Genomic DNA, 72089 nt, shown 5'->3' with positions numbered 1-72089 from the left:
TGCTAAAAGTGGTTCTGAATATGAACCAAGTACTTTAGACGAGAGAAAAGGGAAAAACACAACGAAGAAACGAGAAAGTGAGAAAACGCGTAAACTAAAAGAATGGATAAAGCGAGAGAGAAAATAGAGGTAATACAGAGGAAAAGTTAGTGGTAAAATAAAGGAGAAAATAGAGGACAAATTTAGGGAAAATAGAAAAGAAAATCGAGGAGAAAACAGGGAAAATGTAGAGAAAGTAGAGGAGAAATTAGAAGAAAAGTTGAGGAGAAAATATAGAGGTAACGTAGAGGGGGAAATAGAGGAGGAATAAACTATAATCCCACTACTTTCACTTCTATTTCTTCATCCAGGTCCTGCTTATTTTCCCCTCCATTTTCTCTCTATTTTTCCCACTATTATCACGTCTATTATCCCCTTATTTTCCTCTCTATTTTCTCCTGTTTATTCTTCTCTATTTTCCGTTTTGTTTTCCCGTCATTTTCTCATCTATTCTCTCCTCTAGTTTCTTCTTCATTTTCCCTCTATTTTCCCACTAGTATTCCTTTATTTGCTTGGGTATTTTCCATTGATCTTCTACTCTATTTGCTCCTCTATTTTATTCTGTTTTCTGCTCTATTTTCTATAATAATCCCCAATTTTTCCATATATTATTCCCTCTGTTTTTCTCTCTATTTTTCTCTATTAAATTAAATTGTTTTATTTAACATCGCTCGCAATTGCCGAGATTATATCAGAGTCTCCAGTTCCGCAAGAGTTCTATAATCCTATAATCAGATTATTAAACATAATTGTGGCAACAATCAGTGATATTATTAACAAAAATTGCTGTAACATATTCTTCTTCTTTCCCTTAGTTTAACCTCTCCCTTTTAAGTTCTAATTACACGATCCGCGACCTGTCGGGAGAGGAATTAATCTATGGATCACATACATACTTTTTTGACCACACAAGGACATGGAGGGTCTCCCCGGACGAGGGATCAGCTCAATGCCAGGACCACCTCCGATACAACACAAACATTTAAGACATTACACAACATTCACTCACACATATGAAAGGATTAAGGGAAGGATCGCCGTCCATGGCTGGACTTTCAAGAGGTACAATCCCGGCATTTTCCTGGAAATAACTAAGGAAATCATAAAAACCTCAGTTAGGATTGTCGGCCCCTGGGATCGAACCCCGGACCTCCCGAATGCAAGGCCAGCACTCTACCACGCCGCTAGGTTCCTAACATATTCACTATACGAGGCGCATCCAGAAAGTAAGTTTCCCGATTTTTTCCCCTTGAAAATAAACGTAATTAGCCGTGTCAATTGCGCATGCGTAACAGATCTATGACGTATCAATCATATGTCAGCCGGACAGGTCTCGCCTGGTGCCAGTAGCATGGCAGCAGTGGTCCGAAATGGAAGTTCTTATTCCTTCTCCCGCCGCCTGCGAAGTTCGGTCGGTGATAAAGTTCTTTAATGCACAAAGCATTGCGCCAATTGAAATTCATCGGTAGCTCTGTCAGGTCTATGGGCCGAACATCATGAGTAAGCAGATGGTGCGTCGCTGGTGTAGGCAGTTTTCCGAAGGTCGTCAAAGTGTCCATGATGAAGAGCGCAGTGGGCGACCGTCCCTCATCAATGATGATCGTGTTGAGCTGGTGCGGCAGTGCATCATGCAGAACCGTCGCTTAACGATTACGGAGCTGAGCAGCCATTTTCCGCAGATATCGCGATCTTTGTTGCATGAGATTGTCACTAAGCACCTGCTGTTCAAAAACGTGTGTGCCAGCTGGGTGCCGAAAAACCTGACACCGAACACAAAATGCTACGTTTAGGAGCAGCACTGATATTTCTACAACGGTAGACGATGACGGCGACGAGTTCCTCGACAGGATCGTCACGGGCGATGAGACTTGGATTTCGCACTTCACCCCGGAAACCAAGCAGCAGTCAATACACTGGCGGCATAGTGGATCTCCGGTCAGGACGAAATTCAAACAGACGCTGTCGGTACGGAAAGTGATGTGCAAGGTGTTCTGGGACAGGAAGGGCATTCTGCTCATTGACTTCCTTCCAAGAGGTGAAACAGTGAACGCTGACCGTTACTGTGAAACACTGCGAAAATTGTGACGTGCCATTCAAAACAAGAGGCGTGGAATGCTTACTGCAGGTGTTGTGCTCCTCCATGACAATGCTCGTCCACATACGGCTCGGCGCACAGCAGCTGTTTTGACGGAATTTGGCTGGGAGTTGTTTGATCATCCACCCTACAGTCCTGATCTTGCTCCCAGCGATTTTCACGTTTTCTTGCACCTCAAGAAATTCCTGTCCTCCGGTGAGCGTTTTGGCAACGACGAAGAGCTGAAGACGTCTGTCACACGCTGGTTCCATTCACAGGTGGCAGAGTTCTACTACAGAGGGATACAAAAGTTGATCCCACGATACGACTAGTGTCTCAATTCTGATGGTGGCTATGTTGAAAAATAGCTGAAACATTGCTGTACCTGTTGCCAATAAATGTTTTCCTGAAAGTGTGTATTCTTTTTTTTAATAGGGAAACTTACTTTCTGGATGCGCCTCGTGTATATATATAAACGATTAGGGAAAACACGGGAATTTTACTTGAAGCGAGTAAAAAGATAGGTATAAGCTTATATATATATATATATATATATATATATATATATATATATATCCACAAACGATTAGGGAAAACACGGGAATTTTACTTGAAGCAAGTAAAGAGATAGGTTTTGGAAATAAATCCCGAAAAGACAAAGTATATGATTGTATGTCTCGTGACAAGAATATTGTACGAAATGGAAATCCTTTGAAGAGGTGAAAAAATTAAAATATCTGGGAGCAACAGTAACAAATATAAATGATACTCGGGAGGAAATTAAACACAGAATAAATATGGGAAATGCTTATTATTATTCGGTTGAGAAGCTCTTATCATCCAGTCTGCTGTCAAAGAATCTGAAAGTTAGAATTTATAAAACAGTTATATTACCGGTTGTTCTGTATGGTGTGAAACTTGGACTCCCACTTTGAGAGAGGAACTTAGGTTAAGGGTGTATGAGAATAAGGTGTTTCGGAAAATATTTGGGACTAAGAGGGATGAAGTTACAGGGGAATGGAGAAAGTTACACAACACAGAACTGCACGTATTGAATTCTTCACCTGACATAATTAGGAACATTAAGTCCAGACGTTTGAGATGGGCAGGGCATGTAGCTCGTATGGGAGAATCTAGAAATGCATATGCAGTGTTAGTAGGGAGGCCGGAGGGAAAAAGACCTTTGGGGAGGCCGAGACGTAGATGGGAAGGTAATATTATAATGGATTTGAGGGAAGTAGGATATGATGATAGATACTGGATTAATCTTGCTCAGGATAGGGACCGATGGCGGGCTTATGTGAGGACGGCAATGAACCTATGAGTTCCTTAAAAGCCAGTAAGTAAGTAAGTATATATATATAGGCCTATATAAGCTTATATTGCCTAAAAATAGCTTTTGGGAGAATATAATGGTAACTCCACAACCAATGAGGAATGCAGTGTTGTGTATATATGTTAATTACTATTAAATATGCTGTTGTTTAATTTTTAAAATATGATTAAACAATAATGAATATTGTATTAAATCATATGAACTGAACTGAAACATGAACTTTTACCTGTATGATTCATAGGCCTTTTCAAACTTTGTTTTTGCAATTTCTCAAAACTTACCTAATGGCACTTACCATTGTCTTGCCTCAACGCACAGAAATACTGCAGTCGCAGTGCCCGCAGTCAACATATTGTCTCTCACAAGTGAAGATGTAATAATTCCGAAAGTAAAGCATAGGCGATCCTTCAAATCCGAGACCCTACGAATGGCGATGGCTCTTTACTACAATGCTGAATAAGAGATATGTCTGGGAATTTCAGTTCCTTCTGATATGTAAGTGTGCATTGGAGTAATGTCGGAGACATTCAATATTATTAATTTTCTCTCTCTCTCTCTCTCTCTCTCTCTCTCTCTCTCTTTTAATGCTCTACCGGTGCGATCGAAACTCGAATATGCAACTGTAGTTTGTAACTCGATTACAATTACTGATTCGGCTATATTAGAAAAAAAATATAGACATAGAAAATTTGTCTTCATGCTCATTCAGATTTCTGCCCATTAATTCCGGGTATAGTTAGCCTATGAGATAAAATATGAATACTTCAGTTATTATGGAAGCCTATATGCTGGACGTCATGAGCTCGATTATCTATTCTTTTGTAAGGTCTTCAAAGGTGATATTTCGTATCCTCTGACTCCTTATATAATATTAGCTTACGCATTCCAACAAAAGATATGAGATCACACAAACTTTTCTATAATAGAAATTCAAAATTTCTTTCACCAGTCTCCAGATGCTTTAAAAATGCCAACATGCGTGGCTGCGAATTCGATCCCTTCAATGTATAGACTTAGTTTTCTCTTGGTAATGATTTATCGTTTGTTTATTCTTATGAAATTATCTTTAATATTCTTTGTAATATTTCTAGTATTCTTATAGTACAATATGTCACCGATTAAAGAAAAAATCTTAGTTTAAAATTGTTTTTATTTTTATTTGTATTCATTGATTAATATAATAATATTAATCTACTTATTTTAAATTTGTTATTACTAGGGCCTTGACATCGGTATATTTATATTAGTTTGAGGTGAACATACGACGCCAGATAGAATGTAGTCAGCATTTTTCAAGTACAGGCAGCGGAAGCAAATTTGACACACACCTAAGCAAGCAAGTTGTGTGTTTTGTATACGATTATTGCGTATTATAAAATCAAGACAATGCTATTATTGTATAATAAGGGTTAATATCGGAAAGGTCTAAAACGCTGGCGAGGTTGAGAAATCATACTTAAATTGTCACAAATGTGGTAAAACATAAGTCTGAAAAGATTTTTTTTTTTATATTTAGAGTTTTGCATTACAGTTTTAGAAAGCCGAAAACGTGTATGGCGTACAATTTTGCTTTCTCTATATTTAACTGTTACATTAGTTTATTTATCACGTCTATTCTGTACCTTACTTTTCTTGCATGTTGTTTGCCTGTTTCGGTTCCTGCTGCAATAAACAACATTCGTTTCCAAAGCTTCAAATGAAAATGACGGTCGAGTGTCGGATAGTATAACCTTGTATGCGGAAAAACTGCGTTCAACATCGGCTGAAACCAAGGGCGCATATGTAAAATATTTCATATTATCAATTTCATTTCTTTTCAGACTCATGTTTTACCACATTTGTGACAATTTAAGTAGGATTTCCAACATTTATTTTCTAACCTCACCAGCATTTTAGACCTTTCCGATATTAACTCTCATATACAATGATTGTATTGTCTTGATTTTGTAATACACAATAATCGTGTTCAAAACATGGAACGTGCTTGCTTAGGCATGTGTAAAATTCGCTTCCGCTGCCTGTACTTGAAACACATCGACTACATTCTGTCCGGCGTCGTGTGTTCACCTTAGACTAATACAAATATACCGATGTCACGGCCCTAGTTATTACTTATTACTATCGTAAATATTGATTTCAATTTATGTTTTTGTATTATTAGTGTATCAATTATTGTGCTGGATTATTATTAGCCAGTGGCTCTTTCTTAGCACATTAGTATCACAATAAATAAATAAATAAATTAATTAATTAATTTGTTAATTGCTTAATCAAAATGAAATTATTATTATTATTATTATTATTATTATTATTATTATTATTATTATTATTAAGTTATTATTAAAATCTTCGTCATTTTTTAAAATTTAAATATATTTTCAGAAATGAAATTGAGGGTCATTTTATAGGTTACTTTTCTGTGATTTTAGGTTATCAACTTCGGAATAATAATAATTATTAATAGTGAATAAAGTGTAACAAACTGTAAGTTTTCCAACTTAATATTATTATTTTGTAAAATAAATTGAGTAACTTACACTAAAAGTTAAAACGGCTGTCTATTGTTGAAGTTCCTAATTCCACCGAAAAACTACAGAAAGCTCCATGATTCAACTTCACACGAGCCGCCATTGAATCATGATCCTCCGTTTTCAGTTGACCTCTGTGACTTGCCTTTGGCAAGCCTGTGATTCAATTTCACGTTTTGCGTCGTAAGAACAGTTATAAACCTAAGAAGGAGACATAAAAGCCATTAAAAACAATTCTAAGTCTCGTTATGTGAGAAAGCTCGGTTAGATTTTAATTACCGTGACGGGACAACAACCACGTTCCCATTCCACGGGGTAGCAATAAAAGTTAGAGAAATAAGATGTCTTTGTTTCGAGCAGTGCAACCCGCGTTTGTAGACGATGTTAACCGTGGAAGGCAGCGATTTGAACGGTGGGAAAACAAAGTTGGTCTAGCTCGCCTCGAAGGAATTCTATCCCTCTCCAGATAACTTGCATTAAGGGGACAGTCCACTAATAAGGACAACTTTTTTCCTAGTCATTTTCTTTCAAACAAATTTTGAGAGCATGTTTACTATGTAAAGGACTAACAAAATCCAAATTTTGAACTCCTAAAAGTTCCCTTTTTTTTTTAAGCTTCGTTTTTTTGTGTACATTCTCAAGACATAGAGCAGTGATCTCAAAGCAAGCGGATTTTTCTGACCTTGACGTCGTGCGCGGGCATCAAGCGCTAAGTATGGAAAGAGGAAGGGTTGTGTATATGAATAAGCAGCCTGTTGGATTAAGAAAACACTAGTGCACAAACTTCAAACGGAACGTGAAATTTTATGTCGTTATTTTTATATGGCTTCTTTCTGTTTAATATTATCTATATTGTCTGTAAAACAAACGTACTAACACTAATTTCTTAATATTGCACTTGTGTTTTAAATCTTAATAACATAATAGAGAGTTAAGAAGGAATATTCACTTAAATTCCATAGTAGTATAATATTATACTGTATTAAGTGGATGAAACACATCATTCATAAAGAAAGTGATATTCCAAAGAAAGAGATTGAGTATGACATGATAAGTTGGAATTTATATTGATGGTATCTTTAGCCTTACAAAAGTAATCAATAAACTAATCAAAACAATATTACAGTACAAAACAAAGTTACCTAGGTACTATATCTGTTTTAAGTGTAACTAATATTACATAACAAAACTCTTATCGCATTATGCTTTTAAGGTGATATTTGTGAGCAACTTCCTATCATCAGAATATTAAATTATTTTCTCGAAATCTGCCGAAGCTATAGAGCTGACATTTTTACAACACATGGGCACGTATTTTTGCTTATGATGTAACAGTAGTCGCTTTGTTAATTCATTTCCTTACAAACAATTTTCATGCGAATATTTTCAAAATTTTCAATACACTATCTTCAGTAATACGTATGTACGGTATATTAGATTTACGAAAACATTCTGTAAGGCTACTAAATAAATAGGCCTATACCTGAAAATTTCACTTTTCTATACGAAAAGTTGAGGAAATATTTCTTTTGAATAAAAAAATCAAACTTGTGAAAAATGGGCATTAAAATTAAAACTTACATTCTTATAATGCACTTATACTTCTCAGGCAAATCTAAAAATTAACATGGATACAGTTTTAATTAGTTCTCTTCCCTTTATCTACTGAATCAGTGCTGGCCATCCCTGAATATAGCTCGACCAAGCGGCATATACTACCTCTTTCGTCTGTCTCTTTCCTTTCCGCTGTAAAGCGCTCAGGCTCTCCTGGGCTCTAAAGCGCGCGCTTGCTCCTATGGGCATCAATTGACATGACTGACATAGAGAAACATTTCTATGAATTCATCTTATGAAATATTTCATTTATTCACTTTCATTTTTTAAATTTAAAAAATGCTATTTTTCCAGTAATTCATGAAAAAAAACATTAATAAAATAAACTAGCAGCATTTCTCACAAAATAAATGCATAGAAACATGCAGCTACCTCATAAATACTTGCAGTAAAATTTTCATTCGGATTGATTAATATTTGACATAAAAAAGTTGCTGTTGAATCAAGAAAAATAAACTTACGGAAAAATGTATTTGAAAGTAAAATGAAAATTAATGTAAATTCAAATTATCCTCCGCTACACTCGTCTAGTAACTTCAGGGAGCCAACTTTAGAACAAAAAGTTACTAAATTTGTAATCAGAAATTTGTAAAAAAGAATTCTTTGATGAAAAATAATCTTGACAGCTCTTTAAATGCCACGCCCCCTTACAGCCTTAATTAAAAAAATAAACTTATTTGTAATCAGAATTGAACTAAATCCATATGGGGTATGAAAATAGATCTATACTTTCCAAAGAAATGAAATAGCCAATAATTTTTTTTTTTTTAATTTTCAAGGTTTGCTATGCAGTCTCTCCTTAATATACTTTTACTTATTGTTTTGTTTTTTTCTTGTCTTTATACCCAAATATCTACCAATAATATTTAATTCTCCACAATTTATTTACGCTTCCATTAAATCTGTTTCAAGAACTCTTTTACTCAAATAATCTTTCTGCTCTATCGTGTTTTACTGATACAGATTTGCAGTCCAATCTAAGGTCGAGCGTGGGTTCGATTCCCGCTTGGGTTGATTACCTGGTTGGATTTTTTCCGAGGTTTTTCCCAACCGTGAGTCGAATGTCAGGTAATCTATGGCGAATCCTCTGCCTCGTCTCGCCAAATATCCTTTCTCTCTCGACACTTTCACCGACGCTAAATAATCCAATAGTTAATATAGAGTCTTTAAATAAAAAAAAAAAAAATAAAAATAAATCCAGTCCGATGTACGAGAGAGCACAAAACATCATTTGACCAGCATTAGAGCGGAGACATTGCAAGCCTTCCTGATCGCGTTGTCACCATGGATTGGGTCATGGTACCACCAATGACCGCACACAGAACAGCACATGACAAGGGATAAGAACCCAGTTCCATGGACGGAATATAAATATCTCCTATTGTCCACGCCGGGAATCTAATTACAGACCGCTTAGATGGAAGTCCATATGCCATACGTTATTCTCAGAGCCAAGGCAACGGAACAATCAAACAATATCACAACGAAAATTATTTATCATGTCAAATCATTACATGGGAAATGCCTGTTATTATTCGGTTGATAAGCTTTTGTCATCTAGTCTGCTGTAAAAAATCTTAAAGTTAGAATTTATAAAACAGTTATATTACCGGGACCTCTGGTTGAACGTACCAGCGCTCTACCACTGAGCTACCCGGGAACTCCACCTGTCACCGTCTCAACTTTTCCCTTTATATCCACACAACTCGCGTGAGCTGACGAAACGCCAGAGACCCACAACGAGTGCACACAATCTCTGTGTGACTTGGAATTGTGGTTTTCTGTTAACGTACACAGTAACGTATATATTATGCAAATCTAGTCTTTCAGGTGAAGCTCCCTGTAAAGCAGATTTGAATAATTTCAAGGGAAAAATTGTTCCGGGGCCGGGTATCGAGACGGTGTCGGGTGGAGTTCCCGGGTAGCTCAGTGGTAGAGCGCTGGTACGTTCAACCGGAAGTCCCGGGATCGATACCCGGCCCCGGAACAATTTTTCCCTTGAAATTATTCAAATCTGCTTTACAGGGAGCTTCACCTGAAAGACTAGATTTGCAGTTATATTACCGTTGTTCTGTATGGTTGTGAAACTTGGACTCTCACTTTCAGAGAGGAACAGAGATTAAGGATATCTGAGAATAAGATTCTTAGGAAAATATTTGGGGCTAAAAGAGATGAAGTTACAGGAGAATGGAGAAAGTTACACAACGCAGAACTGCACGCATTGTATTCTTCACCTGACATGGTTAGGAACATTAAATCCAACATTAAATCCAGACGTTTGAAATGGGCAGGACATGTAGCACGTAGGGGCGAATTCAGAAATGCATACAGAGTGTTAGTTGGGAGACCGGAGGGAAAAAGACCTTTTGGGAGGCCGAGACGTAGATGGGAGAATAATATTAAAATGGATTTGAGGGAGGTGGGATATGATGATAGGGAGTGGATTAATCTTGCACAGGATAGGGACCAATGGCGGGCTTATGTGAGGGCGGCAATGAACCTGTGGGTTCCTTAAAAGCCATTTGTAAGGAAATAATGTAAGTTAAGTCAAATCATTACAATCTGCGAATTTACTACTAATAGGCCTGCAACATGTAAAGCTTTCCAGGAGTGCAAAACCCACTTAGATTAAAATCACACTAAATCCAATTGTATAACTTCTGAATTCATCCTTCTTCACCTTCTCTCTCTCTTTGTCTCATTTTCCTTTTGACCTTTCTCTTCTTCTGTATCTTATTTTCCATCTTCAGTCTTTTCTCTTTCTTCATATAATTTTTCTTCTCCATCCTTCTTTATTATTCTTATATCATTTTTCTTCTTCACCCTTCTCTATATCATTTTTCTTCTTCATCCTTCTCTACATAATTTTTCTTCATCACTATTCTCTATATCATTTTTCTCCTTCATCTTTCTCTATACCATTTTTCTTCTTCACCCATCTCTCTATTTTTCTTCTTCACCCTTCTCTGTATCATTTTTCTTCATCATCCTTCTCTATATCATTTTTCTTCCTTACCCTTCTCTATATCATTTTCTTCCTTACCCTCCTCTTCATCATTTTCTTCTTCACCCTTCTCTATATCATTTTTCTTCATCACCCCTCTCTATATCATTATTCTTCCTTACTCTCCTCTGTATCATTTTTCTTCTTCACCTTTCTCTATATATTCCTTCTTCCTTACCCTTCTCTATATCATTTTTCTTCATCACCCTTCTCTATATCATTTTTCTTCTTCACCCCTCTCTATATCATTTTTCATCACCCTTCTCTATATCATCTTTCTTCCTTACCCTTCTCTATATCATTTTTCTTCTTCATCCTTCTCTATATCATTTTTCTTCATCACCCTTCTCTATATCATTTTTCTTCATCACCCTTCTCTATATCATTTTCCTCATCACCCTTCTCTATATCATTTTTCTTCATCACCCTTCTCTATATCATTTTTCTTCATCACCCTTCTCTATATCATTTTTCTTCATCACCCTTCTCTATGTCATCTTTCTTCCTTACCCTTCTCTATATCATTTTCTTCCTTACCCTTCTCTATATCATTTTTCTTTTTCACCCTTCTCTATATCATATTTCTTCATCACCCTTCTCTATATCATTTTTCTTCATCACCCTTCTCTATATCATTTTCCTTCTTCATCCTTCTCTATATCATTTTTCTTCATCACCCTTCTCTATATCATTTTCCTTCTTCATCCTTCTCTATATCATTTTTCTTCTTCACCCTTCTCTATATCTTTTTTTTAATCACCCTTCTCTATATCATTTTTCTTCATCACCCTTCTCTATATCATTTTTCTTCATCACCCTTCTCTATATCATTTTTCTTCATCACCCTTCTCTATATAATTTTCTTCTTATCCCTTTTATATCATTTTTCTTCTTCACCCTTCTCTATATCATTTTTCATCACCCTTCTCTATATCATTCTTCTTCATCACCCTTCTCTATATCATTTTCCTCATCACCCTTCTCTATATCATTTTTCTTCATCACCCTTCTCTATATCATCTTTCTTCCTTACCCTTCTCTATATCATTTTCTTCCTTACCCTTCTCTATATCATTTTTCTTTTTCACCCTTCTCTATATCACATTTCTTCATCACCCTTCTCTATATCATTTTTCTTCAACACCCTTCTCTATATCACTTTCCTTCTTCATCCTTCTCTATATCATTTTTCTTCTTCACCTTTCTCTATATATTTTTCTTAATCACCCTTCTCTATATGATTTTTCTTCATCACCCTTCTCTATATCATTTTTCTTAATCACCCTTCTCTCTATCATTTTTCTTCATCACCCTTCTCTATATCATTTTTCTTCATCACCCTTCTCTATATAATTTTCCTTCTTCATCCTTCTCTATATCATTTTTCTTCTTCATCCTTCTCTATATCATTTTTCTTCTTCATCCTTCTCTATATCATTTTTCTTAATCACCCTTCTCTACATCATTTTTCTTCATCACCCTTCTCTATATCATTTTTCATCACCCTTCTGTATATCCTTTTCTTCCTTACCCTTCTCTATATCATTTTATTCCTTACCATTCTCTATATCATTTTTCTTCTTCACCCTTCTCTATATCATTTTTCTTCATCACCCTTCTCTATACCATTTTTATTCCTTACCTTCTCTATATCATTTTCTTCTTCACCCTTCTCTATATCATTTTTCTTCTTCACCCTTCTCTATATCATTTTTCTTCTTCACCCTTCTCTATATCATTTTTTTTCTTACCCTTCTCTTTGTATATAATTTTTCTTCTTCATCCTTCTCTCTTCATAGGGTAAAGTTGCCCTATTTCCGTGATACTCCTAATCCCGTGATACTTTTTTTTAAATTGAATGTCAGTCAAAGCTTTTCCATTCCAACATAGCGCCAGACATCTTTCTCGATCTTTTTCGCTTACTTTTGAGGCATCGGTGAACTTCCTAGCAAGATACCCAACCCGTGACATTCAGTGAAAAAGAGTATCACGGAATTAGAAGTATTACGTAAATAGAGAACTTTACCCTATAATTTTTCTTCTTCACTCTTCTCTCGTTATACCATATTTCTTCTTCGCCCTTGTCTCCTATATCATTTTCCTCCTTCAACCCTCTCTCTTCATATCATTTTACTTTTTCACCTTTCCCTCTTTCTTTACATCATTTGGAACATTTTAAAATCGTGATAAATATCGAAAACGTTCTCAAAGTATCAACTGAAGTGATAATGGATGCCTCGCGAGTAATTCGATAAACTTTGTTGTGATAATTCTAATTTTAGAAGTAGCAAAACTCTCCCAGAGTCCATTTTTATTTATTTATTTATTTATTTATTTATTTATTACTTATTTATTTACTTATTTATTTAATTATTTACTTATTTATTTAGTCCACACTTGTGGAGTAACTGTCAGCGCGTCTGGCCGCGAAACCAGGTGGCCCGGGTTCGAATCCCGGTCGGGGCAAGTTACCTGGTTGAGGTTTTTTCTGGGGTTTTCCCTCAACCCAATATGAGAAAATGCTGGGTAACTTTCGGTGCTGGACCCCGGACTCATTTCACCGGCATTATCACCTTCATTTCATTCAGACGCTAAATAACCTGATATGTTGATACAGCGTCGTAAAATAACCCAATAAAAATAATACTTATTTATTTACTTACTTAATTTCTTATTTATTTACCTATTTACTTATTTGTTTACTTACTTATTTATTTACTTATTTACTTACTTATTTACTTATTTATTTATTTACTTATTTACTTATTTATATATTTATTTACTTATTTATTTATTTATTTATTTATTTATTTATTTATTTATTTAGACAAAGTTACAGCCATAGGACCTTCTCTCACACTCTACCAGGTCACAAAGTACATAAGCAGTGAAATTTAAAAAAAAGTGAAAGAACAAAATACAGAAAATAATAAATACTTCTAGAAACTTAACGTCAAGCGAGGGTCACAGATGAAGAATATCGCTCCCACTTCCAATTAACCTCTCTGACCTGTCTTTGACGAGCCTGTGATCCAGTTTCACTTTTTGTCTTGTAAAAACAGTTATAAAAGTAAAGAAAGGGCAGTAATAAATCATAAAAAAGCAATAATTCGAAGTCTCTGTGTGTGAGAAGGTTCAGTTCGATTTTATATGACCGTAACGCAACACCAGCCGCATGTACGCATTCCGCGGGCTAGGTGCGGTCCCGCCTGTGGCAATAAAAATTACAGAAATAAGATGTCTTTGTTTCGAGCCGAGTCATTCGTGTTTGTAGAGGGAAGCTTTGGCGGCGATATGGGTGGTGCAGAAAAAAAGGCAGACTAGCTAGCCTCCAACGAATTCTGTAGCCGCTCCCCAAATAACTTAGCTTAATGTATTTTTCTTCATTCTTGTTTTAATCGTTGTATCCAAATATCCAATATTAAAAAGCCAAATTCAGTGCCCTACTTGCTTTAAAACTTTTTCACGAACTATGTCAACCATATCTTTCTATCTATCCGTCATATTTTACCCTGTCCTTTGATACTGACTTACTACAGTGAAGTGTAATGTGGCTATAATATTATATTATCATTTATTTCTTTACCTACTTATTTACTCATTTATTTAATATTTAATTATTTATTTACCTATTTATGTACTTATTTACTTATTTATTTACCTATTTCTTTATTTACTTGCTATTAAATTATATATATATATATATATATATATATATATATTTATTTATTTATTTATCTCGAGTCTTCATGGGAGAAGAAATTTTCTCATGAAATTTCGACCAGTGTATGGGACCGGTGTCCACCCAGCATCGTGATGCACTTGGGGAGCTACGCTAGGTATCGAAATCCGGTTGCGAAAGTCAGCTACAACGGCTGGAGGAACCATCGTGCTAACCACACGATACCTCCATTCTGGTTGGATGATCGTTCATCTCTGCTTCGGCATGTGAACGTCAGGCGAGGAGCCGGCTGGTAGGTCTAGGCCAGTGATCATCAACTCGCGTATGAACGGGCGCGGGCAGTGCTTGGCTCATGCGTGCTTACTGTACCGGGCAAAGAACCGGTTTGTGACGTTTTCGTTCTTCGCCCCTCTCTCCTTCTTTGTTTCATTTTCCTTCTTCGCCCCTCTCTCCTTCTTTGTTTCATTTTCATTCTTCGCCCCTCTCCCCTTCTTCGTTTCAGTTTCATTTTCCTTATTCGCCCCTCTCTCCTTCTTTGTTTCATTTTCATTCTTCGCCCCTCTCCCCTTCTTTGTTTCATTTTCCTTATTCGCCCCTCTCTCCTTCTTTGTTTCATTTTCATTTTGCGCCCCTCTCTCCTTCTTTGTTTCATTTTCATTTTTCGCCCCTCTCTCCTCCGTTTCATTTTCACTTTTCGCCCCTCTCTCCTTCTTTGTTTCATTTTCATTTTTCGCCCCTCTCCCCTTTGTTTCACTTTCCTTCTTCGCCCCTCTCTTCTTTTTTGTTTCTTTTCCTTCTTCGCCCTTCTCTCCTCCTTTGTTTCATTTTCATTTTTCGCCCCCCTCTCCTTCTTCGTTTCATTTTCATTTTTCTCCCCTCTCTCCTTCTTTGTTTCATTTTCATTTTTCTCCCCTCTCTCCTTCTTTGTTTCATTTTCATTTTTCGCCCCTCTCTCCTTTGTTTCATTTTCATTTTTCGCCCCTCTCTCCTCCTTTGTTTCATTTTCATTTTTCGCCCCTCTCTCCTTGTTTGTTGCATTTTCATTTTTCACTCCTCTCTCCTTCTTTGTTTCATTTTCATTTTTCGCCCCTCTCCTTTCCTTTGTTTCATTTTCATTTTTCGCTCCTCTCTCCTTCTTTGTTTCATTTTTATTTTTCGCCCCTCTTTCTTTCATTTTCATTTTTCGCTTTTCACTCCTCTCTCCTTCTTTGTTTCATTTTCATTTTTCGCCCCTCTCTCCTTCTTTGTTGCATTTTCATTTTTCGCCCATCTCTCCTTCTTTGTTTCATTTTCATTCTTCGTTTATCTCTTTTCTTTGTTTCATTTTCATTCTACGTTTATCTCTCCTTCTTTGTTTCATTTTCATTCTTCACTCCTCTCTCCTTCTTTGTTGCATTTTCATTTTCGCCCCTCTCTCCTCCTTTGTTTCATTTTCATTTTTAGCTCCTCTCTCCTTCTTTGTTTCATCTTCATTCTTCAACCCTCTCTGTTCTTCTTTGTTTCATTTTCATTCTTCGTCCCTCTCTCCTTCTGTGTTTCATTTTTCTTCTTCAACTCTCATTCCTTCTTTGTTTCATTTTCCTTCTTGATCCCTCTCTCCCCTTTGTTTTATTTTTCTTATTTACCCTTCTATCTCGTTCTTTGTTTCATTTTGCTTTTTCACTCCTTCCTCCTTTTTTCATTTTCATTCTTCACCTCTCTCTTCTTTCTTTCAATTTCCTTCTTCACGCCTCTCTCCTTCGTCTCATTTTCTTCACTTCTACTTCCTCTTTTGTTCAATTTTCATAATTCCTATCTCCTTCTTACTTTCATTTTCTTCACTCCTATCTCCTTTTTCTTCATTTTCTTTGCTCCAATGTCCTTCTTTGTTTCATTTTCTTTATTCCTATGTTCTTCGTTTCATTTTCTTCACTCCCATCTCCTTCGTTACATTTTCTTTACTCTTCTGTCCTTCTTTATTTCTTTTCCCGTTTTCTCCCCGCTATAATTCTTTGTCTCAATTTTCTTCTTCACTCTTCCATATTTTCACGTTTCCATCACACCGTAAGTTCAGCTACATTTTCTGTTGTACGCCTCGTAGAGTTACCTCGAAAACGACCACCGTTTCTATAGTAGTAACTTTAGTTACTAAAAGCTATTTAACTGAGAGAATATTTATAAACAATTTAAAACTCAATAACTACAAGTGCATTGTATGTAAGCCACAAGAGATGTTCAAATTATCCTTCTCCTGCTTCTATAATATTCTTGATATCTCCGAACATGTTCTATAATACTCGACCGATCTCTTCTTCTGAAATATTCGAGATCTCTTCGTCTGAAATATTCGAAATGACTTGTCAGATGTTCTTCCACTTTTTGCATAACTTAAAACTACAAAAGTCGCTGCAATATGCTATACACCATTATAAAACAATTAGAACAAAAAACATAGTAACTTGCACTATAATAAGCATTAATCAGTAATCTCCTCATTGTTCTCAAACAACAATACTGAGGTGAACTGCACGCATGCAACGCCCGATAAACGACCTTGGCGCGCACTACAGTTGCCTAGTGGGAGGATGCGTCATACACGGAGGGCTCTGTAGTACCATTTATCACTACAGGAAGCTTACTATTGTTTTATGAAAGAATTGGAGTTACAAGCGAAAGTTTTGCGCGCTGATTTCGTATCTATTGTACTTCAACCACGAGAAAGTCTCTGGGGAATGAGACGAAGCGGGGTAATGCTGTGAATGAATGTTGATGTCATAAAATGTTATAAGGTCACACACGTGGGTACTCGTATCTCTATTGGCTCTCTATCACAGCACAAACAATAACATTGATACACAGATATTTATACTACCCTAGTTACAAAATTAGATCACTGTTAATCTCCTGCTTTTAATCTCTCCATACAGGAAATAACATATGCGGGAGAGCGCATGGTTTTTAAACTGGGGTTATAACGGTAATATTATCTATCTACTTCGTTCCAATAGATGACGCAATAGTAAGCACATTCCTTTCACGGTTAATCTTCTGGTTGGAGAACAGTATATGCCTTCCATAGGTAAACTTCACGATCCGCCGCTGAATCACGTTCTTCTCACCCCAAGTGACCTCTGTGACCTGTCTTTGGCGAGGCTGTGATCCAATCTCACTTTTTTCGTTGTAAGAACAGTTATAAAACTAGGGACATGGCGGTAAAAGCCATTAAAAATAATTCTAAGGCTCGTTATGTGAGAAAGCGCGGTTAGATTTTTGGTGACCGTGACGGGACACCAGCCAAATATCCAATCTGCGATGTAGGTATGGAGCCGACAATAGCAATAAAACTGGAAAAATGACATGTCTTTGTTTAGAACAGCGGCACTCCTTTGTAGTGGCGAAGCAGCTTGGGAGGTGGTATGGACGGTGGGAAAACAAGCTGGGTAATAGGGTGGAGTGAAAATATGAAGTTTATGGAATCAAAATATAATACCAGGAAAAAATTGTGGGGTGGTATCATAAAGAACAATGCGCAATATATTTTCTCTAGATTAATATTTAGAGGTGCCCCAAGAGCATCATATTTTGAAATTTTTATAGAATTTTGAGGTTCAGAATTTTTAGAGAGAGAACATTCTCCAGTGATTTAATCTGAACAGGATACCAGGAACATGTTAAAAAAATACATGTTAAAAAAAACTCTGCATATTTTTGGTCCCATGTTGTTTCATTTTGAAGTGTCACAGAAATCTCAATTTATAAGGAATAAAATCAGAAAACTCTTAGGCATGATATAATTAATATAATGAAATTAATGGAAATTGATTCTTCTTATTTTGCAGAGTATTTAAATCAGAATATCTCTAATATTAATACAAGAAATCTGACCTTCTACCCCGTATTCGCAATGCCAGAGGGCCTGAACTCATTACAATTATCTACCTATCATGACGTAATGAAATAGGTCTATTATCTGTGGGTCAAAAATTAAAATATGACTTCAAATCAAAAGAATCTAGTGTTGGAGAGATTTCAGAAAGAGTTGCTATTGAAACTAAGGAAATCCAGGTAAAGGCATAAATTCCGAAAGTTAGTCGTACTGATTCGTGCTTACCATGATGAATACGCAAACTTAACGAAGCCTTGTAAGAAACGACATAGTGACAACTAAAATGACAGCATTGCAAATTCAAAGAAGAAGCAAACAAACTACTTGATATATGCAGATGCAAATGCAAATGCAAAAAAAAAAAAAAAAAAAAATTAATACTGTAGACCTAATTGTGATAAAGACCGCCATGTTCCAAAACAAGAAAGAATGTTTTACTAGAGCAAAGAACAGAAAGAAGGATGATAATTTGACCTGTTGATTTAGTTACCATTCAGAAAGAAATGGAAAAGAAACCAAGAATAAATTCTAACTAAAATAAATGGGCTGAAATGAAATTCTTGTCATGTTTTATGTAAAATACTATATATTTGTTCCATTTGGATCCCCTCAAAAATACCATATAGGGTAATCATTGGTAATTTCGTGATAATTTCATGAAAATTAATTTATAATGCAAATGTGTAAATATATCCTTATTCCGATTTTTTCATCTAATAGACGATAATTTGCTGTACAAATCTGGAGACATAAAAGATTGGACACGTTCTTGGACAAGTGCCAAAAACCACTTTTACAACTTAAGCTAAAAGGTTGGTTATTTCGTGATAACCTTGGTAAATTCGTGATATTACATTGATAATTTCGTGAGGGGTAGAAGAATTGTGGAAAAATTCATTAAAGTCAAATGCATTTCTCATTTATTGTTAGAAGACTTCAAATATAGTCATTCCGTCTAATATTCATAGCAAGAAAACATAGAAATACATATCAACACATAATAAGAATGAAATCAAAGTAAAAATTGAAATTGAAAAGCCATCTTCTTTGCTCTGAAAGGGTGAACACTTTTATTACGGACTTTACTATAACCTATATTACTAGGGTAACTCCAAAAGTAATGCATAACATTTGTTTAAAAATTATATTTTTATCCTAGAGCTTTGCTATTTTCACAGAATGTAGATACATCCTTTAGGAACAAAATTTCACTTTCCCACATAATCCCCGTCCCTTTCAACTGCCTTACGTAACCTAGGAACGAGAGCCTGAAGACCAGCACGGTAAAAGTCTGGACTAACACGTCTGAGCCACTCTTTAGCAGCGTGCACAAGGGAGTCATCTTCTAACCTCGTTCCGCGAAGGGATCCTTCAGTTTACCAAAGAGATGGTAATCGCATGGCGCCAGTTCAGGACTGTAAGGCGGATGTTTCAGTGTTGTCTATCCGAATTTTCTAATCTGGTCTGTGGTCTTGTGACTGACATATGGCTGTGCGTTGTCGTGCAATAGCAGAACATCCTGCTTCTCTCGATGTCGTCGAACACGACTCAGTCGAGCTTGAAGTTTCTTGAGAATTGCCACATACGTGTCAGAATTAATGGTGGTTCCGTGTGGCATGATGTCCACAAGCAAGAGTCCTTCTGAATCGAAAAACACAGTAGCCATAATTTTTCCTGCCGAAAGTGCACTTTTGAATTTCTATTTCTTTGGTAAATTTGCATGATGCCACTCCATTGTCTGTCTCTGTCTCCGGTCCAAAATGGTGGAGCCATGTTTCATCTTCTGTCACAATTCTTGCAAGTAAGTCATCTAGCACTTATCATTGACACTTAGCATGATAACAAATCAAACAGAAGCTACACTGAACCCATTGCGTCTCCTTTTTCTTTTTTGTTACCACATCTTATCTTCAGATTTCTAAAATTCGTATTGTAATACAATTTTTAAAATAGTATAAAATGCAACGCTTAATGCTCAACAAAATTTCGCCTCAAACAGCTAAGATTTCTATCAGTAAAGCTAAGCCTATATGGCGACTACAGCTGTATCTAAAATTCCAAAAACATTTCTTAAAATTTCATTAAGATATAATAAATCTTTGTACCAAATATCATATGCTTACCTTTAATAATAAGCCTATAATGTAATTACAAACAGCCATAAAATTTGTACGCCTGAGAAGTCGATGCTAACTTACTCTCTCCAAACAAAAAGCTCACTGAAGCAGCTACAATAGTCACACAAAGCTTAGCTGTATGTTTCTGGAAACTGGACAACATATGCAATCCCTAGGCGGAAATTTAAATCTCGTAACACCATTGGTTAATTTATGAAAGAGCAAAGAAAAAGTATCACGAAATAACCACTGCCACGAAGTGACCAATGTTTACCCTACTGCAACCCCAATTTAGGGTCTTCCAAATAAAGTTTAAATATGTGATTTTACAGTAATTCATTAGCTATTTAATGAAAATAAAGTAATAGAACAAATATACGAAGAGGCAAAAAAAAAAAGAAAAATTATAATTTTAAGAAACTTCAAAGCCCTTGGGGTGTCTAAAAATTACATATAGACACTATATTTTTCACATTCTTAAGATACTGTAAGTGAAAATACAGATTTTTGCAACTATTACATTTAGAAAACAGGTAAAAAACAATTTCATGTATAGATTCACTCTACCCTACTGGGTAATTCGCCTCGAAGTGATTCTGATGCCCCTCCCCAGAAAACTTGTCCACCACCACCACCACCACCACCACCACCTTCCTGTCAACTTATATTCGACACATCTCCTCATTGGGCCTTCCAATGATCTCCCATTTGGCCGATAGTTCAAAATAGCCTTACTATTTCTGGATCTGGGCATTCAGTTTACATGCAGACTCCAGTTACTTTTGATATTCGAAAATATAGTCCACTATAGGCATCATATCGAGTTCCTCTAAAATGATTTCATTTCTTCTATAGTCCCACTTAATCTTCATTCCATACAAGGTGAGTCCGCGTCTAAAGAAATGCACGTGTCCGAATCCCAACCTATTGGCTTCAAGACAAAGAAAAACCTCTTTATGGCACCTAGAATGCTAAGTTAATTAGTTCCTACACTTTGTTCCATAATGTCTGACAGGGCATGTGAACATTGCCGGCAGAGGAGGAGAGAAGTACGAGGCGCATCCAGAAAATAAGTTTCCCTATTTAAAAAAAAAGAACACACACTTTCAGGAAAACATTTATTGGCAACAGGTACAGCAATGTTTCAGCTATTTTTCAACATAGCCACCATCAGAATTGAGACACTTGTCATATCGTGGGATCAACTTTTGTATCCCTCTGTCGTAGAACTCTGCCGCCTGTGAATGGAACCAGCGTGTGACAGACGTCTTCAGCTCTTCGTCGTTGCCAAAACGCTCACCGGAGGACAGGAATTTCTTGAGGTGCAAGAAAACGTGAAAATCGCTGGGAGCAAGATCAGGACTGTAGGGTGGATGATCAAATTCCGTCAAAACAGCTGCTGTGCGCCGAGCCGTATGTGGACGAGCATTGTCATGGAGGAGCACAAGACCTGCAGTAAGCATTCCACGCCTCTTGTTTTGAATGGCACGTCACAATTTTCGCAGTGTTTCACAGTAACGGTCAGCGTTCACTGTTTTACCTCTTGGAAGGAAGTCAATGAGCAGAATGCCCTTCCTGTCCCAGAACACCTTGCACATCACTTTCCGTACCGACAGCGTCTGTTTGAATTTCGTCCTGACCGGAGATCCACTATGCCGCCAGTGTATTGACTGCTGCTTGGTTTCCGGGGTGAAGTGCGAAATCCAAGTCTCATCGCCCGTGACGATCCTGTCGAGGAACTCGTCGCCGTCATCGTCTACCGTTGTAGAAATATCAGTGCTGCTCCTAAACGTAGCATTTTGTGTTCGGTGTCAGGTTTTTCGGCACCCAGCTGGCACACACGTTTTTGAACAGCAGGTGCTTAGTGACAATCTCATGCAACAAAGATCGCGATATCTGCGGAAAATGGCTGCTCAGCTCCGTAATCGTTAAGCGACGGTTCTGCATGATGCACTGCCGCACCAGCTCAACACGATCATCATTGATGAGGGACGGTCGCCCACTGCGCTCTTCATCATGGACACTTTGACGACCTTCGGAAAACTGCCTACACCAGCGACGCACCATCTGCTTACTCATGATGTTCGGCCCATAGACCTGACAGAGCTACCGATGAATTTCAATTGGCGCAATGCTTTGTGCATTAAAGAACTTTATCACCGACCGAACTTCGCAGGCGGCGGGAGAAGGAATAAGAGCTTCCATTTCGGACCACTGCTGCCATGCTACTGGCACCAGGCGAGACCTGTCTGGCTGACATATGATTGATACGTCATAGATCTGTTACGCATGCGCAATTGACACGGCTAATTACGTTTACTTTCAAGGGGGAAAAATCGGGAAACTTACTTTCTGGATGCGCCTCGTATAATAATTGCTATTAAACCAATGGCAAGAGGTCTTATTCCACGCTTGACTTGAAGTTGGGCGGGGATAGAACGCTTCAGACCGCCCAACTTCAAGTCAAGTGTGGAATGAGACCTGTGCCATTGGTTTAATAGCAATAATTACCTTTCGTCTCGTTTCTCTTATCTATACTCTAACCACGACGTAAATACCAGATCACTTATCTGTGGCACGCTAAGTATACCTCTTCATAGAACATCTTATTATTCATCATCTTTTACAGTATCCACCCCCCCCCCGCGTCAATGGAATTCCTTGTCACAAGGTATTAGGGGCTGCAAGACAATAAACGCTTTTAAAAACAGCTTAAAAGATTACCTTCTTAGCATTTCACTCCAATCATACTGACTTAAACTATCACCGACTACATTGTTACTTCTTTCTTTAGACATCATCCTGATAGTGCTGTATTTTCAAAATTGTCTCATAATAATCTCTTTCTATTATCTAATATTATTTAAAATATATTAACATTCTATGTATTTTAGCTTAATTCTGCTACACAGTTTATTTCAGTGTTTAATTAATAGTTCATAGCAGGGGCGGACGCAGGATTTTTTTCGGGGAGGGATTTGAGGAGATAGTAAAAAGGGAGTAATGAGAAATAAGTTTATATACCACAGTCTACTATATACAGTCGCGAAGCTTGAGGTGATTTTTTTGCAAATCTCGTGATAAAGCGCTCCAAGCGGTTAGCAACTAGAAACAATAGACTGTCCACGGTCGACTTTGGACTGTGTCGTATTTCCATCGAGTGCTAGCTCGTTGCGTATTTCACATTGATGCTTGTGAAATGTTTGTTATTGGTTGTAATGAAAATGTTAATGGCTAAAATACAACAATTGGAATAATAATATTTTACTAGAGACGTAGAAAAATTAAGTTTGTTGTAATGAAATTTATTGATCACGTTTTATTTTCAATTCTGGTGTGATTATTATTGCTTAGGTCTACTTTTTTTTTTTCAAAGGATATGTTTTTAATTATAGCTGTTAATTTTGTTGTTATTTTTATTTGTTACTTTACTAGAGACGTAGAAATAAAATTTATTGATCACGTTTTATTTCCAATCTGGTGTGATTATTATTGCTTAATCTCATCCCACTTTGTTAACTACGTAAGCCTACACTATAAGTACTGGTACACGTAAGTTACTCCATTAATTCATATTTCCATTATTATTGTTGTAAAGGGAAATGAAAATTAATATTTATTGGTTTCATAGTTAATTATCGTTATAATCTTGAATGAGTGAAGGGATTATAGTAAATTTCAGTTCGTTTTGCACAAACAAAAATAATATTAACCTATTTCTTGCAGGTATCTTCGAGTTTATGGTGGAATTTAATATACCTCATTAAAATAATAAATTAACTTTATGCATTTAATATTTCAATAATGGAAGGAAGCTGTTAATTTTTCCAAAAGAACACAACGAAAGTGTAACATATTTTGTCGTCTACTAGGAGAGAGATCTGCGATGATGAGGCGATAGTAGCGATCCTAGTGGTGGGCAACTGTCCATGTTTGCGTTTTTACTATATATATTGAGCTTCGCAACTGTATATAGTAGACTGTGTTATATACTCACAATTTGTTTCCGAGTCACAAACATTTACAAGTTGGCCTGAGTAGCGTAGTCGGTATAGCCTTCTGTGCTCGAAGTTGCGGGTTCTACCCCAACCCAGCTCGATGGCATTTAAGTGTGTTTAAATGTGACAGGCCTCATATTTACTGGCATGTAAAAGAAGTCCTGAGGGGAAAAAATTACGGCACACCGGCGACGCTGATATAACCTCGGCAATTGCGAGCGTTGTTAAATAAACCATATTTTTTTTTATTTTAACATTACAATGACTGCAATACAAAAACAATGACAGAATGACATTTGCAGAAGAAGGCGACGAGGCTTCTTAGACATTTCATCCAGTACTTCATGAGCTTTTACTTCTACATTTTTATGTATATGCATCAAGGCCAGTCCATTTAATCTGTCTGCTCCCATTGTGCTCCTCAAGTAAGTCTTCAAATACCGCAATGTTGAGAACGATCGTTCTGGTGTTGCTGTAGTTACAGGCAACGTGCAGAAAAGTTTCAGCGCCTTACGAGTGCAGGGAAAAATAATTTCATTGCACCTGTTCAAAGATGATATGAAGTTAGTAGGTATTAGGTGAAGATTTTTCTGATCAAGGAAATTTCTTCTCCATATCTTCAATTCATTGAAGAAAGACTGGTGATGCATCAACATCATTGGGCCACTGATTTACTACAGCCTCAACAGCAGTTTCTAAATCTTCATCTGATGCTCGCACTATGTTTTTAGGCAGCAAAGTTTGTATGGACTTTAGGATTCCCTTATGATTTAAAAACCTGTCCTTGAGCTGACTAATGAAATATTCTAAGAAGAGAAGGAAAATTAAAAGCCTAAAATACTCTTCATGACTCTCTGTCTTGAAGTAAGAATGCTGTGTTTGTCCTGGAATTTAACACTTTAGCAAAGAGAATTTACGTGGAAAACTCTCTAATTCCTATGTACATTCACGAATTAAAATTAATATTATTTTTGTTTCTTGTTTCGTATTTTTCTCAAAATTTCGGGAGGAGATATATCCCCTTAATCCCCCCCTTGCATCCGCCCCTGGTTCATAGTATTTTGTTGTTTAATTCGTAAATAACTCTTGTATACATGTAACTCTAATCTAAATCAAATTGTTGAATTCTTTGTAAATTCACGCATATGTATATATACTTTTTGCTGGTTGAGTGGAAGAGAAGGCCTTACGGCCTTAACTCTGCCAGCTAAAATAAATCATCATCATTATTATTATTATTATTATTATTATTATTATTATTATTATTATTATTATACTTCTTTCCTCCTCTAACGGCTATGTTTACTTCTCCTGTCTGTATAGCTCGAAAACATAACCTGTCATAATGAAAAATTACTAATTTTATTAAGTCTACGAAGAAAGAATTGAGGAGCTTGGTATCAAAGTTGGCTTTTACAGGAGAGGCGAAAAACTAGATCCTTGGAAACCAATGTCACCGTTATACGTACCCTGCATTTCTTTTCAACAGTCTCATGGATCATAGAAATATTTTTTCAATCTCAAAATGTCATTAAAATTAATAATCAGGTCGAAATTTAACTTTAAAAGTGGAGTTGTCCATCTCTGAATCTAAGTCATGGAGTTGTTTATTTTTCAAACCAAATGAAGCCATATTTAAAGTGGAGTTGTCTGTTTTTTAAACCAAGCGAAGTCATAATTAAAGTGAAATTGTCTATTTTTGAATCTAAGTCTCTTCTAACTCGATTTCAAAGCAAATTTACGTAAAAGAAGTACTTATTCATCCACAAACCGATTATATGGTGACATGGTGAAGAGATAGTAAAAGACTTAGGGTGGGAACGTCTCAAATCAAGGCGACGAAAAACCAGACTCACCGCGTTGTTTAAGGCACAAATGGGACACAAAGCATGGACCGATATCAATGCTAGATTAGCAACACCATCATACTTAGGAAGGACTGATCATATTAGGAAGTTTAAATGTAGAAAACAAAGAACGGACGTGGCAAAATTTTCCTTTGTTAACCGCACAATAGTAGACTGGAACAGCTTACCTGCTGCAATTTTTCAGTGTGGTCCCCTCAAAATCAAAACATTTAAGGAAAGGTTGAGAAGATTAGACTGAAAATGTATTTGTAGGTGCAGAGTAATTATCTAAGTTGTGACATGTAATTAATTAAGTTGATATGTAATTTAGCTGATATGTAAATAAATTAAGGTGATATGTAATTAATTAAGATGATATGTAATTAAGTTGATTTGTAATTAATTAAGGTGATATTTAATTACTTAAATTGGTAATAATTGAGTGAAATAGAAGTACTTATTAGTTAGGTTTACTTTTGGTTATTGTGGGCGTTATTATAGAATGGTTTTTATTTATAGTACTAGGTTTAGTGCATCTATTTATTTACAATTAGAAATACATTTATTTTTATTTTTTTATTGCAGTAATTATTGTATTATTGTATATTATGTCTCACTGCACCGGGTGTAAGTTATACCCAATTGTAGTGTTAATAAATACATACATACATGCGTGATGGGAAAAGATGGTATGAATGTGGGCTTCTTATTGGCTACTGGGAAAATCGTCCTAATTTGAAACCAAGCCACAATGGAGTTGTCTACATTTTGATTCCAAAGCGCACTTATTAAGTACTATTTTCGCTCTGTTCTGTCCGTTTTTTAACTTAAACAGTTCCAGAATCGCATTCAGCACACAAAATTTCTACGGGAAACAATCAATATCTCGAAATCTAAAAAAATGGAGTTGTTTAACTTTGATACTATGCTCCTCAATTAATTTATAAACGGGGCGACGATGGAGCGTTGTTGGAAATGAAACGTCATAAGATGACATGCAGCAGCGGTATCACTCTCAACATAACCTAAACACTAGAGATGGGAACACAGGAACCAATCACCGGACGGGACGCGGAAGAATTTTGCGTTATGTTTATTGATATGTGGAGTCATCTTGTATGGAATGAAGATTTCCTGCCTGCTGTTCAGCGCATAAACTTCATGTCGCTTGCTGTTGGAAACCAGGAACAATAATCACTTCATTCAGCTTAAAAAAATAATTGAAAGATATGCATAGTTTTGTGCTATGTTTGTTGTGATATAGGCCTATTATGTTTGGTTGAAAGTTTCCTTATACTATAGATTTTGTCTAAGAACAATATCGTTTATCATTTCGTGCGGCAGCTTTCAAAATAATTTTATATAATATTACGAACTGCGATTGATAAGCTATACTGCAACACGTACCAGTACTTAATCAAATATGAAATAATGGATTGCCCACTTCATCTTGTGAAACGGAATTAATACATTGATTGAGAGATGCTTTCGCTATTATTAACACAGTCTTAATATCTGCTAATCTTTCCATAGCCCGTTGTGCTGTGTTATTTTTATCAACAAGAGAATAGGCTTAAGTGAAGAATTTCTTAATATTACATTACGTAAATGGAAATAATTATAATATGTATTGTCTAGTAATTATTTATAGTGGGTATACCTATCAAATTTCTATATAGCCAGGGCCGGATTTAGATATAGTGGCGCCCCTAGGCAGTGCTAAAATTTGCCTCCCTCCCCAACTCCCACAAACAATTTATAAGCAGCTATTATACAGGTCATATTTAGTTCAAATTACTTTAATTGAAATGTTACAATTTAGAAAACAATAAATACTGGAATCAAAATACATGCATCTTACTTGTGAATTATAAAGATTTCCTTCGCACTTTCTTCATAGAGAAAACACTGATGATGTCATCAAAGTCGATCTGACGAAGCACATCAGACTTAATACAAAGAAACATATTCAAACTTATTCATTGTTGATATGGTTGTAATATTCATATATAGGTAAACTAGAAAAAAAATCTTTTTTTAAGGGAATAAAGGGGACTGCCTCCGTGGTCTGTTGATCAGCATGCTGACTTGCAGATCAGGAGGTCCCGGGTTCGATTCCCGGGCTCGGCTCTCGGTGAATTTTTCTTGAAGAAGAAGAATTCCCTGGGTGTCTAGAGTGTGGAAATTTGTATGAATGTGAGTGTGCCGGGTTAATATTAATTAACCAATCATCAAAAATATAAAATACATCAGGACTGTCGCTGGGCAGTAACCTGAACACACGTTTCAGCGTCACATTGTTGACAAGTAACTCCATCTGTTAGCACAACCATAAAGCATCTAATAGATGCTACAAAGTTACCAACAACGAAAAAAAAAAAAAAAGGACTAAAGGGATTTGAAGAATTGAATATCCTATTCACATAATTTTGAATTTTTATATGTTTGTGTACTTTTTTTAAATATGCATTTAAGGTTCTTTGTAAGGTAAAATAATCGTCGTTCTTAGTCTTCTTAAAGATATTAAAATGATTGTAACTAGTCGTGAATTGCAGAAACCTCACATGTCCAGCCAATTCAATTTTTTCCAGAAAATACTAAAGAAAAACATTAAATTTCATGTATGTGAACCTTATTATTTTGGTTTAATAAAATAAAGTCATTTCAAAATACCAAACGCGTTTGAAATTAATTTGCTTTTTGTGCCTCGTAAAATTTAATCAAATGGACATGTGGGGTTTCTGAAATTTACGCGTCATTTGTGTTCCTATCTATAGTACGGGTATACGTATGCTGTTCCGCTGTCTTGCAGAGACACGGCTGATATTAAAGTAAAGTTATCGTCATTGAATATTGTTGATTTCAGCCAGGAGCGCACGCAAGGGGAGTTACCAGTTTGAACTCCCCCCTTGAATTTATAAAAGAAAATACATATGAAGAGTTCGCGGGAAAAACGATGAATGTCACATTTTTGTTAAGGATTAGATAATGATCTAATTGAGTCTATAACTGCAAGATGTAGTGCTGTTTCTATAGAAAATAAAGGAAAGGATTACTGTATTCGTGATGATAATTCTCCTTTTTTACCATTTTTCATAAGAACAACATTAAATTTCGTAGTGATCCATTGAATTAGATAATGACATCAACCTTAAGAAAACTGTGACATTCATCGTTTTACCCGCGAACTCTTAATATATTTCAATATATTTTATTGTTTCTATGGATTTTCCTGCTATGTAAAGTGTCTCAGCTATCATATACAAATAAGTGTTGACAATATATAATTATTGTGTAAGTGTAATAATGACACAGGAATTTTTTATTATACAAAATTAAACAAAATTTAAAATTTGATAAAAATTGGATGGCTTTGAAAAAATTACTTTTCAAAGATTTTATTAGAACATATTAAATTGTCCAACGCTGTGGAGTAATGGTCAGCGCGTCTGACTGTGAAACGAGCGGGCCCGGATTCAAATCCTGCTTGGGGCAAGTTACCTGGTTGGGGTTTCTTCCGGGGTTTTCCCTCAACCACTTGAAGCAGAATTGCTGGGTAACTTTCGGCATTGGACCTCGGACTCATTTCGCCTTCATTAATTGACATATCATTATCACCCATACCATTGCCCGGGTTAGGTTCATTGTGCGGCGTGCTGCTACCCAATCATTCACAGATATAGGAGTGGTAAGCACAATAAGCCTCAGGCTGCAGTGCAAGCCTTCGGGTCCCTTTCCCCTACAAAAAAGTTATAATATTAATAAATATACCGTAATAGTACATTATGCAACGAGCCTATAATGGTAGTAATTAAGACGCGAGTATGTTTATGAAACGAACGCAAGAGAGTTTCATAATTTTCATACGAGCGTTTTAATGACCATTATAGGCAAGTTTCATACGACTTTTTATGCTCGACCATATTTCTAACTTGACATTATTAATAAGTATTCATATTATTCTTATCTGACTGGGGAGCGGAAGTGACCTTGTCGTAAATTGTGAGATGTGCGCAGACGCGAAAGTATTTATTTTTTCCTGGGAACAAATGTCATTGACCTTGATATAATCTAGAGAGTAAAATGAACATTAGCCTAATCTTGATATAACGTGGAAATTGGTTTAGACATTGAAAAACGAGATGACAAATTGAATTTATTTGAATATTATTTACAATTAACGCTAATTATTATAGTAACAAACATAACCTTCTGCGACAGTATTGGATTTCCAGCCTCCGTGACGTTTCGCTAGTTGTCTTTCCATTGCATATCCGAGAATAATCGATACTTGCTTTCTGATTGGTGGAAAACCTGAACTTTAATGAATAGGTGTGCTTTAATGAGGTCCATTAAAGGGCTGCTACAAGGTGTATAGTTACTACATTTCGGCATGGTCGAGCATAAAATAGTAATAATAATAATAATAATAATAATAATAATAATAATAATAATAATGATAGTAATAATAATAATAATGATAAAATTTAAAACACCGTTAATGTCAAGACGTGTAAACTACGTATTTTAATAATGAACTCAATCCCCTGACAAAATTCTGCATACCTACGTTCATTTATTTTCTCTCTTTTACGGATGAGAGACCCAGTGACTTCTGATTTTAATGCAAAAGCAAACATGAGAGCTTAAAGTTTGCTATCTTCCACATTAATATTCTGTTTTTACGATTATGTTACTTTTATGGCTAATCTTCGATGTGAATGGACCAACTTTTAACTTTCAGAATTCCATTCCTCCCCCCCTCCTCCCCACTCCATTAGTTAACATTTTATCCAATGCGCATTGTGAACAAAAACTAAGTTTTCACACGAGTAAAATATTCTATGTGAATTTCAGTTTCTTGTTACGTGTATACAAATATTTAATTATTTTGGGAATGCTTATAAAACCACACCAAAAAATGTAAGAAATTAGTATGATTATTGCTGCTAGTACTCCTATGACATCTAGTAGCAGGTATTGATACCACGATAGCTCCACAGCGACTGTGCGCATGTGCGGTGCACCTCGATGTCTAATAACGTATTCTGTCCAGTAGATGGCAGTGTCGAGCGGTGACTGTGGGCGATCTGTGAATCGTTTCGACAACTGCTTGGCGTTACTTCGATAGCTGGAACAAAGGCAAACGAATGAATCATTTATAGAGTAAAAAAAAAAAGAGAATGACTACAATACTCGTACTTTTTCTTTGTCCATTTCAAAGATTTCATAACGATTCAGTATTTCATCTTATTTATTAGTAGTAATATCAATCCTTAACAGATGGAAAAGCTATTTTGGACAGCTACTAAATATACATAGGCCAAATAGAAATGATCGGGACGAAATTCAAATACAAACTGCTGAGCATTTATACCGGAACCCACACTTTCTGAAGTCGAAATTGCGATAGAAAATCTGAAAAAGTACAAGTCTCCAGGTATCGATCAAATTCCAGCAGAACTAATACAAGAGGGTGGAAGCGTATTATCTAGCGAAATTTATAAACTTGTACTTGCAATTTGGGAAAAGGAAATTTTACCAGAACAATGGAAGGAGTCCATAATCGTACCTATTTTTAAGAAGGGGGACAAGACTAACTGTAGTAACTTTCGAGGAATATCACTTTTGTTGACGTCGTACAAAATTTTGTCGAATATCCTTTTGAGAAGATTAACTCCATATGTAGATGAAATTATTGGGGATCATCAGTGTGGTTTCAGACGTAATAGATCGACTATTGATCAAATTTTTTGTATTCGACAGATAATGGAGAAAAAATGGGAGTATAAGGGTACAGTACATCAGTTATTCATAGATTTCAAAAAGGCGTATGACTCGGTTAAGAGAGAAGTTTTATATAATATTCTTATTGAATTTGGTATTCCCAAGAAACTAGTTCGATTAATTAAAATGTGTCTTAGTGAAACTTACAGCTGAGTCCGTATAGGCCAGTTTCTATCTGATGCTTTTCCAATTCACTGCGGGTAAAAGCAGGGAGATGCACTATCACCTTTACTTTTTAACTTCGCTCTAGAATATGCCATTAGGAAAGTTCAGGATAACACAGAGGGGTTGGAATTGAACGGGTTACATCAGCTTCTTGTCTATGCGGATGACGTGAATATGTTAGGAGAAAATCCACAAACGATTAGGGAAAACACGGAAATTCTACTTGAAGCAAGTAAAGCGATAGGGTTGGAAGTAAATCCCGAAAAGACTAAGTATATGATTATGTCTCGTGACCAGAATATTGTACGAAATGGAACTATAAAAATTGGAGATTTATCCTTCGAAGTGGTGGAAAAATTCAAATATTTTGGAGCAACAGTAACAAATATAAATGACACTCGGGAGGAAATTAAACACACAATAAATATGGGAAATGCCTGTTATTATTCGGTTGAGAAGCTTTTATCATGTAGTCTGCTGTCAAAAAATCTGAAAGTTAGAATTTATAAAACAGTTGTATTACCGGTTGTTCTGTATGACTGTGAAACTTGGACTCTCACTTTGAGAGAGGAACAGAGATTGAGGGTTTTTGAGAATAAGGTGCTTAGGAAAATATTTGGGGCTAAGAGGGATGAAGTTACAGGAGAATTGAGAAAGTTACACAATGCAGAGCTGCACGCATTGTATCCTTTACCTGAGATAATTAGGAACATTAAATCCAGACGTTTGAGATGGGCTGGGCATGTAGCACGTATGGGCGAATCCAGAAATACATATAGAGTGTTAGTTGGGAGGCCAGAGGGGAAAAGACCTTTGGGAAGGCCGAGACGTAGATGGGAAGATAATATTAAAATGGATTTGAGGGAGGTGGGATATGATGGTAGGGACTGGATTAATCTTGCTCAGGATAGGGACCAATGGCGGGCTTATGTGTGGGCGGTAATGAACCTCCGGGTTCCTTAAAAGCCAGTAAGTAAGTAAGTAAGTAAGTAAGTAATAAATTGCTATTAGTCGTTTGGTTTTTTGTTTTTTTTTCACTGATTGTGTATTTTGCGAATAGAGCCTAAAGGCCCATTCACAATGAAAATTAAACATAACCGTAATATAAACACAGAAGTTTGCGCCCTGGCTACTAAATGGGATCATTCACAATGATTCACATAAACAGTGACATTAACATTACCGTAAGACGTTAACATGAAAGTTTGCAATCTCCAAACTTTTATGCCTATGCTTACGTGATTTGCAAAGAGAACACAATGGTGGAGCGCTGAAGTATACGACAGAATATGAGGAAATGGCGTCGTTGTTATGTTTCCATGGTTACCAAATATGTTTGCTGTTATGTTTACAGTATGTCCCCATCGCGAATTATGGTATGACTTCTGGATTTTACCGTAAAATTTACATCCTTAAGTTAACGCTTACGTTATGTTTAATTTTCATTGTGAATGAGCCTATGGCTCATTGGGTTGCAAGAACACATTTATTCCTTCGTTCGCTGCTAACGAACCAATAAGTTCGAAAGAAGCGTTGCAAGAAACATCTTTAGTGTTATCAATATCATGTCCGATAAATTGAATAATGTGAACGAGTCCATTCCTATACAGAAAGGAAGTCAGCATTTATAGGATGTAAGTGCAGATTGAAAGATCCAATAGAATACATTGTATGTTTTTTTTAAATAAAATTAAGTGCATGGTTAATTAAAGAATTAGACTGAAAGACTGTGCAATGTGGCAACAGGGCATCGTCGGCACATGTACGAATACGCGCACGAAATAAAGTCTGAATATTAGCATGCCGTCCCTTCGTTACTGCAGCAGGGTTGCCAGATCTCCCAATGGCAGGAACTAACGATACGTGTTAATCGTTTTATTTAATTTTCAAGAAAACTGTCCAATTTATTGAAAAACTGCAAAGGGATAAATCATTACTTCTCAGGCAACTCTGGCACTGAACCACTCATACAGACTATACACGCAATCGTAGAAATTTCCCAAAATTCCTTGTCACTTTTTTGTTACAATTTGTACCCAGGAAAGATTGCTACATAACCAAAAATGAATTTAGATTGTTGTTGTTAAGTCAACTGTTCGAAGACAGGTCTGAACCTCAGAAGCGATACCAACAAGACACTACTTATGAGACAACTAGGCCAGGAGATATTGGGGTAGGGTGGCCAGTCCCTTTCCCCTCCATTGCATACATCGCCGACTAGCTACATAGGCTATTACACTAGTCAGACTTCAGATGCATACAAACAATTATTCTTCCTCTGATACATACCGTCAAGCGAGATGTATTGCCTGATAATAGATGTATATATCAGCCAGAACCTTAATCAGAGGAGGAATTTAGATTATCTTATGAAAATGTTAATGAAAATCCTTAATATATAAAAGCGATTTTGATATAGTGCTTGTTCGTAAATTCTCTTTGCATTCAAAATAAGACTAGAATGTTTTTTTTTTTTTTTTTTTTTTCGAATTCGGTGTTTATGCATTGCTCCTAAATTTTGTCAAGAAGCTGTAAGCATGGCAGCATAATACGAAAGCAACGGACGTGATTTGTGCTAAACCTAAATAAGATTATGATAGTTATGGCGATGATGATGATGATGATGATGATGATGGCTTGCCTAGTGCCAGCGCACCATGTACAGTGAAGCAATTGATTCTTGAATTGCAGAAATACCACAAGTCACATTTTCTCAAATTCAGTATTTCGTATGGTTGTAATATTTATACATTAGCCCTTCGAGTGGTACAGAAATCACACGTCCAGTGCTTAGTGTACATTTCACAGCGGCAATAAGTTACTGAATTGTAGGACATTTCAGGGCATGTGGAATTTTTTAGAAACTAAAACACTTTTCACTTTCTATTTCTTTGTTTTTATAGCATTAAAGGAATTTGAAGAATTAAATTGCTATTCACATAACTTTACATTTTTGTATATGTTTGTGTGCTTTTTTCAATTTTTTTGGCTTAATTTAAAGACCTTTATAACACAAAAAATTGTCATTCTACGTCTTCTTTGCCTAAAAATTGTTTCAAAAAATATAATCACTGTTATTAATCGTGAATTTCAGAAACCACATAGACTATGTCCAGTAAATTCAGATTTTTTTTTGTCTAGAAATACTACGGGAAAAATGAAATTCCATCTATTTCAAATGAAGAGTCCACTGGAAGAATGATGGATGTCATTTGGAATATATTTTTCAGGAGAAGCACTTGAAAGTTTGAAATGCTCAAAGCTTAACTGTGATTTTCCGATCATTACTGGACAATGACTATCAGTGTTAATGCTATATAACTCTCTATGTACATTCTATATGTCTTAAGCTATGCATTGACAGTCTTGGTTAATTTTCGACAAGAAAGTGGCATCCATCATTCTTGCAGTGGACTCTTCAAATACTTACTTACTTACTTACTTGCTGGCTTTTAAGGAACCCGGAGGTTCATTGCCGCCCTCACATAAGCCCGCCATAGGTCCCTATCCTGAGCAAGATCAATCCAGTCTCTATCATCATATCCCACCGCCCTCAAATCCATTTTAACATTATCTTCCCATCTACGTCTCGGCCTCCCCAAAGGTCTTTTTCCCTCCGGCCTTCCAACTAACACTCTATAATTTCAAATACTATAATTTATTATTATGCTTTAATGAAGAAAGTCACTTCAAAATACCAAATGCTCTTGAAGATATAATTAGTCTTTTGTGCTGTCTGAAAAAATTTACTCAAAAGGAACATGTGGTGTTCCTGCAATTCATTATTCAATTACGAGAAAATAAACTACATTAAACGATTTTCTCTTCCATAAGAAATGGTACCAATTCAGAGTTGCTAATTCATCGTTGATTTTTGTATTTATCTTTGATTTAATCTCACCTAGAATCGTTGATAACCGCGTTCAGTGCTGCTATGATGGTTTCATTAGCGATAGAGTAATAATCCAGTTCGACAGCAACTCCCTTTTCTACGCAGTTCCTCACATTATACATCTGATCAAGACCAAGAGGAATCCCAACCATTGGCACACCACAATAAACAGCTTCCTGTGTTCCCAGCATTCCTCCATGAGTTATGAACGCGCGAACTTTCGGATGACCTGCAGACAAAGAGGAAATTATTTTATGGAATTGATACGGTGATTCAAAATAGATCCAACTCGTCATTTTGAAATTTTACAGGAGGAACAAAAATTGAATACCTCAGTATCAAATACCGACATGAAATTAATTCTTTAACATCACGTATGTAAAGCTTTTTCAATAAGATGTGATATCCTAATTATATTCTTTCTTTGAGTGCGTGAAAAGGGCTTAATTATAACATAAAAATAGCGAAATCGAGTCGTTCTTCTATAGTAGGCCTACCACTATTTTAGAAATAAAATTCTTCTCAAATCCCAACTATTAATATTATTTGTACACAAATCAAACTCCAAGCTATTACATTAAGCATAATTATAATTTGAAAATAACTGAATTGAATCCTTTCTCTACAATACTAGATAGGCTACTAGAGATGAACAACGATCGAGAAAGCAAGACTAGCAGCGCCCGCAAAGCCGAAAACCCGCACGACAATGTTGTATACGTCGCGTCGTTGACGTAAAGACTGCTTGTGAGTGTTTCGAGACGTTGAGGTTGATCACTCCCGAAGTCCCGAACGCCAAGTAGCCTTGAATCGCCATAGTTGTTTATACTTTGGCAACTGTTATATATGTATAAACAATCAAGTAGTCTATTTGAAATATCATCTCTACCTTTCAGTGCATAATAATCGTTTGTTTGTATTTATTTATTTAACCTGGTAGAGATAAGGCCGTCAGGCCTTCTCTGCCCCTCTACCAAGAGATTCCAACTATAATATGAAGAATAAAATTACAATTAGTATTAGATTTACAGTTACAATTACAAATAAAATTACAATATTAAATTTACAATTACTTATTACAATAAAAATCAAAGTACGAAAAGATTACCTGACTAATGAAAGCTAGATAATTTATCTGTAGTAATGTCACGAGAGGTCTGAGATCTGCCGGTAAATCCACGAGCGAAGCGAGTGGATTTATCTGGGAAATCTCAGACCTCGAGTGGCATTTATTAGGACTATTTCGTGAATAAAATAAAAATGTAAATAATATATCCCTAAAATTCGATCACAAAATGTTAATAATTGTTTATTAGCGAATACTTAACCTATTCAGACATTGTGAAGTTGAAATACTAGTAGATGAATATCGATTACTGCAATAAAGAAATTCGACGTTATTATTCATTAATGCCAATTGCGAAAAGCTAAATACAGGTTTAACAATGTTAATTACATGTACTGCACTTTTCTCTTATTATTATAACATAAATACATTTTCATTATCTGCTGAAATCATAATTTAATTTAACAGTAACAGTGGGGACAGCTATATGCCAATGCTTATGTATTCACAGCGAGACATGTTGCTACACAGTGAAGCCATCTCTGTATAAATAGGCCTAATTAAAACACGAATTTTATTACGCCATACGGAAGGTAGTTTGATGAAAAGACCTTATTATGACTATGCAAGGTCATTGGGTTTGATATGCGATGATGTTACATAAATTTGAACATCTGACTTTCTATTAAATCTTTCATTTCATTCACAAGATACAATTTTATAGGCTACTTATAGGTTATATTACCTGTGGAAGCAGAACCAATGTCAGCTGTGTCTTATTTCGACCGTTACAATCAGTGCTACACGAAAGCATTTTTTATAGCTCGACAAACGCATTCTCGCTGTAGCGTGTAACGGAACTAAAGCTGCATCTTGCGTGCAATCTGGGAAGAATATTGAAAGAATCAAGTTTAAAAGGTACGTTCAATTAAGATGCATGAATATTTTGTGTCTACATGGTGAGCCGTTTTGAACGTCGTCTTCATTGCGGAAATATATTAATTAATATTAAATATCAATCTTGCATTCATTGCTTTAAAGTTTAAAGAAAAGTTTAACCGTGTAGTTGCATCTTAATGTATTCATGATCATCAATTTACGGGGAAACAGTTGGCGACAACGACTAAACAAAAGAACGACCATGCGATAAATTGATAGCGATAAATCTAGCTGCAAAAATTATCGCAAAGTCTGACTGTGATTGGTTGGAATTCAAAATTTCATTACACTTCATTGGTCGAAAATGGAATGACGTCATATAAACGAAATAGTCATAGAAAAACAAAGAATATTTTATATTTACTGAATTAAACCTAGAATAACAAAACTGTATAGTGATGAAATTATCGGATATTGAAATATTTTGTGATAGATTAAGGAAACTATTTACAAGAAATCAATTACTGACCAAGTGTCTAGTTAGTTTGCGTTTGAATTCAATTTTATTTCGACAGTCCCTGATGCAAGCAGGTAGCGAATTTCAGAATCTTGGCAGGGCTATTGTGAAAGAGGATGAGTATGAGGAGGTGCGATGGGATGGTGTTGTTAGTATTGTTTCATGACGAGAGCGTTTGTTCAGATTATGGTGGGAAGAAAGGTAATCCGTTCCTCAATCTTTATTTAATTACTAGGCCCTTATTAAAAGGCTAGAAATTTTGTTTTCATATGTTTGAGATCAAGTGTGCAATCTCAAGTAAAAAGACATTAACGTTATGTTTTATGTTTCTTAGAAATGCAAATTTATTTCAGAATTTTTTTTCTATTTATATAACCATAGGTTATGATATCATATGTATCATATGATACAGCCAGAACATTTTGATAACAAGATACTGTTCTGTTTTGTCTTTTTGTCTCACTTAAACATTTATAATGTTATTTATTTCAATGATGTATGTTATTCAAAGTTACGAAATCTTTCCACGCCGACCAAATGCTATTTCGAGAATGATGAGCGAGACTCGAAGCGCACGAGAATGACGATCCGAGACTCGAAGACAAATGCAACGAATACAGCGAGCGAGAGCGGCAGTTAGTTTTGTTCATCTCTACTAGATACTATTTTAGAAAAAAAAATAATCTTGAATCGTTATTAATATTATTTGAACACAAATCAAATTCTAAACTATTAAATTATGTACAATTATAATATTAAAATAACAGAATTGGGCCCTTCTTCTATAATACTACCATTTTAGAAACAAAAACATGGACATTACGACGAAGTGAAGAGATGCGAATAGAAGCATTTGAACTGTAGATATGGAAGGATGGAACGTGTGAAGTGGACAGACAGAATAAGAAACGTAGCTGTGTTGGAAAGAGTAGATGAAGAAAGAATGATGCTGAAACTGGCCAGAAAGAGGAAAAGGAATTGACTGGGCCACTAGTTGAGAAGAAATTGCCTTCTAAAGGATGCATTGGAAGGAATGGTGAACGGGAGAAAACTTCGGGGCAGAAGAAGATATCAGATGATAGACGACATTAAGATATATGGATCACATGAGGGGAGAAAGAGGAAGGCAGAAAATAGGAAGGCCTGGAGAATGCTGGGTTTGCAGTGAAAGACCTGCCCTTGGGCAGAACAATATGAATGAATTAACTAGAAACAAAATTCCTCTCAAATACTTCTTATTAATATTATTTGAACACAAATCAAATTCTAAGTTATTACTACATTAAGAACAATTAGTATAATTTGAAAATAACAGACTGAAGTAAACTTGTCTAAAAATGGACGAATTAACCTTCATTTTATTTTAATTATAGACAAACATTATAAGTTCCATAATAATTTGCCCCTTCAGTAAAATAGTCGTACAAAATTGATTACGACATAGAGTTCAGTCGTATCCCGTACAATTAGTCAAAGAGACGTATGCGTACGACTAGTGTATTAATGGTCGTACGTATGGCAACCCTGAATGTCATGTGCTACTAGACATCTGTTGGGAACTTCTGTAACTAACTAGTGCTAACTCAAAGCTGTTGTGTCATAGCATACCGCGCTCTGCCGGCAATTCTCAGTATCAAACGAGGAAATCTACAGTTCTAATATTTTTTTACATACTTGGCACGTTGGTTGCACGTCAACGAGAATGCTTCATGTTATAAAACTTTTATGTCGACGGGTATAAAGACATACATTAAAAAAATATTAAATTTTTATTTCAAATCCAAAACCTCCTTACAGTCACCACAGTGGCGCAATAACAGGAGGAGTAAAGGGATAAGATATACCCCTCTAACATTCAGAGCGGTAAATAGTATAGTTTTTGTCCTCCTAAAATATTACCTATAGAGGTATATATAGTCCCATCGCTCTTATTTCCGATAGCCAAACACGTTGCAGGTCGGCTACATTTAAACGTGTGCGTCTTGTGATTCGCTGATGATGATGTTATTCACTTCCAAAGGCTCGATAAATACTTAATATAATCGCCCGCCATTTTGACTCTTTCGTTGGCGTTCAAAGAAAGCACACGATGACGTTATTTGTCGCTCAATTATTATTTGCTGAATTACAGTGCGTTTGATTTATTATCGTAGGAGCTACGGCATGATAGTCTAATGGTTAACGGTGCGGCAAATAGATTCCTCGTTTGGTAGCTCGGCAACGAAAGAACAAAAATGGCGAACCTAGACTTTATAGAGCCTTCACTTCATAAGACATAAGCAAAGAGGAGAAGTCACGCTGGAAATAAGTGACGCGACTGTAGTATAGTTTTTACACTCGTTTATTACCATTATTTCAAGTTTATAGCTTATAATTTTTTATTTTAATGATGTGAAATAATTTCAAAGTCATTTTACTATAAAAACAAAAATAATGAAATTCTAACTATTGCTACATTCACACGAAACGAATAAACGAATAGGCTACTCTTTTTGTGTTTTGTTCATATCATGACAACAATGAATTCAGAAGCAGGTAAGTATTATTTATACCAGAGAGAAATATTGTTTGCTATTTCATAACTATAGCAATTAGGAGCTTTTAGTACCTAAAAAAATCCGCTCTCACGACACAGCAATACAGACATCGCCAGCGTGACGACAAAAATTATGTTCTCGGTATTTGATAAAAAAAAAATATACGAAATTTGAAAAATAATGTAAGTTAAACTTAACTTCACATGCTTTGCAATTCATTCCCGTCGCTCTAATTTCCGGCAGCCAATCGTGTTGCAAGTCGGCTACATTTAAACGTGTACTTCTTGTGATTCGCTGAGGAAGACGTTATTCATATCTTAAGGCTCGATAAATACTTAATATAACCGCCCGCCATTTTGGCTCTTTCGTTGGCGTTCGCAGAAAGCACACGAAGACGTTATTTGCCGCTCAATTATTTGCTGAATTACAGTGCGTTTGATTTATTATCATAGGAGCTACGACATGATAATGTTTAACGGTGTGGCAAATAGATTCCTCGTATTGTAGCTCGGCAACGAAAGGACAAAAATGGCGAACGATACTACCTACCTAGACTTTATAGGGCCTTCACTTCCTAAGACGTAAGCAAAGAGGAGGAGTCACGCCGGAAATAACAACGTCGAGACAATTATATAATATAAGAAGATGTAATTAATTTTTTATCTCAGTGACTTATCATAATATTATTATAAAGAATCAAGGAACAACTATAGTGTACAGGGTGGAAGGGAATCTATTTCTTTAATTCACAGAGGTAATAGATCAAGGCAATACGAACAAGTGTTGTCAAATAAATTTTTTGATACGTCCAATAGTTTTGAGAGTACGAAATGTAACGTGTTGCAACGCTGCAAAAAGTAGCAGTGCTCCTTGAGGTCATTGCTCCACAGTGGAGGTGAGTGTAACTCCAATCATGCATTGTTTTTTTTTTTTTTCATAAAAAAGCTCTTTTCACAACAGTTATTGTCAGATTGGTCTGTAACTTCTCACAGAGAGTCAATTACATGTTGATAAATAAAATTTAATTAGCATTTGCATTAAATATTAATATTAAGTTCCTTCGGGGCATATTCATACTGCACTTAGATTAAAATGTGCTGTAACGGTAAATTCATGAAATTAAGAAGAAATTATTGTGACTCTCTATTTAGACTGAGCTCAAAAAGCTAATTAATTTTTATTCCCGTGACTATTTAAAGTTTTGGAGCAAATATGAACTAAAAATTGTCTAAATTTTGTCGTAAGGACTCTTTTTAGTGACGTCAATATAAAATACATTAAAAAATATAATTTCAAAACCATTAGCCCTAAGGACTCCAAATTTTGTACAGATGACAGTATTGTAGGCCCATTTATGTAGTTTAATATTAATAAATTTGGATAAAAAATTGGAGAAGTTTTAAAATCACATAGACGTCTCTTTAAAGAACAAATAATAGTGTGATAATTCTAAAGTTGTTCCTATATTCTTTATGATAATATTGTGATATAAGTCATTAAGACTGAAAATTAATTAATCAATAATATTGATGATAGTAATAATAATAATAATAATAATAATAGTAATAATAATAATAATAATAATAATAATAATAATAATAAAGATCTGCCATCATGAGTGATGGCAAGAAATGGGCTGGTCTTGTTGACAAGTCAGAGATACTTCCTGATCATCCCCGTAAAGAGGCTGTAGCTGCCATAAGGATTGCCACAGGACACGACTGCCTGGCGGAATATTTATATAAACTGGGCAATTTTACCATCACCTCAGTGTGTCTTTTGTAATGAGGAAATTTCTATTATGAATTGATACATTTAAATGTTTGTAAAAAAAATTGTAAATTTTGAATCCTATATGGGCACTTCGTTTTAGATCGACTATTGATCAGATTTTTTTTGTATTCGACAGATATTGGAGAAAAAATGGGAGTATAAGGGTACAATACATCAGTTATTCATAGATTTCAAAAAGGCATGTGACTCGGTTAAGAGAGAAGTATTATGTGATTTTCTTATTGAATTTGGTATTCCCAAGAAACTAATTCGATTAATTAAAATATGTCTCAGTGAAACGTACAGCAGAGTCCGTATTGGCCAGTTTCTATCTGATGCTTTTCCAATTCACTGCGGGCTAAAGCAGGGAGATGCACTATCACCTTTACTTTTTAACTTCGCTCTAGAATATGCCATTAGGACACTTCAGGATAACAGACAGGGTTTGGAATTGAACGGGTTACATCAGCTTCTTGTCTATGCGGATGACGTGAATATGTTAGGAGAAAATCCACAAACGATTAGGGAAAACACGGAAATTTTACTTGAAGCACGTAGGTTTGGAAGTAAATCCCGAAAAGACAAAGTATATGATTATGTCTCGTGACCAGAATATTGTACGAAATGGAAACATAAAATTGGAGATTTATCCTTTGAAAAGGTGGAAAAATTCAAATATCTTGGAGCAACAGTAACAAATATAAATGACACTCGGGAGGAAATTAAACACAGAATAATTATGGGAAATGCCTGTTATTATTCCGCTGAGAAGCTTTTGTCATCCAGTCTGCTTCAAAAAATCTGAAAGTTAGAATTTATAAAACAGTTATATTACCGGTTGTTGCGTATGGTTGTGAAACTTGGACTCTCACTTTGAGAGAGGAACAGAGATTAAGGATGTTTGAGAATAAGGTTGTAGGAAAATATTTGGGGCTAAGAGGGATGAAATTACAGGAGAATGGAGTAAGTTACACAACGCAGAACTGCATGCATTGTATTCTTCACCTGACATAATTAGGAACATTAGATCCAGACTTTGAGATGTGCAGGGTATGTAGCACGTATGGACGAATCCATAAATGCATATAGAGTGTTAGTTGGGTGACCGGAGGGAAATAGACCTTTGGGAGGCCGAAAGGTAGATAGAAGGATAATATTAAAATGGATTTGAGGGAGGTGGGATATGATGATAGAGACTGGATTAATATTGCTCAGGATAGGGACCAATGGCGGGCTTATGTGAAGGCGGCAATGAACCTCCGGGTTCCTTAAAAGCCATTTTGTAAGTAATGGGGACTTTGTACTAGTCTGCCAGAAACCAATTGATGTTGAATCAATCTGGTTGAGCATTAAATAAATAAGTAAATAAATAAATAATAATAATAATAAATTTATTTATTTTTATGATATTAAGTCATCAGGCCTTCTCTTCCACGCCACCAGAAATGTGTATACATACAACGAAAAAAACAAATTAATAACGTTCACTCAAAAAAAACATGAGCGTTTACAATGACAGTAACATAAAACAACAAAAACATTAACAATTTTAAATTTGCCTACTATTAAACAAAGGTTAAAATCTATATTAATATTATTAAACGAAATAACTAAACGAGAAAGGACAATTAATAATGTAGACAAGAAAAAATAGTAAATAATTGTGCAAAGCCTGTAATCGACACATCTAGTAACTTATTAGTAATAATGAATTTCGTTAGACAAAAAGTGCGATTCTAACTTAATTATGAATTGCGATAGTGTCCGGCAATCCTTGATGTCACTGCGTAGAGAATTTCAAAGACGAGGTATGATACTGTATAGGGGGATGAATATAATGATATTCAGTGTTGACGAATAGCAAGAAGTTCTTGATTCTGATTCCGTACTTTGCGAGAAACTGAAAACGTGCTGCCAAGTAAATAGGAATAGAGGTATGCAAGAGTTTAAATGAAGGGTTCAGAACCATAGTGGGCCAAGCGCCCTTTACTAAAACTGTAGAAAACAAAGGTTAAAATGAAGTTATCAACAGTAATCTCACTAGAGGTTTTGATTTTATCGATAAATCTGCGAGTGGAACACGAGAAGATTTATCTAGAGAAAATCAAAACTCGAGTGGGATTTAATTGACTATTACACAATAAGAAGAAAGTATATAAAGGTTAGAAGTAACAAAATACTCCAATACAATAAAATATTAATTGGCTTACGAAAATACAAATGTATTATTATTGTACCATCTCAACATTACGCTAAATGGCAGTAGTGTGTTATGATTAGCTGTTTTCTTGTTATCAGTTGTGCCAACTATGGAATCTTCATTGAGCTCTGTGGACGGTTACTAGTCAAGAAGGCTTTGTTGATTCAGTTTTATTTTTATTAAAACAGTTGCATTCCACTTCAATTATCCGGATCCCAGTAATCAACTTCACTTGACAGGTGATTTTCAATAAATCTTAGTATTAAACAATCTCTGATACGTGACTATCTATAATATCATATAGCAGAAGCTATAACAAACATAACCTAAATAATATAAACGAGTGTTAGAAAAGTTTTAATTAGGGATGATGGAATAAACAAGAAAAGTTTTAATTAACGATGATGAAATAAAAACTAAACATTAATAAGTTTAAAAGGAACAATTATTGAAAGTACAATTTTCAAATTTGAATGTTTTAGTGGTTGGTTCAGTTGATGTTATATTAGACGTGTGCGTAAAAGAAGTGGAACTCGTTGATTTACATGGTGTATTCCTTAACTTATTCAGGATTTCCGAATGGTGCTCTTCATTTACTTGTAAATAGAATTTCAGGGAAGATACATAGCTATACATAGCTATAACCAGTGATATTTATTAATTCTTGTTCTCGAATGCCAATGCGAGTCATATTTGAAACTGCCGTGCATCGACTGGAGTGGTTTGTAATTTTCTGTTTTTTTTTTTTAGTTAGTTTGTTTTTTTTTTTTTTTCTTTTTGGACGTCCAGACCAGTGCAGTTTGAAATGTTGGCAAACAAAGAAACAAATGCTAGGGTAGTGATAAAAATAAACAAATGCTAGGGACGCGATAAAATTAAACAAATGCTAGGGACGCGATAAAATTGTGCGATAAGCAGCCATGATTGGTTGAAAGACGTCCTTTCGTACCGTTTTATTGGTCAAAAGTAGTATGACGTAGTAAAAGTGTAATAGTCACCATAATTCAATGGAAACATATAGCAAGTAATATAAAGTACACACATTCAAGCTAAATGTTATATGAATTTTCAATAAACTATGGTATTCACTTAACTTTAACCCTTGCTTTCTCCGTTTTTAATAGATGGCGCTTGGCCCACTATGGCTCTGAACCCTTCAAATAGCAGTGTCAGTGTTACTACATCTTATATTCTCAAGTTTTGTTTAATTACGTACTTTATGAACATTAGTATGTTTAAAAGAACAGAATTAGACTTACATAATATTGCGAACTGTGGAAACCATTTGGAAGTTATGACGTTCGTTGGTAGACCAGGAATACGATCGATCTTCCACAAGACACGTTGTGGCAGTGTTGAGAAAGCGTCGATAAACGCCTGGAGTTGGTCTTTTCCCACTTCACCTTTGACGATAGAGCCGAAGCTGAAGAGTATCGCTCCGTGTTCCGCGTTATTCAGGTAGGTTTCCAGTTCCTGCGTCAGAATATCAGAACAAATCACAACCGTCCTCAGCAAGAGCTTTACCAACTGAGAGGTATTCACCACGGGCCCTGTCAGTTATCCTACGGACAAAAAGTACCATGTACAGGGAGGACGAGACAAAACACAAACTCTGAACCGATGCTTAACCTCTTTTCAACTCTACTCATGTCTCTACTATGCATGAACATTACATTATGTAAATCTATACTAATAATAAATCTGTAACCAAGATTTTTCTGGTAATTTTCGCTTTTTCAAAAATAATTGGTGTCAACATGTAGGCTATAATTAATCATCCTGAGACCAAAAATCGCATTTTTGAAATTTTTGTTTGTATGTCTGTCTTTCTGTCTGGATATCTGGATGTTTGTTACCTTTTCACGCGATAATGGCTGAACCGATTTATATGAAAATTGGCATATAAATTAAGTTTGTTCTAGCTTAGATTTTAGGCTACATGGTATTCAGAATACGTTATTTAAAAGGGGTATAAGGGCACCTGAATTAAATAAGTCGAAATATCTCGCTTACTATTTATTTATTTATTGATTTATTTATTTATTTATTTATTTATTTATTTATTTATTTATTTATTTATTTATTTATTTATTTAATCTGACAGGATCATGTCCATAAGGCCTTCTCTTCCATCCTATCAGATAGCACATATAAATGCAAAAAAGAAATACAAACACTGATGAAAATAATACAAATTAAATTAAAGCCCTGTACAGGGTCAACAGGATGATAAGACCACTATAGAGCTCTCATCGAGCTAATACAAGAAAGGAAAAAAAAAGAAAGAAAGACAGAAATAGCAATGATGATAGTGATAACTAATAATAATAATAATAATAATAATAATAATAATAACAATAACAATAATTATAAATACCTTACATTTTAATTGTCAACTTTACAACATCATAGTTACAATATTTATTATATGTCATGGGTTAAGCCGAAGTTGCGCAATCTGACAGGTGTTTAAGAAGCAATTCCATGAACTAGAATGTGATTCCTTAATTTAAATTTGAATTTTGATATTGTCTGACAGTCTCTGATATGGTCAGGGAGAGAATTCCAGAGGCGTGGAATCAATATGCTGAAAAATGATGAGTAGAAGGATGTTTGTGCAGATGAATAGAGAGAGGATTAGTGATTGCTATGAAAAATATTACATAACAAAAGTTTATTTAAAAACGATTTCCGGTAAGTTTTATTCTATGCAAGATTTTGATATGATTGATATTTAACGACATACACGAGTTTTAAAATAACAATGCGTTTTATCAGCGCCGTCTCAGACTAATAGACTATAATGGAATGAAAACAAATGACTTCGTCTATAAGGGGCCTTGCACAACAACAAACGGAAGCTATTAATTTAACACTATTTATACGGTTATAATTGTATAATGAGAACATATAAATTAATGTTTATCAACATTAACATACAGAGAATATTTGTGTGTTTGTATGAAATAATCTCAGAAGCTTATTAATCGATTTGGATAATTATTACTTCAGCATTAGAAAGTGTAGTTTTTCTAGATAGACATAATGCTTTATGTTATTACGGTAACTCCTGAGGGAATCGAGGATAGGTACGATTCAAATAGATCAACACGCACAGAAAACTTGATATCCTGTCGTAATATTATATCATTTGATTAATAGGAATGAGTGAAAATAGTGAAAAAGGGTTAAGAGAAGTGAACAAGTGACGTTGGAACAGTAAATGAATAGAAGAGAAAGATAGGAGAAAAGATCAAAGAACAAATAGGACAAATAATTCAATATGATAATTTATAGAGAAAAAGTGAAATTGAGATTTAAGTGAATAGAAGTTAGAGGAAAAAGGGGGTTTGAAAGACGTATATAATATTGGATATATTAGGATTAATGAACAAAAAGAGAATAGCAAATGAAATGTAGGAGAAATACTGAAGGGGAGATTGAACAAGTAATAAAAGAGGTACATGGTGTAATTGGGAGTATTTGTGTAGACGCGTACTGCAAGTAATGTGTTACTGTAATATGTTAATGGTGGCACCGGATACAGAAATGTGAGGTACACCATTATATGTAAAGAAGTGCTGTGACGAAATATATCATATCATATCATATCATATATCATATCATATATCATATCATATCATATCATATATCATATCATATATCATATCATATCATATATCATATCATATATCATATCATATATCATATCATATATCATATCATATCATATCATATCATATCATATCATATCATATCATATCATATCATATCATATCATATATCATATATCATATCATATCATATCATATCATATATCATATCATATCATATATCATATCATATCATATCATATCATATCATATCATATCATATCATATCATATCATATATCATATCATATCATATATCATATCATTCGATGATTTAAACTTTAATTGATCCACATAAAATACTCTAATTTTATACACTTCAATTTCTTTTTGTGCACAGAATATATTATTTTAAGAGTTTTGTCGTAAAGATTAGTATTTTCCCGGGACCAAAAATAGAGCATAGTATTATACTAGGAGCGCACTCAGCTGAGTGACTTGTTTGGCCGGGATTCCGCAGTTAAGTGCACAGTAATCTGTACAGACATATGCACTGCTAGCTATGAGAATATTATAGATTTATTAATTTGTCCTACAGAATGATATCTGTAATATTGACAATTAACATTTGAGGAGAAAAATTCTCTCCGGCGCCGGGGATCAAACCCGGGTCCTTGGTTCTACGTACCACGCGCTCTGACCACTGAGCTACGCCGAATTCAATCCTATAATGGCAGTTGACATTGGACATATACGTCAACATATATATCTAACTTGGGAGTCAGGCCACAAAAAAGGAAACATTGAAGGAGGAAGGTTCGATCCGGTGCTGTGGATTAAATTCGGCGTAGCTCAGTGGCCAGAGCGCTTGGTACGTAGAACCAAGGACCCGGGTTCGATCCCCGGCGCTGGACCGAATTTTTCTCCTCAAATATTAATTGTTAATATTATAGGTATCATTCTTTAGGACAAATAAATAAATCTATAAAATTAAAATAACCGAGTCCATTGAAAACCGGTAAGACGCCTTATGTTCGGTTCATGTTTGCAGAGTCTCTGTAGAACTGAAGCTCCCTTTGCGTTTGTTCAATATTTCCCTTTCCTTACATATGAGGCTATCAAGTGCAAAACTCGCCTTATCCAAAATTAAGAAAAAATGAGTTACATATGGGATGTTGTACTTCTTGCAGCTCTCTAGCTACTGATATAGTCGGTTTGTGCAAATCTTGTCTAATTCCTCTTCCATAGAGCTCAGAAAACTACTATCAAATGCAAAAATGTCCATATCCATAACGGTTTTTCCTGTTTTCTGACAAATCACTTTACCTGGATAAGGCGAGTTTTGCATTTGATAGTCTCATATGTTCGGTGCCATTCGCTTTAGTTTCTCCTCTCCCTGCTCCTTTATGCTTTACCTGCATAAGGATGTCAGGCACATATCTTGTCAAGTTACGCATAGTAATGAGTACAGGTAATTTTTTCTTGTTATTAATATGACTAATGTCTATGCGGATGACGTCAATATGTTAGGAGAGAATCCACAAACGATTAGGGAAAACGCGGAAATTCTACTTGAAGCAAGTAAAGAGATAGGGTTGGAAGTAAATCCCGAAAAGACAAAGTACGAGTATATGATTATGTCTCGTGACGAGAATATTGTACGAAATGGAAATATAAAAATTGGAAATTTATCTTTTGAAGAGGTGGAAAAAATCAAATATCTTGGAGCAACAGTAACAAATATAAATGACACTCGGGAGGAAATTAAACGCAGAATAAATATGGGAAATGCGTGTTATTATTCGGTTGAGAAGCTTTTGTCATCTAGTCATCTGTCAAAAAATCTGAAAGTTAGAATTTATAAAACAGTTATATTACCGGTTGTTCTGTATGGCTGTGAAACTTGGACTCTCACTTTGAGAGAGGAACAGAGATTGAGGGTTTTAGATAATAAGGTTCTTAGGAAAATATTTGGGGCTAAAAGGGATGAAGTTACAGGAGAATGGAGAAAGTTACACAACGTAGAGCTGCACGTATTGTAACCTTCACCTGACATAATTAGGAACATTAAATCCAGACGTTTGAGATGGGCAGGGTATGTAGCACGTATGGGCGAATCCAGAAATCCATATAGAGTGTTAGTTGGGAGGGCAGGGAAAAGACCTTTGGGGAGGCCGAGACGTAAATGGGAAGATAATATTAAAATGGATTTGAAGGAGGTAGGATATGATGGTAGAGACTGGATTAATCTTGCTCAGGATAGGGACCAATGGCGGGCTTATGTGAGGGCGGCAATGAACCTCCGAGTTCCTTAAAATCCAGTAAGTAAGTAAGTAAGTAAGTATTAATATGACTAAACATTCACATAAATATACGTAAAAATAAATCCAACAAAATATATTTTAAAAAGTATAGCCTATTCAAAGTACCGACTAGTACATGAAATGTTCAAACATGAGAGAGGAAACCAAAACATTACAAACTTCGTCTTATTTTATATTAAATAACTAATCGCAAGGTCTATGCTAAAACATGAAGGAGTGGGAATGGAGGACAGGCAATACTTTAATAACAAAATGGAACAAACACGACAGGCCTTCTTCTGCAGAGCGAACATCGACGAATATCGAACTCCGTCATACTCGACAAACTTGAACCGAACATTGTGCCTGTAATGCTTCCATCATCCGTATAGTCACACGAATATTGCTACCGAGCAACTGTGATTTATTTGAATATTTTGTGAAGATGTAATTATAGCTATTTTCTTTCTGTAATTGGTATAGTAACTGTCATGTATTTTAAAAACATAATGTGATGTACCTATATGTACGTATATTTCTGTCGAAGTTTAATCATATTTTTGTAATAAAAATTACCTCTCCTTACAACTAAATAATACTTCACAACATTTGTTCTAAAATCCTTACTCAGCTAAAAGCATGAAGGTTGGGAGAGGAGTGTAGGAGAGGCCAGTGAACTTCAAGGACACAGATCATACAAGGGGAAAGACTGAGCGAGCGAGACAGATCCGCTTCTTCAAAGCAAACTTCGGTTCTTGTCACGCTCGACAAACTTGAACCGAACATAGAGCATGAAATGCAAGACACTAATTTATAATCATGTGTTATGTACAGATACGGAATTAAAATTTGGAGCAAGTCTTGATGTCAGTCCACCTGTATGTAGGCAACACTTTTAACACGACTGTCCACAAGTAGGAGGATATAATATACGGGGACTCTTGTTTACTGCACATGCGCAGTGTGTTGTAAGCGAAACTTATACAATAAAGGAGCTCCAAATTTTATTTCCGTATCTGTACATACGTATATCTCCAGTTTCCTTATGATTAGAATTTTAGGTAAGTGAGCTATGTGTATATTGTAGCTTAATTTCATACTTACCTTAGGCAATTTTTCACCGCCTTGTATATGGATTCCGCCGACTTCCACAAACGCAGGCACTGCAGGTCTCGGATAATTGAGTGAGAAATGGCTGTTCACTAAAACCAAACTAGCGTAGTTTCTGAGTTGTGATAACGGTGGTATGTCTGGACCAAAAATTTCTTTCATCAATTTGTCCATACGAATCTCCGAAAAAAAATATTGGCCAAATTTCGTAGCAACGTACCACAATGTGTTCACTAGTCTCTGCCAGAAATTCATGTTCTGTGTAAAAGGCGTACCAATATTAGGAATATAGGCAGGATTGGTAGGATTGCCAGTGCCATCATCCCACCAGTTGTGTGCTACACTTGTTATTAGTCCTATCAAAGGGGCGTTGAAATGATAAGGAAAGACCAGGTAACATTCTGGGCCCATAAAGGGTGTTATAATGACATCAAATTTCTGATCTCCTTTGATCAATTTTTGCAAATTCGGATGTTCCAGGATTTTCTGGCAATTTCCACTAAGATCTTGATACATTTTCCACAGAGTGCCGATGAATCTGAAACGTAGCATGAATTCGGCCTCAAGGTAGTTAGTTACGTTCGGAAGCGATTCCACGATGCTGATGTCGGTGTAGTTGGCAATCGGTTGTGTTTGAGTAAAGCAACCGACCACACTGACCTGGTGCCCGCGTGCAGCTAGGGCCTTCAGTAGGACTTCGAAAATGTTGAAGTGACTTCTGGTACTGTAGTAGGTCATGGCAAGGATATTTGCGTTTTCCGTTTTGTCCACACAAAACAGAGCAAAGAAAGTTCCAAGAATGAAGTGAAAATTCACCTAAAAGAAGTATATAGGCTAATTAGGCAGAATAAATGAAAACATAAATAATAAATAAATAAAGGAAATACATCAAATAAATGATTAATGCCTGTTAATATTCGGTTGAGAAGCTTTTATCATCCAGTCTGCTGTCAAAAAATGTGAAAGTTGGAATTTGTAAAACAGTTATATTACCGGTTGTTCTTTTTGGTTGTGAAACTTGGACTCTCACTTTGAGAGAGGAACATAGGTTAAGGGTGTTTAAGAATAAGGTGCTTAGGAAAATATTTTGGGGCTAAGAGGAATGAAGTGACAGGAGAATGGAGAAAGTTACACAACACAGAACTGCACGCATTGTATTCTTCACCTGACATAATTAGGAACATTAAATCCAGACGTTTGAGATGGGCAGGACATGTAGCACGTATGGGCAAATCCAGAAATGTATATACAGGGTGTTTAAAAAATACGGGGCATAATTTCAGGTATGTATTTCCCACATGTAGACAATCAAAATAGTTCATTACAACATGTGTCCGAAAATTCTTCATTCCTGAGTTATGGCCTTCACAACATTGAAATTCACCGGAACGTTTTTCTTTCCGCAGGTCGTTGTCAGAAGATGTTTAAAATGTCCACCTCCTGCTTGAATACAGACCTCACATCGATGTCTCATTGACCTGCGAACACGATCCCAAACTCCAGGAGTATTGCGTATGTCCTCAGATCATGCCACAATTCGATTCCGAAGGGATTCCAAATCAGGCACCGGAGACGAATAAACCAATGATTTTAAATGGCCCCACAAGTAGAAATCGAGAGGGTTCAGATCAGGTGAGCGTGGAGGCCAAGCAATTGGGCCACCTCTACCTATCCATCGATCAGTAAACCTTCGATCCAAGTACCGGCGAGCCGTACGACTGAAGTGTGCAGGAGTGCCATCATGCAAGAAGTGAATGTGTTGACGATTGATCAGTGGAGTGTCTTCTAAAATATGAGGTATGGTGTTTTCCAGGAAGTTTGTATACGCCTGCCCCGTAAGTCTGTTTACAAGTACATGGGGTCCAACTAATCGATTACCAATGATACCGGCCCACATGTTGAGGGAGAACCGCACCTGGTGATGAGATGGAACAGTTGCACGTGGGTTTTCATACGCCCATACATGCTGATTGTGGAAATTTGTTATGCCATCTCGTGTGAACTGTGCTTCATCTGTAAATAATACTAAGGCAGGAAAGTTCGGATTTATACCACACTGCTGGAAGATCCACTGACAGAACCTAACTCGTGCAGGGTAATCTGCTGGTGACAAGGCCTTTACACGTTGCAAATGATAAGGATACAATTGATACTCTTTCAACAGTCTCCAGACAGTCGTATGAGGAACATTGACTTGCAACGCTACCCTTCGTGTGCTGATAGAAGGAGTCATGTTCACAGCCTCCAGAATCTCCTCCTGTACTTCTGGAGTTGTAGATCTTGGTCGTCCCCTTCCCAAACCAGGAGAGTTAAATTTTCCATACTCGCACAGACGGTAATGGAGACGTACAAATGTCTTCCGATCTGGACATTGTCGCTGTGGGTACCTCTCCTGGTACAAACGACGAGCCAGCGCAGCATTGCCGTCCGCCTTACCGTACACTTAGCGGCAAAAAGAATGGGCCGACTCTTGGTCGATAGAAATGCGAAGTTCTATCGCGCTGTTCACTCGTGTAAACGTAACCCCCTGGAAGGCATTGCTGTGGTGTCTCTTCATTGAAAGTCGTCCGTCTATAATGTAGTAAACCTTACGAGCAGTGTGTGGCCCAGTGGTAAGAAGTCTGACATCCGTACCGGAGGTAGTGAGTTCGTCTCCCGGTACGGTAAATTTATTATTTTTTTTATTTTAACTTTTACTTAATTTATTAGTTCAAATGTGAAATGGCATTTGTTAATAAACTTCGTTATGTCTGCCTTGTAAAAATATGATTGTCCATCACCTGTGGGCTATTAATAGGTGATACCTGGCCTGTATAAACAAAAATACTTGTTTCACATCCTAAAAAACCGGACGCATATCAAACACAAATAAATAATTAAATTAACAAAAACAAACAATGTTTTAATATATTAACAAAACAAGGCCTGTGGTGGGGATTAGTATCTTGTCCACAAACCACCTGCGTCAACAACTGCCCTCATTCTGCGCGGCATGGAGTCCACAACCCTATGGAACAGGTCTAAATTCTTGGCCATCTCCTCCCACGCATTTAGAACTCTGTTCTACAATTCCTCAGGTGTCCGAACGGGTGGTTGTTCTGCCCAATTAGAGCGTAGGATCCTTTTGACTGCAGCCCACAAATTTTGAATCGGATTCATATCTGGTGAATTTGGAGGCCAATCGACTGGGTCGACATCACGCCTCCTCGTAAACCATCGTTGAATCCGGTTGGCGGTGTGTATTGGATGATTATCCTGCTGGAAGAAAAGTGTTCCTTCTGGATATCGTTTTCCGTTGTATTAACAGATACCAGTATTGCTTGAAAGAGAGAGGGAGGTTTATTATCTATTAGAGTTTGGGCATATTCTAAGAGATATCGCCACAGAATTTATAGCTTTGCGAGAAACATATGATGGCAAATTGTAATAAGAAAAAGAAGACTGGGGGAGATTCGAACCTTGAGCTACTACTATCAACGTGTTCAATACACCAGTGCCGTAACGGCTTACGCTACTGTGACTGTTAACATTAGTTCGGCATAATACGTGGTTTTCCTGTTCATATTCGCTCCGGTTGATTTTGTATTTATCAATTTTATTATTATTCTACTCTTCAAGGGCCTTGGTGTGTCTAGAATTAACCCGCCATTCGATTTTATTACGTATTTTAGACTCTTAAACAAAATACAGCAAATTTAAATGGTTTAATTAAGTGTTATCTAGTGAACTACGGCTTTGACGAGACGAGCATGCGCAATGTTATGTCTCTGGAACTTGTCGGCCGGCCCATTCTTTTTGCCGCTAAGTGTACATGAAGTGTATCTCTGCCAGCTCTTGATTTGAATACATGTCGCACAGTCTAACGCCTACACAACACTGAATGTAACCTTCGCCTCGGAATGAACTGCCAGAGTGCCCTCTTAATGTCTCCTTTGACGGCAACGACCTGCGGAAAGAAGAACGTTCCGGTGAATTTCAATGTTGTGAAGGCCATACATAACTCGGAAATAAAGCATTTCCGGACACATGTTGTAATGAACTATTTTGATTGTCTACATGTGGGAAATACATACCTGAAATTATGCCCCGTATTTTTTAAACATCCTGTAGAGTGTTAGTTGGGAGGCCGGAGGGAAAAAGACCTTTAGGGAGGCCGAGACGTAGACGGGAAAATAATATTAAAATGGATTTGAGGGAGGTGGGATATGATGATAGAAAATAGATTAATCTTGCTCAGGATAGGGACCAATGGCGGGCTTATATGAGGGCGGCAATGAACCTCCGGGTTCCTTAAAAGCCAGTAAGTATAAGTATAAATGATTAAATAAATAAATAAATAGAAAAGTAAATAAGTAATTGAATGAGTGAGGAAATAAATAAGTAAATAACAAAAGAAATCAGTATGTAAGTGAATGAATGAATGAAATTTTAATTTAATTTAATTTTATTTTAGTAGGTTATTTTACGACGCTTTATCAACATCTTAGGTTATTTAGCGCCAGAAAGAAATGAGTCCGGGGTCCAACACCGAAAGTTACCCAGCATTTGCTCATATTGGGTTGAAGGGAAAACCCTGGAAAAAAACCTCAACCAGGTAACTTCCCCCGATCGGGAATCGAACCCGGGCCACCTGCTTTCGCGGCCAGACGCGCTAACCGTTGAATGAATGAATGAATGAATGAATGAATGAATGAATGAATGAATCAGTACGTAAGTAAATTAATGAATGAATTTTTTTTTAATTTGGTTATTTAACGACGCTGAATCAACTACGAGGTTATTTAGCGTCGATGGGATTGATGATAGCGAGATGATATTTGGCGAGATGAGGTCGAGGATTCGTCATAGATTACCTGACATTTGCCTTACGGTTGGGGAAACCTCGGAAAAAACTCAACCAGGTAATCAGCCCAAGCTGGAATCGAACCCGCGTCCGAGCGCAACTCCGGATCGGCAGGCAAGCGCCTTAACCGGCTGAGCTACGCCGGTGGCTTTGAATGAATGAATTTCACTTGAAATCTATAATAATAATGAAATTGTAGCCTGAATTTTCTGATAATTTTCGCTTTTGGAAAAATAATTGGTGTTAACATGTCGCATTTTCTTAATGTTTGTCCTATGTATGTTTGTTGCCTTTTCACTCGATAGTAGCTGGAATGGAATGGAATTTTCGGGCGAGGCACTATGGCTCAGCACTGCGATCTGTTACGATCTATTGCGCTAACCCTCGAGCTAGGCGCATTTCAAAACCCACACCGGCTGACTACACTAAGGTTCGCTGCGCACCCAGTTTTAGAGCAGGCAATCCCCCTTCGTCCCTAGGCCATTCCAGCGAATAGGGACTATAAAGAATGGACACTGAGCGAATTTTCCTGTGTTTTGTTTCTCTGTGCGCCAGCATTTAGTTCTACTTTCAAGCGCTAGAGGTTAGTGTAATCGAGCATAGGCTAAGATAATAATTGAGTATAGAGTTGAGACACAGGATTCAAACATCGCCTATCTTATTGCATAATCCAGTAAGGCTTTGCTTCAAATAAATTCAAGTTAATAGCTTTTCCTTATTTCTCAGTGACGAACTAGTTGTAATAATAATTTTTTATATTTCAGATATAATAAATTATATTATAAAATAATATAATACATTATAAAATTATGTATCAAATTCGTTCAATATTTGTATATAATATAATATAATATAGGTATATGGTTTTACTTCTCATAAGAGTTTTGTTTTTCCATTTTCATTGCTATCAAATCATTACATATTTTAATTGTTGTTGGGGTCAACGTCTCAACTCTCATTATAAAGGAACTCAAGAGTCTAGACATTACAGTTAATGACGGATTTATTATTTTATGGATCCAATTTATTTTATTTGAGTACATAATGTACCTAGATGTATTAATTGTATGTGTTATATTTCCGCTGTGTCGACTGCTAGCTGGTGTGATGTCAGCGCCAACTCTAGGGAGAAAGCAGAATCTCACGCTCTAGCTGGCTTGAAGGTCATTGAAATCAGTCCGGCTATATCAAAGGTACTTACGCGAAGTGTCCATACTTATAATTACCTATACTCTGGTTACACCATTCCACAATATCGCATCCTCATTGAGAAAACAGAAATACAATATAGCATACAAACAGAAAAAAACGCTACAAAGACATCTCAACACACAAACAACACAAACAAATAAACACAACCACATAGACGTATATAAACTCACATGCAATAGTTGCGACAGTTTCTAGAATGGACAGACAGGCAGATCATTCCAAACGCGATACAAAGAACACATTAAAGCAATAACCAGAGGACACAATACATCTACATATGCCGAACACATAACTAATGCTAACCACACATACAATAACATAAATACAGACATTGAAATCCTACACATACAACCCAAAAACCAAAAACTCAACACACTAGAACAATATGAAATATACAGACACACTAAAACGCACCCTAATCAAATTCTCAACACACAGATCAATTTCAGAACACACACACTATTTGACACAACTCTTCATCACACGAACGCACCCACACAACAGGCAGCGAAGTTGAGATAACGCCGAGATATAGTAGGCTCTGAGGATGATGTCAAGTAGCACCGAAACAGCTGTAAGCCACACATGCTTACATAATTAACACGAGTAAGATCGCCATTTAATTAATTATTTGTATTCAAGTGTTAAAAGTAGTGTACGGAAGATTCAACATGGATTATCGAGATATAAGATGAGTTTTAAAATAACAATGCGGTTTATGTCAGTGCTGCCTCAATCAGACTACAGTAATATTATAATAAAGTGAAAAAAAATTGCCGCATTCTGTTCGCTACAAGAACCGAAGACAACTCGTCTTTCAGTACGTGGCTCCCGGGAGAGCCTCGAGCACCGAACACGCCTGGCACCCCTGATGTAGAGGGCTGCATATCATCAGATGACATTTTGTCAGATTTCGATTCTTCTTGCCATGTAACAGGTGGGATGGGAACAGGTAAATTTTCTCCATGGATATTGATCTTGGGACTGAAGGAGATTAGGGTACTGAATGACTCTCTTATTTTTTTTAAGAAAAACCAGTTACATTAGTTAAGCAGAAATAACCAATCATCTTCATGGTTTTTTGTTCACGCCACACCATTGGCACACCGAAAATTAAGTGATAATTCTTGCCCTTTAACCACTGAACCACTGACTCAGTCTTACATTACATCTTGTGCAACTTATATGAGGCACGCAGGAACGATCCTGGTCCCCAAGACCGAATTGAATTAAAATCTATAGACTGTCTTGAAAAGTTAAGTAATTGGCCGCCACTGAAATTTCGGAGTAAACTCGCCACATATGTAATAAAAAATATTCGGAGAGTTTTTACACCTACTCTTTTTTTTCTTCATAATTTCACACAGAACAGCTCACACTACTATCGAAACCTCTGCACTCCACCTGAACAAAATTCAGACTGAATGCCTTGTTCATGTTACCAGTCACCCTCTTAACATTTCACAGTCAACAATCGTAAATCAGTTAAGCGAAGAAGCTGTTAGTATAATTGTTGGTATTATCACCGCGATCTCATGCTTAACATTCGGCAGATCTTTGAGCGGCCTCGTACGTAACATTCAGCAGGTCTTTAAATTTAATTGTATTATTGTTTTCAATTTATTGTGTCGCCGCTCCAATCACTCGCCTCAATTTCAGTGTTGCAACCAATAAGCTGCTTGCATTATAAAATGACACCTACTTGTCTAATCCACGTGGACTAAAACCGAGGTTGCAATGTCTTGTGCTGAGGACGAACATTAAGGTATGTGATTAAAAATTATTATTAAAGCTCGTATTATTAAGAGTTAAGAATGTCAACGTACTCGTATATGAAATAATAATAATAATAATAATAATAATAATAATAATAATAATAATATAACAATATAACAAACTAGTGCTTATTCTTATCGAGGAAGTAGACGTGACAACGTGAGCTTAGAGTGAAACCTACAGAGCAACAATCGGTCGGCAAAGCTATGTTTTAAAAGCACACGGCAAGTTATTGTATGGTGCCGACATGTTAACTATGAGGCCGCGGCGATAATAATATGAGCCGTTCAGAGCAGAAGTGGTGTAAGTCAGAAATGGGTAATGAGAGTTAAAGTAAACATTCTGTAAAATACAGCGCAAAGAAACAATTAATATTCAATTTATTTAAACTATTAGTAGTCAGTGGATAGCAAGAAGGACATATTAATTGCTATTTTGCGCTGTATTTTACAGAATTTTTACTTTAAACCTTATTGCCTAATTTTGACTTACACCACTTCTGCTCTGAACGGCTCATATAATGGATGGAAACTAAAGAAGCACTGCATGTAAAATGGCTATTGATAAAATATGTTCGTTAAAGTATTCTTAAACCTGACGTGGTGGACAAAATTTGATTACAAATTCGTAATCAACGTATCTGACTTGATAATAACATTCTGTTTATCTGTGCAAAAACTGTATTTGTTAGTGTAATTAATTGAAATAAATAATATCTAAAACAATAATAAGAATGTTAACATTGGTTACTTAACAGTAGAAAGGTGATAAGTGCCAAAATTAAAAAAAAAAATAATAATATTTCACTAGAAAGGTGCAGATTTCCAAGATACATTACATATGAATAGGGCTATGTCCACAGAAGATTGTAGACTGTTATTAAGACCATCAAAAGATGTCAGTGATGCAAAGTTGCCAGAACTCTCTCATAACAAAAGTGCAATGTGCCATTCGTTTTGATTTCCCTCTGTTATTTGTCGTGTTAATGGTGATCTGATTACATACCGTGGCGTTTCCTACAAACAGGAAGATCAGCGTAGTTAAATCTTATATAAAACATAATACGTAGGTAATGTAGGGCTATTAATCACATAGACACAAAGGGTGCTATTCATAGACATTTCGCAGCACGCGCTACGAGCGTAGTAAGCTAGCCCCGGCTATCCACTGGTTACTTGTACAGAATTCAAATCATATCCTATCGCTAACACTGGTTTATGAATACGAAAAACGCTGATCATCCACCGGAAGCCCGCGCTAAGAATGTCTATGAATACGGCCCATAATGTATTACCTCTAGCATTAAATTAGCACGTTTTTCTTTATTGTAAGCGTCATAAAAATGCAGAATAAAATGCAATGTACTGACAAACGAATAGTAAATAGTAGTAAATAGCTTTATTTTCTAAGTTCTATGACCAAGATTATTCAACACTATCAACATTTCTGTTGGGTCTCTTTACTGTCATACCAATACAACGACGTCAACATATAAAGTATAATAATCATGATGAAAGTTGGCTGTATTTAACTTTAAGTGGTGAGGGTGATTTACTTCCAGTCTGCAAAACCACTTTAATAGAAGTGTTTGAAGAAATTAATAGATCTACGGATAATAAATGGATCATAGTACCTGTGAAATGTTTATGGACTTAACACCTTTCATAAATTGTGAGTTTGTTTGTCTCTTAATTTTAATAGTATCATCAAACTATTGATGAAGATTAGTGAAAAGTTATCTTAAATATTATAAATTCAGTTCTAAAAAAATATATTCTTAAAATTGTTCAGTAGCGAAACTTATTTATTAATAAAACACTGTTAATAAATTTTACACTTTTCACCTTTCTTTTAGTAGGTTATTTTACGACGCTCTATCAACATGTTAGGTTATTTAGCGTCTGAATGAGATGAAGGTGATAATATCGGTGAAATGAGTCCGGGGACCAGCACCGATAGTTAACCAGCATTTGCTCATATTGGGTTGAGGGAAAATCCCGGAAAAACCTCAACCAAGCAACTTGCCACGACCGAGATTCGAACCCGGGCCACCTGATTTCGCGGCCAGACTCGCTAACCGTTACTCCACAGGTGTGGACTGCACTTTTCTACTGTTAAGTATCAAATTATTGATAATGATAATAAATTTACCATTCTTGTAGACAATTTGTAAACTTCTGGCGTGACTCCTCGGCCTGTTCTTACTTGAATGTCCAACTCGTTATTTCAACTGTAACAGTTGAAGGTTGGTTGATACGCTACAAAAGTGCATTAACTGTCGCGATAAGCATTTTACAAGAACAGATAGAGCTCAGTTTTAACGTCCTTGGCATGTACTAAGTCGTTCCATGTTAATGTGCGATTGCTTGTTGCAATTAGGCTACTGTTAATAACCCGCCATGCCTTGTGTTCACCATGTTAGACACTGAAAATTCACAGGTTTGCAGCTATGATCTTGGACAACCGATTCAAGGGGACACTTTTGTAGAGCCCATATTACAGCCTCTATCAAAGAGAAGTAAAACTAGGCATCCTGTTTCGTGCATTTATGTCACGTCAGAAACTTTGGCCAATGCAAAATTATCTACTAGAGAATATTATAGTTCCCGGGTAGCTCAGTTGGTAGAGCGCTGGTACGTTCAACCAGAGGTCCCGAGATCGATACCCGACCCCGGAACAATTTTTCCCTTGAAATTATTCAAATCTGCTTTACAGGGAGCTTTACCTGAAAGACTAGATTTGCAAAATATATACGTCACTGTGTACGTTAACAGAAAACCACATTTCCAAGTCACACAGAGATTGTGTGCACTCGATGTGGGTCTCTGGCGTTTCGTCAGCCCACGCGAGTTGTGTGGATATAAAGGGAAAAATTGAGACGGTGTCGGGTGCAGTTCCCGGTTAGCTCAGTTGGTAGAGCGCTGGTACGTTCAACCAGAGGTCCCGGGATCGATACCCGGCCCCGGAACAATTTTTCCCTTGAAATTATTCAAATCTGCTTTGCAGGGAGCTTTACCTGAAAGACTAGATTTGCATAATATATACGTCACTGTGTACGTTAACAGAAAGCCACATTTCCAAGTCACACAGAGATTGTGTGCATTCGATGTGGGTCTCTGGCGTTTCGTCAGCCCACGCGAGTTGTGTGGATATAAAGGGAAAAGTTGAGACGGTGTCGGGTGCAGTTCCCGGGTAGCTCAGTTGGTAGAGCGCTGGTACGTTCAACCAGAGGTCCCGGGATCGATACCCGGCCCCGGAACAATTTTTCCCTTGAAATTATTCAAATCTGCTTTACAGGGAGCTTTACCTGAAAGACTAGATTTGCATAATAGATATATTAATTTGTCCTACAGAATTTATCTGTAATATTGACACTTAATATTTTAGGAGAAAAATTCACTCCGGCGCCGGAAATCGAACCCGGGTCCTTGGTTCTACGTACCAAGCGCTCTGACCACTGAGCTACCCCGAATTCAATCCACAACACCGGATCAAACCTTACTCCTTCGACGTTTCCCTTTGTGGCCTGACTCCAAGTTAGGCATATATATTCTCTCAGCTAGCAGTGCATAATAACTGCGGATTCCGGGCCAACAAGGCACTCAGTTGAGAGCGCTCCTAGTATAATGGCAGTTGACATTGGATACACGTCATTATACAGGGACATCATTTTATTTTTACTTCAATTTTTATTGTAGGGCCTACCTGAGTTTTTGAATGTACTTCACTCCCACCCCTTCTACTAATGAAGTTCAACCGTCCCCCACACAGATCCAAGACCGCATATACAGTCATAGTAGCCTTACGGTCATAGTAAACAGTACGTTCCAAAAATATGTTCGCGTTTTCCAGTGACGAAAGAGCTTTATATATTGAATCATTTTCGCACAGGTACTGTCGTCCATTTGCCTACGTCGCATCCCGGTTTCCCCCACTAGCTTCTATTGACCTCTCTGTAAAGGCTAGTACCTGGGCTGTCTTAGCTCTTTTCTGAGAATATTAATTTCTGTTAGGAATTTAACGTCTACGTAATATTATACCCCTACATTTGTTTAAAATAACTTAAATAAAAGGGTTTCTTTAAGTAATTTCCTCCCTTTCTACGACTTTATCTTTTCAGATCGGGCAGAAGTGACGATTGAATTTACAGTACGTAAGGTACTCTTTTATAGAGTAGGTACAGAATTATTTCAACATGAGTTACTGATACGAAGTACGAATCTGGTAATTGGAATTACGTACAATAGTCTATAATGCGATAATATGCACACTAGAACTGAAGCCTGTATCGAAATGAACGGCCACCCTTTTCAAAAATGTGTTTAAATATCCATATTATGATTATTTTTCAATTTAACTTCATTCTCTATATTGTACGCTAATGTGCTGTAGACAGTATAATATACACTGTATAATGAATACGTCAGCATGGACAGCTCAGTTCGTGAGTAAAAACACTTTAATACTGTACTGTATTTTGATTAAACAGAAACCTAATGAAAATTATCAAACTCAAAATCGTGATATTTCCTAGTTTACATAAATGGATGAACTACTTTTCTTCCCTCCTATACCTAGTAAAGTGATTTGTTTGTATTTTACACCAGTATCATCGAACTTCAGTCGTGGAAGAGGGTACCAAACGGTGTTTCTGCTTCTCAATCGTTGATCCAAGGGTATAGCCAGGTGAATATTAGAAATGTTAGTAAAAATAAAATGATGTCCCTGTATATGCCTAACTTGGAGTCAGGCCACAAAGGGAAACATCGATGGAGGAAGGTTTGATCCGGTGCTGTGGATTGAATTCGGAGTAGCTCAGTGGTCAGAGCGCTTGGTACGTAGAACCAAGTACCCGGGTTCGATCCCCGGCGCCGGAGCGAATTTTTCTCCTAAAATATTAAGTATCTACTAGAGGTTTTTCACGTCATCAAGTTTCTCAAAATTGCAGGCAGATATCTTTTCTGAGAAACATTTCGATTAGTAGGCTACTGAAGATTGGAAATTAGAGAAATCTGCATAATTCTTGCAAACAGTTCTGAAAATTGAGCATTGTTGGAAAATAATATTATAAAATTGCATAGATTGAGAGTTGAATTCAACATTTAACTTTTATCTAAACTGTATGATGATAAATTGGATTCTTCACTTAAAGTGCATCTACAGGGTTCAATTTTTCCTTCAACTCTCCGCATGCAAGCGATGCATGCAATAATGCACCAAACATATTATTCAATAGTGCATGCCTTTTTCACTAGTGCAAGCAGCAATTGAAAGCTACCCATCGCCACACAGTTGGGTAACGGGCCTTGAAAGTTGGCATTAAATAAAAAAAAAAACTTTATGATTGGCTTTCTAAGTCACATATTTATTTTCATATTTGAGGTGCTCGGGCGTCAAACACGGTAATGACATTTTGGTAAAAAATGAGACATGTATCGTATATATGGTATCTTATATTCTGCATCTAATGCAGTAGTTAGTTTTCCAACATCTCAACAGATGGCAGAAATACATATACGGATTTTACTTTCCTGATAACTATAGAAACTTTTCCATGTATAAATGTTTACCTACCTAATAACTTCAAAACACTAAAATGTCACTTACCATGTTTTACTCCCGAACCTATCATTTTTAGTAGCCTATTGTTATGAAAAGGCATAGATAATTTTTTAAAGCATTACATTACTTATACTTATAGAGCATAATAACTGAAGCATGTGAACTTTAAATTTTAATATCACAACATTGTGCTGGGGGGCAAAGGCTAATTGGGATTTCCCGGTCTTTGATCGGGTCAAAAACCCTGATAGAACTGATATCTAACCCTTGCGGTAAATTTCTGTGAAGTCCGGAGGGCCTAATTAGTCAAATCCACTCTCCTCACCTCCACGCTGCAGCGCGCTGGGGCCCCCTGGGATCTTTTAAAATGCGAAAGAGAGAGTTGTGTGCGAAAAGCAGCGGGAAGCTACCGCATTTACTTTTCCCAAGAAAAACTGCAACGAGTCAAAGTCAGGATAGGAATAGAAATGTCAGAAGGAAGTGAAATAGAGAGAGAGGTACGACAAGGATGCCCTTTATCACGTACCCTGTTCAATATCTACTTGGAGAATTTAGTGAAGAACTGTTTTCAGAACATAGGAGGAGTGATAGTAGGATGAAGAAGAATAAAGTATACAAGATTTGCCGATGATATGGCGTTGTTAGCAGAAGAAGAAATGATTCTAAAAGATATGCTTCTGGAGCTAAATGACAGCTGTGAGCAGTATGGAATGAAGATAAATGCCAACAAGACGAAGTCTACGGTTATAGGAATGCGAATTCTAAATGAGGCAGTACATCAAGTGGACAGCTACAAATACTTGGGGTGTACTATAAGCAGTAATATGAGCTGCTGCCAAGAAGTCAAAAGGAGAATAGGAATGGCAAAGGAACCTTTTAATAGAAAGAAAGGGCATTTTCTGCGGACTTCTGGAGAAAGAACTAAGGACGAGACTAGTGAAGTGCTTTGCGTGGAGTGTATCATTGTATGGGGCAGAAACATGAACTTTACGACGAACTGAAGAGAAACGACTAGAAGCATTTGAAATGTGGATATGGAGGAGGAAAGAGCGTGTGAAGTGGACAGACAGAATAAGAAACGAAGCTGTGTTGGAAAGAGTGGATGAAGAAAGAATGATGCTGAAACTGATTAGAAAGAGGAGAAGGATTTGGCTGGGTCACTGGTTGAGAAGAAACTGCCTACTGAAGGATGCACTGGAGTGAATGGTAAACGGGAGAAGAGTTCGGGGCAGAAGAAGATATCAGATGATAGACAACATTAAGATATACAGGATGATTCAAAAGTCGCGCGACATAGGACATCTCCGTTATTAGTGTAAGTACAAAAATAGTTTCAAATAAATGTTTTAGATATTGATACGCGTAGTTCATGTGCAAAATTTAAAGAAAATCGTAATAGTCATTTTTGAGAAAATTGCAACAAACATGTTCGCGTTTCAAGTAAAGTACCAGTTTGGTTAGGGAAAACGCATCCAAAACTTAGGTGCCACATCTCTGGAGCTTACGAAACTTAAATTAGAAATGTGGTTTGGGTCGCGAGCCGTAATTAATAAATTGTGTTTTTTGTGTAGACAGATGAGTAAGTGCTAGTTTCACCAGTGAACCGGGTAGCAACAGACAATGTACACAATTCCTGAGAGGGTGGAAATGGTTCTCATCCATGCGGGAGGCCTGAGTCTACGGTAAGCAGCAGAAGAATATCACAGACGGCATCCAGATCAACCTACCCCACATCACGAAAGCATTGGTCGTTTACTGGAACGGTTCAAGACAGCAGGCAGTATCCACGACAAAAAACGTTCAGGGCGGCCTCGTACAGCAACAGGGGATGCAAACGCAGCTAGTGTACTAGCTAAGCTGGTAGTCAGTCCATCACGGTCAACCAGGCAAGTGGCGCAAGAATGTGGCACCAGTCAAGCGTCCGTGTCCAGGACACTATCCGTCAATCATTTCCATCCCTATCGTATGCACTTTTTGCAGGAACTGCATGGGGATGACACAGATATGCGGGTGCAGTTCTGTGAGTGGTTTCTTGGACGACGAACGAGCCAGCCAAATCTTGAAGCTGATATTTGTTGGAGCGATGAGGCTTGTTTCCATTTAAACGGAACAGTGAATCGACATAACGCTGTGTACTGGGCAACCGAGAACCCCCCACATAGCTGTAGAGAGGCTCATAATCAGTTTGACCTAAGATTAAATGTGTGGTGTGGCATGCACAGGGATTTGTCATCGGTCCCATGTTTCTGAACAAGCTCACTGCTCCACTGTACAGATAGCATCTCGAGGCCTACGCTGCTGTCCTACTTGGATGATCTGCCCCTAGAAAGAAGACGTGGGTTTTTCTTTCGGCAGGATGGAACAACACCGCATTTCAGATTAACATTCCGCGAATTGCTGAATGAAGTTATCTCTGGGCGTTGAATCGGTCACAAGGATCCAGTGGAATGGCCGGGTAAGTGGCCAGATTTAAGCCACTTGACTTTTTTCTCTGGGGACAACTAGTTTACAGCAACAGACCCCGAAAACTGGATGAACTGCAGGACAGTATCAGGAGAGAATGTACACAAATAACACCTGCAGCGTTACGAAATATGCGAAGCAGTTACCTCAACCGTGTATGGATGTGCCGTCAACAAAATGGCCACCAATTTGAACACCTACTCCATTAGTGTGCATGTGGAACAATTTCACAGGTCGTGAAAGTTCAAGTGCTAAAATGTTTCAATTTGCCATTGTGAGTCTCAACTTACTCACCTGTCAACATAAAAAACACAATTTATTAATTAAGACGCGCAACCCAAACCACATTTCTAATTTAAGTTTCGTACCCTCCAGAGATGTGGCACCTAAGTTTTGGATGCATTTTCCCCAACCAAACTGGTACTTTACTTGAATCGCGAACATGTTTGTTGCAATTTTCTCAAAAATGGCTATTACGATTTTCTTTAAATTTTGCACATGAACTACACGTATCAATATCTAAAACATTTATTTGAAACTATTTTTTGTGCTTACGATAATAATGGAGATGTCCTATGTCGCGCGACTTTTGAATCACCCTGTATGAATCATATGAGGAGACAAAGAGGAAGGAAGAAAATAGGAGAGACTGGAGAATGCTGGGTTTGCAGTGAAAGACCTGTCCTTGGGCAGAACACTGTGAATGAGTGAATGAATGAATGAATGAATGAATGAATGAATGAATGAATGAACATTGTGCTCTCCTTTAAAGATAGAATTCCTCTTCAGAATCCCAAGTGAAACCACGGTCATCACAAATGGTTCGGCTGCTGTAATCAACACTTCCTACATCACCACCACTATGGCAAAAGATCTGCAAAGTTGGAGATTTCAGCAACTCTATTGCTTCATTTGGAAAGTGTTCAAGGCTTTTCTTTTTTTTAATAGTTCACTTGCTTGTAATTATGGGATCAGAACTGACTAAAAGTAAGTTTAAAACATCATCGTTCGTCCCCTCCCCGATTAGATTTCTTTGAGTAATACTCACGGAAATTCTTAAAAATCCTTGTTGCGCACTTCTTGGGCTTCTTCAGTTAATTTTTCTACAGGAAAAAATGCAGATGATATTATTTCAGATCAGTTTATGATGTCGAGGGGGATAATGTACCATGGACACTTTTGAATGAAATATCTGGCGGTATTACGGGCAAATTCTCTAATTTCCACATAGGAAGGAGAGTCAAAAAGTAACCTGAATAATTGATTTATTAATTGAATATGTACAATAAGACTACAAACACTTCATCACTTTTAACATAGTATAACAGGAACACTTGCATTGAAGGTAGTTGGGTCTACGTTGAAAAGTGATGAAGTGTTTGTAGTCTTATTGTACATATTCAATTAATATAACGGTTACTAAGGTTACTTTTTGACTCTTCCTCGTATATCTATACTAATAATAAATCTGTAACCAAAATTGTTCTGGTAATTTTCGATTTTCCAAAAATAATTGGTGTTAACATGTATAATTAACCATCCTGAAACCGAAAATCGCCTTTTTGAAATTTTTGTTTGTATGTCTGTCTGTCTGTCTGTCTGGATGTTTGTTACCTTTTCACGCGATAATGGCTGAACAGATTTCTAAGAAAATTGTAACATAAATTATGTTCGTTGTAACTTAGATTTTAGGCTATATGGCATTCAAAGTACTTTATTTAAAAGGGGAGTTATAAGGGGGTCTGAATTAAATAAACCGAAATATCTCGCTTATTATTGATTTTCATGAAAAATATTACATAGCAAAAGTTTCTTTAAAAATAATTTCCGATAAGTTTTATCCTATACAACATTTTGTTAGGACTGATATTTAATGAGATAAATGAGTTTTAAAATTACAATAACAACGCCATCTAAGGCGCTGTACTGAAATAAAAACAAATGCCTTCGTCTATAAGGGACCTTGGACAAAAACAATGGAAAGCTATTAAACATAGCCTAAGAGAATGTTTCTGTGTTTGTATGAAGTAATATCGGAAGCTAATTAATTGTTTAATTATTATTTCACCATTGGAAAGTGTAGTTTCTCTAGATGGACATAATTCTACAATGTTATTACAGTAACTTCTGAAACATATAACAAGTAATATAAAGTATACGCATTAAAACTAAATGATATGTCAATCTTCATTAAACTACGGGTGCATGTAATAACAATTAAGAAACATGTTAAATGAATTGTCATTGCACCAAATGATTGCTCTCTGGACCAAAATGACCGCAATTTAATTATTTAAATACAATTTAAATTAAGTAACATATTAAACGATTTATCCTTCTATCAAACAAGAATGTTCCCTGCATCAAACGTCCTATTTTAACTATGTAATTACTTTATATTTATTTCTAACAGGAGCAGCGGAATCGCACGGGTACGGCTAGTATATATGTATATATATATATATATATATATATATATATATATATATATATATATATATATATCATGCCCACGACACCACCATCAATATATAATGCATATTATTTATCAAATCTAGGACTAGTTTCGTAATTTGGGCTGGAAGTCCTGCGTTCTTGAAAATTGTCTGGCAGTGTTTTCATCATTCGAATTTCCGAATGCCTGTTTAGGTTTGTCTACTATCAAATCACAGCATTGTCTGAATTCTTCCTGAATCTGAGCTTAATCTCGTCAGCCAAGAAATGAAATTGTTTGCCAATTTACTGCTTCCAGAAGTTCTCAAATTATGATGAAGTTCTCTTCTCTTCACAGAGATTGCATTAGGACTCGTTCCTTAAAATAAAGAAGTAAAAACAAAATCTTCAGGCCATTCGCTTTCTCATATACAGGATAAAGGGGAAATAACCTGCATACTGAAAGAGACGATAGGGTACATTTAAATGAATAGAAACCCTATATTACGTTTTGTGATGTACGTTTAATTAGATAATTAAATTGAAAATTTCAACAATCCGGCAACATCGCCGCTAACACACCCTTTGTCTCTTCTCGTAGTACACATATAAGAGATAAACGAACTCAGGGCTATCTGTCCAAGACTTCTAAACTTCTCATAGGTTGCATTAGTGTCGAGCTTGTTGACGAGGGATCGACGGGAAAAGGAGAGCGATTTTGACGTCACAAGATAGCTGAGCGCGCCAAAGCTCAAATGCTTCAAAACAGTATCTCGTGTTTTTTCTTGTTTATGTTGTTTTGAATGCATTATGCCACGTCAGAGGTGTGCTGTTGCGGTATGCAAAAATTCTAACGATAAAAGTAAAGAGTTGTCTCTCTTTACCATTCCTAAAGATTTAGGAATTAGAAAAAAAATGAGTAATTGTGTGCAAAAGACAGGATAAATCCAATCCTGGTACAAGCAGAGTATGCTCTGATCATTTTAAAGATGATTATTTTGTTCCTGATTTTCGATCAGCTTTAATGAAAATAAAGCCGAAACGACCGAGAATGTTAAAGCCTACAGGTAAGTTTAAATAAATCACGTAGGCCTACACAGGGTGTTTAAAAATACGGGGCATAATTTCAGGTATGTATTTCCCACATGTAGACAATCAAAATAGTTCATTACAACATGTGTCCGGAAATGCTTCATTTCCGAGTTATGGCCTTCACAACATTGAAATTCACCGGAACGTTTTTCTTTCCGCAGGTCGTTGTCATTACAGAAGATGTTCAAAATGTCTACCTCCTGCTTGAATATAGACCTCACATCGATGTCTCATTGACCTGCGAACACGATCCCAAACTCCAGGAGTATCGCGTATGTCCTCAGAACATACCACAATTCGATTCCCAAGGGGTTCCAAATCAGGCACCGGAGACGAATAAACCAATGATTTTAAATGGCCCCACAAGTAGAAATCGAGAGGGTTCAGATCAGGTGAGCGTGGAGGCCAATCAATTGGGCCACCTCTACCTATCCATCGATCAGGAAACCTTCGATCCAAGTATTGAATGTAACCTTCGCCTCGGAATGAACTGTCAGAGTGCCCTCTTAATGTCTCCTTTGACGGCAACGACCTGCGGAAAGAAAAACGTTCCGGTGAATTTCAATGTTGTGAAGGCCATAACTCGGAAATAAAGCATTTCCGGATACATGTTGTAATTAACTATTTTGATTGTCTACATGTGGGAAATACATACCTGAAATTATGCCCCGTATTTTTTTAAACATCCTGTATAAGTAGCCTATGTTAATACGAGCTTTGCATAATTAGATTAGGTTAATCTATGTTAAGCTTCAAATTATTTTCTTTCTTTTGTAATCTTTG

General features: G+C 36.4%; 1 protein-coding gene across 1 annotated transcript; it reads right to left on the bottom strand.

Moving 5' to 3' along the window:
• Window positions 1-30401: 30401 nt before the first annotated feature.
• Window positions 30402-61975, bottom strand: LOC138693085 (UDP-glucosyltransferase 2-like). The gene is made up of 5 exons (XM_069816683.1): window positions 61908-61975; window positions 51920-52741; window positions 46180-46393; window positions 35958-36177; window positions 30402-31235 (listed from the first exon to the last, which is right to left on the bottom strand). The coding sequence occupies exons 1-5, from the start codon at window positions 61908-61910 to the stop codon at window positions 30947-30949; spliced, it is 1548 nt and encodes a 515-aa protein (XP_069672784.1). The 5' UTR covers window positions 61911-61975; the 3' UTR covers window positions 30402-30946.
• Between the last annotated feature and the right edge of the window lie 10114 nt (window positions 61976-72089).

This window comes from Periplaneta americana, chromosome 2 (assembly GCF_040183065.1).
Source record: "Periplaneta americana isolate PAMFEO1 chromosome 2, P.americana_PAMFEO1_priV1, whole genome shotgun sequence".
In the NCBI taxonomy this organism is placed as follows: Eukaryota; Metazoa; Arthropoda; class Insecta; order Blattodea; family Blattidae; genus Periplaneta; species Periplaneta americana.
This window is presented reverse-complemented; position numbering and strand designations above follow the sequence as displayed.

Coding starts and splice junctions, on each gene's coding strand:
- LOC138693085 (XM_069816683.1), bottom strand. Junction 46,394..51,919: donor GCGGTGAAAAATTGCCTAAG/GTAAGTATGAAA, acceptor ATTCTGACGCAG/GAACTGGAAACCTACCTGAA. Junction 31,236..35,957: donor GCGGTTATCAACGATTCTAG/GTGAGATTAAAT, acceptor CCTTTGTTCCAG/CTATCGAAGTAACGCCAAGC.